We start from the raw sequence: 72,089 nt of genomic DNA on the forward strand, positions 1-72,089 counted from the left end.
GTGTAACATGCAATATGTGTGTGTAACATGCAATATGTGTGTGTAACATGCAATATGTGTGTGTAACATGCAATATATGTGTGTAACATGCAATATGTGTGTAACATGCAATATATGTGTGTAACATGCAATATATGTGTGTAACATGCAATATATGTGTGTAACATGCAATATCTGTGTGTAACATGCAATATATGTGTGTAACATGCAATATGTGTGTAACATGCAATATATGTGTGTAACATGCAATATATGTGTGTAACATAATTCAAACCATTCAAGACAAATTGAGTCTTTAACACAAGAATTTTTTTTTCAAAAATATTGTTTTTTTTTTTTTTTTAAATTACGCAAAACATTTATAAAGGCACATACATGGTATGTGTAACATGCAATATGTATGTAATATGTGTGTAACATGCAGTGTGTGTAACATGATGTCAATAACATGAAGTGTGTAATATACAGTATATGTGTAGCTTTCAGTGTATGTTACATGCAGTGTGTATATAGCATGTAGTGTGCGTAACATGCAGCGTGTGGCATGCAATATGTGTGTAACATGCAGGGAATATAAGATGTAGTGTGCGCATAGTGGGCGCATAGTTAACAGAGTGTTGTGTAATATTCTGTAATTGGGTAATATCTATGTAATGTGTGTGTAACATGATGTCTATAACATGAAGTGTGTAATATACAGTGTATGTGTAATTTTCAGTGTATGTTACATGCAGTGTGTATATAGCATGTAGAGTGGGTGTAGTATTCAGTGTGTGTGCAACATACAGTATGACATGCAGTGTGTGCAACATGCAGTGTGTGACATGCAGTGTATGTGACATGCAGTGTGCGACATGCAGTGTGTGCGACATGCATTGTGTGCAACATGCAGTGTGTGCGACATGCAGTGTGTGGGACATGCAGTGTGTGACATGCAGTGTGTGCATGACATGCAGTGTGTGACATGCAGTGTGTGCGTGTGTGTGTGACATGCAGTGTGTGACATGCAGTGTGTGTGACATGCAGTGTGTGGCATGCAGTGTGTGCGACATGCAGAGTGTGTGTATAGCATGTTGTGTGTGTAATATGCAGTGTGTGCAACATGCAGCGTGTGTGACATGCAGTGTGTGCGACATGCAGTGTGTGACATGCAGTGGGTGCAACATGCAGTGTGTGACATGCAGTGTGTGGGACATGCAGTGTGTGACATGCAGTGTGTGCGTGACATGAAGTGTGTGCGTGACATGCAGTGTGTGTGTGCGACATGCAGTATGTGACATGCAGTGTGTGACATGTAGTGTTTGGCATGCAGTGTGTATGACATGCAGTGTGTATGACATGCAGTGTGTGACATGCAGTGTGTGCGACATGCAGTGTGTGTGTGTGACATGCAGTGTGTGACATGCAGTGTGTGCGACATGCAGTATGTGACATGCAGTGTGTGTGACATGCAGTGTGTGCGACATGCAGTGTGTGTATAGCATGTAGTGTGTGTAATATGCAGTGTGTGCAACATGCAGTGTGTGACATGCAGTGTGTGTGTGACATACAGTGTTCGTGTAACATGCAATGTATGTGTAACATGCAGTGTGTGACATATGCAATATGTGTAACATATAGGGTGTATAACATGCAGTGTATGTAATAATGCAGTGTGTCTATCCTGTATGTGTTTAACATGAAGTGTACTGTATGTAACAATACAGTGTATGTACAATCCAGTGTTTTTCATGCATTGTATGTAATGATATAGTGTGTAACATGCAACATGTAACAATGCAGTATGTATAACATGCAATATGTGTGGGTAATATACAGTGTGAAACATTCAGTATATGCAGCGATACAATGTATGTAACTTGCAGTGTGTGTAACTTGTCGTTTGAAACATGCAGTATGTGTAAAAAGCAATATGTGTGTAACAAGCAGTATATGTAACATTCAGTAAGTGTGAAACATACAATATTTGTGTGCAGCATGCAACATTTGAGTAACATAATTATATATGTAACATGCTTTGTTTAAATAACATGCATTATGTGTATAACATGCAGCGTGTGAGTGTGCACCATACTGTATGTAAAAAGCAGTTAGTGTGTAACAAGTAGGCATTGTATGTGACATATATTGTGCAGGTAACATGCAGTATGTGTCTAACATGCACTGTGCGTGTAACATGCAGTGTGTTTGTAACTTGCAGTATGTGTAATATGCAATGTGTGTATAACATGCAATATGTGTGTAACATGCAGTGTCAAAAATGCAGTGAGTGTGTAATATGCAATATGGGTAAAACATAAAATAAGGGGGTGTAATATGCAATATGAGTGTAACATGCAGTGTGCGTCTAAAATGCACTGTGCGTTTAACATACTGTGTGTGTGTGTGTGTGTGTGTGTGTGACATGCAGTGTGGATGTAACATGCAGTATGGGTGGAACTTGCAGTGTGTGTAACATGCAGTGAGTGTGTAACATGCAGTGAGTGTGTAAAATGCAGTGTGCATGTAACAGGCAGTGTGTGTGTGTGTAACATGCAGTGTGTTTGAAACTTGCAGTGTGTAACATGCAGTGAGTGTAATATGCAGTGTGTAACAGGCAGTGAGTGTAACATGCAGTGTGTGTAATATGCAGTGTGTAACATGCAGTGTGTGTAATATGCAGTGTGTAACATGCAGTGTGTGTAACATACAGTGAGTGTAATATGCAGTGAGTAATATGCAGTGAGTGTAATATGCAGTGTGTGTAATATGCAGAGTGTGTGACATGCAGTTTGTGTAACATGTAGTGAGTGTAATAAGCAGTGTGTGTAATATGCAGTGTGTGTGTGTAACATGCAGTGTGTAATAAGCAGTGTGTGTAATATGCAGTGTGTGTAACATGCAGTGTGTAACATGCAGTGAGTGTAATATGCAGTGTGTGTAATATGCAGTGTGTGTAATATGCAGTGTGTGTAACATGCAGTGAGTGTAATATGCAATGTGTGTATAACATGCAATATGAGTGTAACATGCAGTGTGCTTCTAATATGTAGTGTGTGTGTAACATGCAGAGTGTGTAACATGCAGTGTGCGTCTAATATGCAGTGTGTGTGTAACATGCAGAGTGTGTAACATGCAGTGTGCGTCTAATATGCAGTGTGTGTGTAACATGCAGAGTGTGTAACATGCAGTGTGCATGTAAAATGCAGTGTGCATGTAACAGGCAGTGTGTTTGTAACGTGTGTGTAATATGCAGTGTGTGTATAACATGCAATATGTGTGTAATATGCAGTGAGTGTGTAACAATGCAATATAGGTGTAACATGCAATAAGGGGGTGTAACATGCAATATGAGTGTAACATTCAGTGTGCGTTTAACATGCAGTGTGTGTGTGTTTGTGTTTGTATGTGTGTGTAATATGCAGTATGTGTGACATGCAGTGTGTAATATGCAGAGTGTGTATAAAAATCAATGTGTGTGACATGTAGTATGTGCGTGTGTCTGTGTAATATGTAGTATGTGCGTGTGTGTGTGTGTGTGTGTAATATGTAGTATGTGTGTGTAACATCCTGTGCTTGTGTAGCATACACATACAGTATGAAAATGTCAGCACTGCAGTGTTCATAGGTGTAAACATGTCGGCAATGACCCAATGAATGAGGAATACACTTTACATTAGGTGATTGGATTGTTTATGCTGGAGTAACAATCATTCTTCTCGGCAGCTCATTGCTCCATGTTAACAGGAGATGTGCCGCCGAGGACAAGATGCTGTATATGGACTAAACGCTGTATTGGTGATCGCTCTGTCCCATCATTCTTCATCAGCTGTAAGAATTCCAATCATAGCCAAGTAATACTTATATAAGTAACATTAGAAATCAGGAAACGAGACCTCGGTAAGGAGTGCACCATATGTTTTTTGGTTTCCTTATGCCTGTTGCATAACAATGGAGATGTTAACCATGTACCAATTCAATGAACAATGTCTCACCAAAATCTTCTATAGCTCTAGACCTCCAGTCTGGTCCTTTGTCTACCTTATGTCCAGACAATATCTTATTACATGCAGTCCTATATTAACGGCTCTGTACTGCTCTATGTATAGTATATAGTGCTCTATATATACAGATATTCTCATATTATATTATCTTATGGTTGACAGACAGTCCCTTGGTGTCCGTCTGTAGAAGGTCGCAGCTTTTGGCTTCATAAACTGCTCCCTGACAGTCTATTCTTGTTGCTGTGGTGTAAATGGTATCTTATGTATCTTCTCTGTATGCGGTTTAGCCCTTTCCTTTTAGGACCCTGTGGATAGCCTCATCTTCCAGCTGTTAATCATCATCACTTCCACTTGTGCCTTAAATACCCACATTTCACCCAGGTCTTTCCTGGTGATAGTTATATTCCTATACAGGCCTTGGGTGCAAGCAGTCAGCTTGCATTCATCTGAAGGAACATTGTTGTGTGTTGCTGTTCCTCTTCCTGACTCATCCTGGAGATAAGTTATTCATTCATTGGGCGGCATGGTGGCTCAGTGGTTAGCACTGCACTCTTGCAGCGCTGGGGTCCTGTGTTCAAATCCCCTCAAGGACACCATCTGCAAGGAGTTTGTATGTTCTCCCTGTGGTTGCGTGGGTTTCCTCCGGGTACTCCGGTTTCCTCCCACACTCCAAATACATACAGATAGGGAATTTAGATTGTGAGCCCCAATGGGGACAGTGTTGCTAATGTATGTAAAGCGCTGCAGAATATGTTAGCGCTATATAAAAATAAAGATTTAAAGATTTGATTCACTTCCCTCTGTTTGTTATCCCTGTGTCTTCTTTAGAGCTTAGTTGGGTTGACTAAGTGCTCATCCCATCCGTTCCTTACAGAGGACCCAGTTTAGGGTCAGTCAGGGTCAGGTATCCTGTTCGACGCATAGATGTTGAACCTATCTAAAGTAGTAAGGGACCCCATGGACCAGCAGAAGATTTCGCCAGGGGTCTCTATATCCCCCTTCCCTAGACACAAGGTTTCCCTTCCCTGTCACCATACGCCTGGTACTCCCCCACACCTAGCGTGACAGATGAGGGGCAATTTGTGAAGATCCCTACCAATCTAACATTCATCAGCACTGTAGCTATACAAGTAATATTTATGAAAAAACTCCCTCAGAAATACTTTCAGTTTTAGACATAAACTGACAGTGTTTTATGTGACTTTTTTTTTTTTTTAAGTGTTTTAGTATGTGCATTTTTTGCTATATTATTATTTATATTTATTTAATTTTATTACAAGTCGTGTGATTCCAAGGTTCCTTTAGAATCACGTAATTTGTAAGGTCGAAGATGCAACAAAAGGCTCAAGTCACAGTAAGGGCGGCTTTGCACGTTGCAATATCGCACGTGCGATGTCGGTGGGGTCAAATCGAAAGTGACGCACATCCGGCGTCATTTTCGACATCGTTGTGTGTAAATTCTAAATGATACGATTAACGAGCGCAAAAGCGTTGTTATCGTATCATCGGTGTAGGCTCCGAATTTTTCAAAATTACGCTGCCGCGACAGGTACGATGTTGTTCCTCGTTCCTGCGGCAGCACACATCGCTGTGTGTAAAGCCGCAGGAGCGAGGAACATCACCTTACCTGCCGCCGGCGGCTATACGGAAGGAAGAAGGTGGGCGGGATGTATACATCCTGCTCATCTCCGCCCCTCCGCTTTGATTGGCCGCTTGCCGTGTGACGTCGCTCTGACGTTGTACAATCCGCCCCCTTAGGAAGGAGGCGGGTCGCCGGCCAGAGCGACGTCGCAGGACAGGTGAGTGCATGTGAAGCTGGCGTAGCGATAATGTTCGCTACGCCAGGAATCACAAAATATCGCTGCTGCGATGGGGGCGGGTACTATCGCACTCGACATCGCAGCATCGGCTTGCGATGTCGCAACGTGCAAAGCCCGCCTAAGGCTCGGGCTACAGAGCAACATGTATCGTGCAGCAGATCATATCAGACAAGTCATGCAACTAAAAACACTTCTGCAACTTGACCGTGACTAGTTTAAAGCTGGAACTATGCTGTGAAAAAGAAAAGCAATAAATCATTTACATTGCATTCTATGACAAGTGTTTTGTGGGCCATTTGTAACCATTGGTAGAAAATCCAACACATTTGCGATTCTAAACTAAATTTAGAGCATGATGTGATTTAAAGAAAAAAAAGCTAAAAGTCAAAAAAGCAAAAAAAAAAAACAAAGACATAGGGAATGGCTAGTGTTTAAAGGGTTGATCCACTATTAAAATATTGATGCCCTATCCTGAGATGAGCTTCCATATTCCCTTCAGGTCCTTATTGAAGATCTAGGGTAAAATGAGATTCTCTCACCTTCTTCTTCTTCTTTTGTCGACATAGGAGGAGAAAAAGAAAAAGGAAAAATATTATTTTGTTTGGGAAATAAATAGAAGAGTATAAGGCGTTATAATGTATTCCTATATGAGACATATGTATTCATTTACTCACTTGTCTGCCCAGTCACCTTTCAGGTGGGGCTTTAAATACTTTCCTCATGATGGGGATATTCTCATTTTGAAGTCCAGCTATATTGCTGTTAGTTTCTGCCAGTCATTGGAAGACAAGCTATAATACCGCTCTCTACTGCTTATGTTCTCCACTCTGCACCTATCTTGTGTTTGTTGTTAGTAAGTAGCCGGCATATGTTAGTAGTAATCACCTTCTCAGGTGTTTGGTATTTGTTGTTTGTCTTAATCACTCTGAGATCACTTTTTACTTCAGCCTATCTTCCCTTCTGTAGCTAATTTGCACTCCACTCTGCCCTTCGGTTTCTTAGAAGTAATGTGAAGTGCTCGATGGCCAATCAGGTAGCAGAGGCCCGAGTTGCCTTTGTTTAGTCTGTGTTCAGGGCTATTCCAACTCCAGCAGAAACCACTAGGAACTATCAGGGTCAGTTGCAGTTTTTGGAGTTGCTGTACTTACATAACACACAGTTTTTGGGGAACTGGGCAGAGAGGATGTTCCAAACATTTTGAAGAACTAACCACAGATCTTTTAAGTATAAAGATTAGTGGTCAGTTCTCCAAGATGTTTGGAACAACCTCCCTTCCATTTTCTTTCACAAACTATGTGCAAGTGTACCTGGAAGAAATGATGGTTTTATGTGGTTTACGAGACAAATAGTGGTCACACCACATATTGATTTGATTTAGATTTCTCTTTTGTTCAATGATAAAAATAAACTATTAAAGAGGACCAACCACAAGGATTTTCTTATAAAATCTAAAGCCAGGGCTGTACTGACACTATAAGGCGATTCTATACATACCTTTAGTTGTGAGATTGGATGTATACTTTCTGAAATATAGGCAAGTAAAGTTTGTGAAATGCACTGCTACTTGATTGATGGGTGCAACGGAATATCTAATACGTGGGACGGGTTTTGCTAGTTGTTCCTGCCACTGTCTGCTGTCTGGCCTTCCTCCCCTGTCCTTCAGCCCTCTATCCTTCCTCCCTCTGTCTTTCCTCTCTCCTTCCTCCCTCTGTAAAAAAAAAGAGACAGGGGGGAGGAAGGACACGCAGGCACACAGGGGCGCGAATTACTACAAAAACCTGACCCGCCTGTTAGATATTCCGTTGCACCTATCATTCTAGAAACAGTGCATTTCACAAACTTTACTTGCCTGTATTTCAGAAACTATACATCCGATCTCACCACTAAAGGTATGTATAGAATCAGCATGATAGCACCAGTATAGCACTGGCTTTAGTTTATATAGGAAAATCCTAGTGGTTCGTCCTCTTTAACAGCATCAGAGTTGTTAAGACACAGATGCTGGCTGTGTAGTGTAGCCGGCATCAGCCACATATGGATGCAGCTCAGCTCTTGAGTCCCTGGCGCATGCAATCATCTCATCCAAGAATGTTAAATCATGTTCTAATGCAAGGAAATGCTAAAAAAAATGGTGCAAAGCTGCAATAATACACACAACGTGTAGACCGGTGTGGCATTGGGTTTAGAAAAAGGCAGCCATGTTTTTCTAATCCTGCACAATCCCTTTAACCAATGCAGTATACAAACAACCTGAGGGCAATACTAACAGCACCATATCATATAACACATATTATGACCAATATATAAAATTGGAAAGACTCACCTTCCTGCTGCTCCCTATAGGGTGAGACAATTTACACATTGAAAAGTGAGAATACAAAGAAAAATACAGAAGGAGAAGATTAACAGAGTTCTGCAACGCAATGATCGTTACAATGTAATAATAATATTCTATTAGTGATTATATGCATACTACATACATCCCCAGAGGAGCCTGATGATGAACCTAAGATACGCTCCCATCCTTATTACATAGGTATTTCTTAATTAATAAATAGATGTGATGTTTCCAGAACCCCATCCTCTGAATACGTGAGAAGTTTTAACTATGTGAATACCCCTCTAAAAAAGGGCCTGTTACTTGTCATAAATTACCTGGTGTAAATGCCGATCTACTGAATTTGGCGTTCTTTACCCCTTATTTCTGCACCTCTTTGTTCTTGAGATATGGCTTTCTCTTTTCTGTATAGAAATCTAAACTTGTTAGTCAAGAGGGTGTGGTCCTCAAGAAACACTCCCATAAAAATGTCGAAGACCACACCCATTTGGGAAAAAGACTAAATTTACATACAGTAAGGATGGGGGACATATCTCAGGAATGAAAAGTGCCAGGATAAAAAAAAAAACTTTGCCAAATTCAGGAGAACTGCAACATATACATAACATAAAAATATATTAGCTAAGAAACTCATGCAGCATAAACTTGGTAGCTAAAGAGAATAACTGCTGTATGTATGACTTACTCATAGTCCACTTCCTCTGTATCAGACATTCTGGCAGCTGTCACCTGTAGATTAATATAAATACAATTCAGCCCCTGAAAACAGTAATTCCATGTAATAATGTAGTTATATGTCATATAAAAATGGAAGATATACAGTAAACATGAGCAAAAGATAAGATGATGGCCAAAGACGCAAAGATATGAAAATGATATCATTACACATTGTTGGTTGAAATGCCCTCCTATAAAGATCATACAAGTACTATATATTTATATACACACTACCGTTCAAAAGTTTGGGGTCACCCAGAGAATTTTGTCTTTTCCATGAAAAATCATACTTTTATTTATCAAATGAGTTGCATAATAGAGAATACAGTCCAGACAGTGACGAGGTTAGAAATAATGATTTTTACTTGAAATAATAATTTCAAGTAAATATATACTGGTGCTTCTCAATAAATTAGAATATCATCAATAAAATTAATTTATTTCAGTAATTCAATGCAAAAAAGGAAACACACATATTATATAGAGTCATTACACACAGAGGGATCTATTCCTATATATTATATAGTCATTACACACAGAGTGATCTATTCCTATATATTATAGAGTCATTACACACAGAGTGATCTATTCCTATATATTATATAGAGTCATTACACACAGAGGGATCTATTCCTATATATTATATAGAGTCATTACACACAGAGGGATCTATTCCTATATATTATAGAGTCATTACACACAGAGGGATCTATTCCTATATATTATAGAGTCATTACACACAGAGTGATCTATTCCTATATATTATAAAGAGTCATTACACACAGAGGGATCTATTCCTATATATTATATAGAGTCATTACACACAGAGGGATCTATTCCTATATATTATAGAGTCATTACACACAGAGTGATCTATTCCTATATATTATATAGAGTCATTACACACTGTGTGTTATGACTCTATATAATATATAGGAATAGATCACTCTGTGTGTAATGACTCTATATAGTATATAGGAATAGATCCCTCTGTGTGTAATGACTCTATATTATATGTAGGAATAGATCCCTCTGTGTGTAATGACTCTATATAATATATAGGAATAGATCCCTCTGTGTGTAATGACTCTATATAATATATAGGAATAGATCCCTCTGTGTGTAATGACTCTATATAATATGTAGGAATAGATCCCTCTGTGTGTAATGACTCTATATTATATGTAGGAATAGATCCCTCTGTGTGTAATGACTCTATATTATATGTAGGAATAGATCCCTCTGTGTGTAATGACTCTATATTATATGTAGGAATAGATCCCTCTGTGTGTAATGACTCTATATTATATGTAGGAATAGATCCCTCTGTGTGTAATGACTCTATATTATATGTAGGAATAGATCCCTCTGTGTGTAATGACTCTATATTATATGTAGGAATAGATCCCTCTGTGTGTAATGTCTCTATATAATATATAAGAAGAGATCCCTCTGTGTGTAATGACTCTCTATAATATATAGGAACAGATCCCTCTGTGTGTAATGACTCTACACAATATATAGGAATAGATCACTCTGAGGGATCTGTTCCTATATATTATATAGAGTCATTACACACAGAGGGATCTATTTCACGTTTATTTCTGTTAATGTTGATGATTATGGCTTACAGCCAATAAAGACCCAAAAGTCATTATCTCAGAAAATTAGAATAATTACCACAAAACACCTGCAAAGACTTCCTAAGCATTTAAAATGGTCCCTTAGTCTGGTTCAGTAGGCTACACAATCATGGAGAAGACTGCTGACTTGACAGATGCCCAGAAGTCATTGACACACTCCACAAGGAGGGTAAGTCACAAAAGGTCATTGCTAAAGAAGCTGGCGGTTTACAGAGTGCTGTATCCAAGCATGTTGATGGAAAGTTGAGTAGAAGGAAAAAGTGTGGTAGAAAAAAAAAATCCATAACTGACTCTTCTTTCTCTCTGTGGACGTACCATAAAAAATAAGTCCATATTTATCTGTTCATATTTTGTGAATTACTGGAGAAAATCTTTCATGTCTATGAAGAGTGGAATTCACAGGTCATAAATGTGGGCAGATAATATATATTTTTAGCTCAACGCTCATTCATCAAAAGGGAGGATTTCCGCAGCCCCTTGTACATTGATAGTGACTGCGGTATTATAAGTGAGTGCGACTGATATCGGGACTCATTATCAGTCAGTTTTGGATTTTCCATCTATGATTCACTTTTGGGAGGCTCCTTAAGTCGTGGCCTTTATGTTAGGCAATGGCCAGCCCAATTTATGAGTGTGTCATGTGTAAGCCGCTGGATGTGTGTCTGCCTCTGATATTTGGGATAAGGCTTTCTTGTTGTTCCAGGAGTTAAGAATGTAACACGAAGCTGTACGTAAATATTATTTCTCTTTTTCAGGTCATAAAATGCCAGCGGAGCGCAGTTATCTGAGGACCGCTCTATTCTGAGGACCGCTCCGATGTCTAACAATAGCCTGATATTAAATCTAGAACAGTTGGGACAAAGAAATGAAATACAGAAGTATAATAGGATTATTGGACACCGGAGTAAGACTGGGGTCACTGTATTCATCTCTCAGATGGTAGTAGAAACTACAGGGGCTAAACTCATACAGTAATATCCCAAAATGTCAGATCTGTAGCTATATCATGATAAATATGGAAAGAACAAGGTTTAAATCTTGCAGTTAGGTTAGAAATAACAGATAACACCTCCATATTCAAGAGATAACACAGGAACCACCATTCATTGTATGTGATGGTCAGAGCTCACCTCTTCCTCCTTTAGAATGACTGATAACACCTCTATATAAAGTAGATAGCACAGGAAACATCATTCCCAATAGGTGATGTCACAGCTCACCTCCTCCTCCTCCTGACACAGGCTCTCCATAAACCCCTTCTGATTACATATGTTTCCCCCTGATAAAAATAGTAAAGCCTATACTCAGCTCCCATATTGGCGTCCTTCCAGTGGTGTCCAGGCTCAGGTGGGATTGTGGCGTCACGTGAGCCCCGCATCCAATCACTGCCGGCTTTCTTCTCCCCGCCTTTGGACAAGACGAGTTAATCAACAGGAAGTAAGCTCTGCAGCTGCACTCACTTCCTGTTGTTTGGTCCGAAGGCGAGGAGAAGGAAGCCGGAGCTGATTGGTTGCAGGGCTCGTGTGATGTTACAATCCCATGTTAGCCTCAGTACAGAGAACTTGGACACCGGTGGAAGGGTGCCAGTATGGGAGGTGAGTATAGACTTGGGGGAAGCATTTGGAACAGAAGGGGTTGTCCTAGTAGTGGACAACCCCTGGTGGAAGCATTTGGAATCAGAAGGGGTTGTCCTAGTAGTGGACAACCCCTAGTGGAAGTGTGGCACCCTTGGGCTTCCGGCGCCACAGGGTATTACACCACTTTTCTGGGGTATCTATTCCAGGTCAGGAGGGGGCTAACCTTCACAAAACACACACAAACAACAGCAGGTGCTTACTCACAGGGGGTTGGACTAGGACAGACAGAGTAGCCAGCCATCAGAAGCATGGGACTTCCCGGTCGCTAGGACAACCACTGGGGGCGAGCACCACATGGGGTAGAAGTAGGAGCAACAAACACACTTAGAGCAGAACCTTCCTGGGCACCGCCTTGCAATAACATATAGCACTGACACAGGAGTCAGTGTTTCCTCTTTCCTGGTTGACCCATGGCTTGGAGCAGGAGGCTCGGCCCGGGTTCCAGATAGCTACAGAGGACATTTCACTAAAAATCTACACGGGCAACAGCAGTGACCGCCAACGGATCCGGGATCGGCTGGAGCCCATCGTGTCAGAGAACGGCACCTCGGGCAGCATCTAAAAGACTTGTGAGTAAAAAAGACTTGGAACTGCAGCTCCTGCCTCTGCCTCTCCTTTCGCGGCGCTGATGCCCAGAGCTGCGGCGCCAGCGGGGACTACCAGTACGACCCCCGCCATCCTCCCAGGGTAATCCCGCTCCGCCTGTGGGGAGCAACACCATCCCAGCTGCACCCAACATCTGCTCCGGTGAGAGACCCTGCACTTTCCTAAACCCCCGACTACTACCTCCATCCTCCCTGCCACCCTCCAATCCTCCTCTGGATGCCTCGGGGCAACAGAACAGGGCCAGGCCACCCTGTGACGACGCAGAAGAATCTACACCCCGGCCCATCATCGAGTAGGTTAAAACACCTGTCCAGTGGGGCACTACATAAGTATTTGGAATCAGAAGGGGTTGTCCTAGTAGTAAACAACCCCTGGGGGAAGCATTTGGATTCAGAAGAGGTTGTCCCAGTAGTGGACAACCCCTGAGGGAAGCATTTGGAATCAGAAGGGGTTGTCCTAGTAGTGGACAACCGCTAGGGGAAGCACGTGGACTCAGAAGGGGTTGTCCTAGTACTGGACAACCCCTGATGGAAGCATTTGGAATCAGAGGAGGTTGTTCTAGCTAGTAGTGGACAATTCCTGGGGAAAGCATTTGGAATCAGAAGGGGTTGTGCTAGTAGTGGACAACCCCTGGGGAAAGCATTTGGAATCAGAAGGGGTTGTCCCAGTAGTGGACAACCCCTGGGGGAAGCATTTGGAATCAGAAGGGGTTGTCCTAGTAGTGGATAACCCCTGGGGGAAGCATTTGCAATCAAAAAGGGTTATTCTAGTAGTGGATAACCCTTGGGGGAAGCATTTGCATCAGAAGGGGTTATCCTAGTAGTGGATAACCCTTGGGGGAAGCATTTGCATCAGAAGGGGTTATCCTAGTATTGGATAACCACTGGGGGAAGCATTTGCATCAGAAGGGGTTGTCCTAGTAGTGGATAACCACTGGGGGAAGCATTTGCAATCAGAAGGGGTTATCCTAGTAGTGGACAACCCCTGGGGGAAGCATTTGGAATCAGAAGGGGTTATCCTAGTAGTGGACAACCCCTGGGGGAAGCATTTGGAATCAGAAGGGGTTGTCCTAGTAGTGGACAACCCTTGGGGGAAGCATTTACAATCAGAGGAGGTTGTCCTAGTAGTGGACAACCCCTGGGGGAAGCATTTACAATCAGAGGAGGTTGTCCTAGTAGTGGACAACCCCTGGGGGAAGCATTTACAATCAGAGGAGGTTATCCTAGCAGTGGACAACCCCTGGGGGAAGCATTTACAATCAGAGGAGGTTGTCCTAGCAGTGGACAACCCCTGGGGAAAGCATTTACAATCAGAGGAGGTTGTCCTAGCAGTGGACAACCCCTGGGGGAAGCATTTGGAATCAGAGGAGGTTGTCCTAGCAGTGGACAATGCCTTTAACAATCTATTTATCTGTAAGGGTTACAGAATTAATGCTCGCTGATGTCTTCTATAGAGATGAATGGAATTCATAGATGAACAGTTCTTTTTATGAAAAAAAAAATAAAAATAAAATGGATAACAAATATAGAGGGACCATAATTATTGACAAGGAGGACTTTTTTTGCAGTCTGTCATCCAGCTGATGAGCAGTTCAGGAGTAGGATGGAAGTCATGGGATCCAGATGCAAGTGGGAAAGTTTATAGTAAAAACAGCCGTGGAATGCTCTTCCTATGTCACTGGTTAAATCTCAGTGGGGTTACCTCTGCTCCAACATAAACAGCTATAACTCTATATTTAACAATTCCCAATGGGATCCAGACGCTGCGTTATTTATTGTCCCAGGCATATTTGGAAAGGGATCTGAATTTGTCATTAAAGAAATCTAAAAATCTCAGGGTACCATCAGAATTTCCAGAGCAAAGGAACGAGCCTGACAGCTGCCTAAATGTCAAGTTTATTTTCATGTTCTGCTATTGTCTCATAGACCTTTGTAATCTCACATCTCTTTAAATATAACACATTCCTGTCCCCCCGGGGTGCCAGGGACGGGGGCTATCTGGATTCAGTAACACTTCAGCACTCATCATAAAATCACAGCTCGTCATCACATTGAGTTATGTCCTCAGACTGCTGCGGGAGATATATTCCCGTCAAGGGCATAACCTGCAGCTTTCCATATTCAGTAATGTACAAGGTATGCCAGGAAAACAATACAACGCTAAGGGAAAGGGGAGCAGGGTCATCTCCTAACACTCACGTGAGGCTGATCCCTGCATGACCACTGAGGAAGGATTCTCCGGTCGTGATGGTTAGTATACCCACTTAACCTAATAAATAACACACCGACTGCATGTGACTTGGTTAAACAAATTGGCCACAGCAGCCTTTATTACCTATTATTAACATACTAACACAAGGGGGCGCCGTCCAACGGGCGACCCCAAACAAATAATAGGTAACACATAAATAATAACTGTACATGTAACCCCATGTAGGCCCGGTCCAGAAACCACTTCCTCCACCATATCCCTGGCCGCAACACTCCGACCCAGAGATGAGGTATTAATCACCCCGTGGATTAATACCCCCCAAACCTTGCAGAACCCCGTGCCTGCAATTTACCGGAACCCGGAGACACCATACCAAGACAGTGCCTCTCAGTCCAGCCACCAATCCCTTACAACCGCCTCTGGACCAGACCTACCCCCGCTGCTGCGACAGAACATACGACTCTTAACCTGTATTCCCCTTTTTTTTTTTTTTTTTTTTTTTTTTAAAACCGCATCATTCCATTTTCTCATTTTGTTTTCTTCTTCTTTTTTTTTTTTTTTAAAAACAAACATAGCCAAAACGAACTCGCAAAACACAAGGGCGGGTGGGCGGGAATCCTTTACTGTCCGGAGTCACAAGGAAGGTAAGACCCCTCCCCTATAGTTTATATACTAGCCCCCTCCCCACCCTACAGTGACCCTATTCCACCAATCCCCTATAAGGGCCCATAATGCCCTTTAATTCACTTTATTAACCCCTCACTCCCTCCCTTCCCTCTGGTCATGTCGCCCCTCCCCCCTATGGGGTCCATGGCTTTCTTGACCACTGAGGAAGGATTCTCCGGTCGTGATGGTTAGTATACCCACTTAACCTAATAAATAACACACCGACTGCATGTGACTTGGTTAAACAAATTGGCCACAGCAGCCTTTATTACCTATTATTAACATACTAACACAAGGGGGCGCCGTCCAACGGGCGACCCCAAACAAATAATAGGTAACACATAAATAATAACTGTACATGTAACCCCATGTAGGCCCGGTCCAGAAACCACTTCCTCCACCAATATCCCTGGCCGCAACACTCCGACCCAGAGATGAGGTATTAATCACCCCGTGGATTAATACCCCCCAAACCTTGCAGAACCCCGTGCCTGCAATTTACCGGAACCCGGAGACACCATACCAAGACAGTGCCTCTCAGTCCAGCCACCAATCCCTTACAACCGCCTCTGGACCAGACCTACCCCCGCCACAGGACAGGACACGTGACACCTTACGTGGCCTGGACCCGCCACACACCCAAGGCTTGCTCCACCATCACGCAAACCCAAGGCCCAGAGATCAGAACCAATCTCAGTAAGGTGAACCCCATCACCCCTTCGAAACTGCCACTTTGGCGACTCCAGATCCGCACATCACACTACACTACCGCCGTTTCTCCGCACGAAACGCGCAACCACCCTGTTCACATGATCCCGGGCGCGATTCAGCTTCTCAACTGACCGTGCCCCCCTCCACACCAATGTGGCCACAATCCGACCATACCACTATCAAACCCGGATACCTGGTCCATAAACGCAATAGATCCATCTTGATGTCCCAGATCAAATCACGTGATGCCCGCACTCCCAAGTCACTTCCCCCCCCACGTGCAAAAACCAACACGTTCGGAGGTCTATCCACCCTGCAATAGTATTCAAACTCCGTCACGACCCCGCTCCATTCCATGCCCCATTCCATGCCCCGCACACCGAACCACTTGACCAACGCAAGCGATCTGTCCACCCAACTGCCGACCATTCAGGCGAGCATCGGCCCGACGGGCCCCCCAGAACACGAAGGAGAGCCCCAGAATCCATATCAGGCAGATTCCTACAACCACAAAAACTTTACCAAAACAAACCCCACCAACACCAATTTTTTAGCATGAAACCCCGACAAAGTCACAACCAACTACTCCATAAAGCCCTCACTGGGACAACAACTGTGGGCGCACATAACCCCGAAAAACGATAAGACTCCCACCAACCGATTCGTCCCACCATGTCATCACCCAGGCCACAACGCGAAGCCTCCGCAGCCGCCCCGATCCTGAAGGAATGAGGCCCATAATCTCCCGAGCATTCCCCCGCACAGCGCAACAACTCCTCAGTACGGCCACAAACTGGTAACGAGACAAACCAAGACCCATCCTTGTGCCATAACAGCAGGCCCGGAGGACCGCCCCCGAGCCGCAAAACTTCCTCACCAACTGCCCCGGGCACAACGCATCCATCACAACCAACCTGCCTCGACCCATCAGGTCTGTTTTTGGACCGCCTAAGCTGACACTCTACTCTCCGTCCCACCAATGCCACAACCTCGGACATCAGACCACCCCCCCTGAACCTGGAAGGGCTCACCAACGCCCCAAAAAGGCTAACACAAAAGCCGTTTCAAAAGCACCCTCTCATAAACTGAGACACAAATTTCCCGCAAACCGTCCACCAATTGCCGTAACAAAACCAAAGAAATGGGCCACCTAGTGTCCCGCTCCTTCGCCCTTTTTTCGAAAAAACCCTTCAAGGCCTGCCGCTCCAAAATTCCGCGACACGCCCCACTCACCCCTGACCTTCAACCAAAAAAGGCCACAGCCGCCACCCTAAGTATCACTGCTGATGCTGACTTCCCAGCCCTGCAATCCTCGCTCACTAGTGCCAGTAGCGCCAACAAGTAATTTTCTCGCCCGTCACCAAACATAACCCCCAGCATCTCCTGCCACTCACCGAATTCCTAATGAAACCCGCAATCAATGCCTCACCAGGCTCCACAAGTCCTCTGGACACTGCTCCGATCTCGTCTGCCCCCCGGCATGAACTCCCACAACCTGTGGACTGAAAATGAGATAAAGCGTCCGCCACCCCGTTATCAACCCCCACCACGTGTTTCGCAACCACATGAACGTTCCACAGTAAACACTTGAGCACCAAATGCCGCAGATAAGCCACTACCGGTCCGGACTCTGCTGACAAGCTGTTTATCGCATGCACCACCGCCTGATTATCGCAGTGATCGCACACTTACATCCCGAAAATTGCGACCCCCCACAATTCCACCGTCACCACGATCGAAAATAACCACAGCAAGGCCAGATTCCTAACCAGACCAACCTGCCGCCATTCCTCAGGCCACCTCCCAACGTACCAATGTCCCTGAAAAAGTGGTGACGAAACCTGCCGACCCGGCCGCGTCCCTGTACAGTTCTAGCACACCATTGGGCACCACCTTCTTCAACCACAAGGCTCGGCCGTTAAAACATTGCAAGAAAAACATCCCAAACCAGAAAATCCTCCTTCATCTCCCGCGTGACCCGCACAAAATGCGCCGGGGACCGTACGCCTACCCTATCTGCCACCAAAATCTTGGCGAACACCCGCCCCATTGGCATAATCCTGCACGCAAAGTTCAAACTTCCCGAGCAAAGACTGCACCACCTTCAGCCGCCCTTTCCGTGCTGCCAGCATTGCTGCTACCACTCACCACAAGGCCACCATCTTCCCCTCCGGCAGCCTGCATTCCATAGCCAAAGAGTCAATCTCAGTCCCCAAAGAAAACAAAAAATTACCGCATAACCGTCGCCGGCCCCTCCGACTTATCCTGTGCTAAAGGGAACCCAAAGCTATCCGCCACTCTCTGTAAGGCGAACAATGAGCCAGCGCAAACCATGGATCCCGCCGGACCGACACCAAGAAAATCATCTAGATAGAGGATAATGGAGGACACCCAGACACGTCCCGCACCACCCACTCAGCAAAGGAACTAAACGCCTCAAAATACAAACCAGAAATTGAAACAGCCCATAGGCAAACAATGATCAACATAAACTCATCACCCCACCAGCAACCCAGAAGGTGCTGGCTCTCCGGATGCACCGGCAGCAAACGAAACGCCGATTCTACATCCACCTTTGCCATCAATGCACCGCATCCCGCCGCCCGCACCAAGTCCAGCGCTTTGTCAAACGAGACGTAGTACACTGCCGACAATTCTAGCGCGATGCCATCATTCACTGACGACCCCCCCGGAAATGAAAGATGCTGGATGAGCCGAAATTTATCCGGCTCCTTCTTTGGCACCACCCCCAACCGGGACACCACCAGATTACTGCATGGCGGGCTCTCAAATGGACCCCCCCATCCTGCCCAACTCAACCTCTGTCCCCAACTTCCCACCCACAACCATAGGGTGGTCCCTTGCCGACCGTAAAGTACGACAAACCGGAGGCCATGCCTCGACCGCCGACGAAATCTGAAAACCGTATAAAAAACCAAACCGCAAAATTGACGCCGCTGCCCCGCCCGGATACCTATTTAAAAGATGGCGCCATTGCCCCTATTTTCACTGGCGTCCTCCCTTTTACCAAAACCCGTCCCCCCTCAGCCGGAGCACTCATGCTCGAACCTGCATGCTGCCCCAAATTTGCACCGGCCGTCGCCAACTTGCCAGCACAATCCCTTTTTCTGGGTACCCGAGGGCCTGGCTCCCGTTCCCCCCGGCGCCGCCATGAAAGGGGGGGGGAGGGGTTGGCTCGGGGCCGCCATTCAACGCATCCCTAAGGAAATGTCCTCACGGTCCCACCGCATGCCGGGCCGCAACGCCTTCCGCCGCCTAAACTGCACATCATACCGCAGCCATGGCAAGCCCCTGTCCGTGCGATACGCCTCCCCCATTGCATCCCGATAGTCAAACAGAGCCGAGCAGTGCTCCGGCTCCTTTTCCCCTATGACACTTGCCAAATTGCAAACGCCTGCAGCCAATTGGAAAAAAGGGGGGCGAGGAATGAGCAAATAACGGCGTTTTTCTTCCTCTTCCCCTTCCTTCTTGGGAGTCGTTCGGCTTCACCTTGTCCAGATTAAATTTTTTTTTTTTTTTTAACAGGGGTAGCAGGGAAAATATCTTCACATACTCCCCCTTCCCAATCTTGTCCCTCACCTCCCTCTGGAGGTGAGCCCTTAACGGTCCCTCAAAGCACACGTAAACTTAGCCCTATCCGCCAAACGCACCACCTCATCCCCATTTTCCTGTTCTACCGCTGTTTAACCCGCGGGCTCCACTACTCCACCAACCGCACCCGTCCCTACCGGCGCCGCCTCGCTGCTGACCGACGCTGCGCCCTCCACCGTCGACCCGTCCAGGCCGCTGCTGCCGCCGGCGCGCGCGTTAAACCCTGCAACAAGCCCAACAACTGACTAAGCAATGCTGACCCCCCTTGGCGCTGCCGTGCCCGCAGCCACCTCCCCAAAACTAGCACCCCGCGCCGCAAGCAATGCCGAATCCACGGCTAGCTCACCCGACCGTGGCGCAGAAATGGAAATTGGAACCGCGACGTCCTCCGCCATCTGCTCGTCAGATTCGTCCCCCCGACCTGAGGGCTCCCTCTTCTTCCTCGCTGTAGTCGGCCTCCACCATTTCAGCTCCAGGGGACGCAGCCAATGCCTCCCCTCCACCACGGCCGCCCTCCTGGGCCGCCGCGTGGGCACTGGCGGTGGGCATCCGTCTCTTCCTGTGCGGCGACAGCCCGCGAGACCGTCCTGTCCCCCGGGCCGCCGCTGACCGAATCCTCTTCTTGGAGGAGCCTCTCCCTGAGCTCAGGGGGCTCCCCACCGTCGCCTCCAGCCCTCCAGGGGCCCCAACCGTGGCATCCCGCCGGGTCCTCCCCGGGAGGGGGAGACCGCTGCTGCCGGGCGCAGTACTGATGACCTGAGGGACCTGGCGGGAACCGCAGGGCTCCTGCCGTCCCCCCTGCTCCCCGCAGCCTCACGGGTATCCGGGTGCCGCCTGCACACACCGGTCCCCCCGCTGGCTGCCTGCGCCCAGCCCCCCCCGCCACCCACGGGGGGTACTGCTGGCCTCATTCAATTGCAGGGCCCGCTCCCATTTGGAAGCTGCCGCAGGGCCGTGTCACTCCGCAGGGTGCCCGTCACCAGGAGCAGGCCCCCCAGGCTGGGCACGCCCCCTCTCAAACCTCCGATCACCGCTAGGCACGCCCCCCGGTCTCGGGCTGCCGCTGGCCTGGTAATTGAGCCCGAGGCCTGGGACCGGAAGTAGGCCCCAGGCCGGGCCCGCCTCCGTCCAGGCCGCCGCTGGCCTCAGATTGTCGCCGGGCTCGCTCCCGGCCGGGAGACGCCGCTGGGCTCCTCACTCCAGCCCGAGGCCCGACATCAGGAGAAGGCCCCGGGCTGGCCACGCCCCCTTTGCGGCCGCCGCGGCCTCGCCGGAGATTCCTCCCTGCGGCCGGGGCAGACGCTGGAAGCAGCCGCTGCCCGCCCCGCCGCGGAGGGTCCCGAGGGGGGCTCTCACTGGGCCTCCTTGCCCCCCCTGCGGCCGGAGAATACCTGATGATGGGGGGGGGGCCTGGAACGCCGCCCGCGGCCGAGGGGGAGACAAGGGGCAGGTGCCGACGGGGAAACCCAGGCAGCCCTGAAGTGGGACTGCACTGCCTGGGCCCCGTGCACCGCCATCGCTGATCGGATCGTCCTGTCCCGTTCCTGGAGGTCCGCCATGCCGTTGGACAGGTCGGAATCCTTTACTGTCCGGAGTCACAAGGAAGGTAAGACCCCTCCCCTATAGTTTATATACTAGCCTCCTCCCCACCCTACAGTGACCCTATTCCACCAATCCCCTATAAGGGCCCATAATGCCCTTTAATTCACTTTATTAACCCCTCACTCCCTCCCTTCCCTCTGGTCATGTCGCCCCTCCCCCCTATGGGGTCCATGGCTTTCTCTCTCCAATGTCCCTAAACGGGTCCTTCCCCCATGTGCCAATCACATGCCTAGACCCTTACTGACCCTCAACACACCCTGGCTTGTGAGGGCTCGTGAGACACTAGTCTCGCTACTACAATAAGAAAACACAAGGTTTCTTCAGTAAGGAACTTTGCAGCTGCAACAGAAATTACACCACAGCTATGCAGAGACAATCTCCATCAACATGAACAGCATAGGTATGAGCTATAGCCAGCATAGGGAGGAGTAAGGAGCATATATTTATAGCAGAAGGGAGTGGCTGCAGCTGAGGTTACAACTATCTGTTAGGTCACTGCACGATAGAAAGGATTCTTAACTCCTTCAGTACTGGATGGAATTAAATATGCCTCAACTCAGAGTAATGGAGAGCGGATACTAAAGCGGATCTGCGATCCACAATCCATTGTAACTTTCTGATCCCAGATCCCCTTAGATCACATCAGGCGATGACAGTATGGCAAGAGACAATGTGGCATAGTCTGATTAACTGCTTTAAAGGAGTATAATATAATCATTTATCATCTCAATCCAGTTGTCCAGATTTTCCGCTAGTCTGGAAATTGATTAAAATCTGAAATTCCATAATTAAAGGGGTTATTCCATGAAGACAAAAGTAGGTTCCCTTTAATAGCAAGAGAGGATGGATGCTAAGGAAGGGCTGTTTCCATTCATTTTAAAGGTTTTCATTTCCTCTAAATGTAATAGAAGGTTGATAAAAAAATGAACATTTGGGGATATAATGGGGAATATTGTTATGTTATGTTATGTATACTTTATCAGATAAAGTAGGATAATTTTATATTTATATATATATATATATATATATATATATATATATATATATACAGTGCCTTTGCGAAAGTATTCGACCCCTTTCAATTTTTCAACATTTTAGGCTTTAAACATAAAGATAAAAGAGAATTTAAATTTTATTGTGAAGAATCAACAAGTGGGACACAATTGTGAAGTTGAACGAAATTTATTGCTTATTTTAAACTTTTATAAAAAATAATAAACTGAAAATTGGGGCGTGTGATATTATTCATCCCCTTAAGTTAATGCTTTGAATCGCCACCTTTTGCTGCGATTACAGCTGCAGTCGCTTGGGGTATGTCTCTATCAGTTTTGCACATCGAGAGACTGAAATTCCTGCCCATTCTTCCTTTGTAAACAGCTGGAGATGAGTGAGTTTGGATGGAGGTGTTTGTGAACAGCAGTTTTCAGCTCTTTCCACAGATTCTCGATTGGATTCAGGTCTGGACTGTGACTTGGCCATTTTAACACCTGGATACGTTTATTTGTGAACCATTCCATTGTAGATTTTGCTTTATGTTTTGGATCATTGTCTTTTTGAAAGCCAAATCTCCGTCCTAGTCTCAGGTCTTTTGCAGACTCCAACAAGTTTTTTTTCAAGAATTGTCCTGTATTTGGCTCCATCCATCTTCCCATCAATTTTAACCATCCTCCCTGTCCCTGCTGAAGAAAAGCAGGCCCAAACCATGATGCTGCCACCACCATGTTTGACAGTGGGGATGGTGTGTAAAGAGTGATGATAATAATCAAAAAGACTGCTGGAAAACCATTGTAAATGTGAACAAGGTGCTAGCTAAAATATACACAATCTATATGAAGTGAAAGCTGCACACCAAATTCAGAGAAATATAAACAAGCATAGCTGCTTTATAATACATAAGGAATGAAAAATACAATTAGCCATATGAAAAATTTGAAAAATTGAAATGTGACATTGCATAACTGCTGAGGATTATTTGAAAAAAAAAAAAAAAGAGATATTTAGCTAATGTATTGATCAATTCATTACTGCCCCATACCACTTCACGGTAATCTCTTATTTATGGCGTCCCTAAACAAATGTTACCTCTATATGCGGTTAAAACCTGCTTCTGTGTATGGGTCCCTAACCAAATGTTACCAGTATCTGCGGTTGAAACTTGCTTGTGTATGGGAAGCAAGGGACCTGGCTACATAGGAAATTGAATAAACATGGCTAAAGAGTGGGACTGGGTTCTCAGACAGAAAAAACTGCATAACAATAAAAAGACTGCTGGAACACCATTGTAAGTGAAAGCTGCACACTAAATTCAGAGAAATATGAACAAGCATATATATATATATATATATATATATATATATATATAGCCAGGTCCCTGGCTTCCCATAAACAAACAGATTTCAACCGCACATAGAGGTAACTTTTGGTTAGAGACCCATACACACAAGCAGGTTTTAACAGCATAGAGAGGTAACTTTTGGTTAGGGACCCCATAAGTAAGAGATTACCGTGAAGTGGTAATGGAGCAGTAATGAATTGATCAATACATTAGTTAAATATCTCTTTTTTTCCCAAATAATCCTTAGCAGTTATGCAATGTCACATTTCAATTTTTCAAATTTTTCATATGGCTAATTGTATTTTTCATTCCTTATGTTCAGGGTGATGAGCTGTTTTGCTTTTACGCCAAATATATCGCTTGGCATTGTGCCCAAAACATTTGATTTTGGTTTCATCTGACCAGAGCACCTTCTTCCACATGTTTGGTGTCTTCCAGGTGGCTTGTGGCAAACTTTAAACAACACTTTTTATGGATATCTTTGAGAAATGGCTTTCTTCTTGCCACTCTTCCATAAAGGCCAGATTTGTGCAGTGTACGACTGATTGTTGTCCTATGGACAGACTCTCCCACCTCAGCTGTAGATCTCTGCAGTTCATCCAGAGTGATCATGGGCGTCTTGGCTGCATCTCTGATCAGACTTCTCCTTGTTTGAGAGGAAAGTTTGGATGGACGGCCGGGTCTTGGTAGATTTGCAGTGGTATGATACTCTTTCCATTTCAATATTATCACCTGCACAGTGCTCCTTGGGATGTTTTGGAAATCTTTTTGTAACCAAATCTGGCTTTAAACTTCTCCACAACAGTATCATGGACCTGCCTGTTGTGTTCCTTGGTCTTCATGATGCTCTCTGCGCTGTAAACAGAACACTGAGACTATCACAGAGCAGGTGCATTTATACAGAGACTAGATTACACACAGGGGGATTATATTTATCATCATCAGTCATTTAGGACAACATTGGATCATTCAGAGATCCTCAATCAACTTCTGGAGTGAGTTTGCTGCACTGAAAGTAAAGGGGATGAATAATATTGCACGCCACAATTTTCAGTTTATTACTTTTTGCAAAACTTTAAAATAAGTAATAAATATTGTTCACCTTCACAATTGTGTCCACTTGTTGTTGATTCTTCACTAGAATATTGATATTTTTATCTTTATGTTTGAAGCCTGAAATGTGGGAAAAGGTTGAAAAATTCAAGGGGGCCGAATGATTTCGCATGGCACTGTATATATATATATATATATATATATATATATATATATATATATATATAAAAATATATATATATATATATATATATATATATATATATTAGCATGTACAGTCTCAGAGAGAGCAGAACAAATTAGCTGAATGATCTTCAAAAATGTTACAAGCCCAGTTTGGATGACTCTCTTTGCTCCACCTTCTTTCACAATTATAGATAGCTGCACGAGGGCAAATGGAATTGTTCACAGACCTTCAGTGGAGAGGGAAGGAAGCATGTACAGTCTCGGAGAGAATAAAAACTGAAGATCTGCAAAAATACTGCAATCCCAGTTTGGATGACTCTCTCTGCTCACCCTTCTTTCAGTGCTAAAGATAGCAGCATGGAGGGGAACGAAATTGCTCACAGACCTTCAGGGGAGAGGGGAGAAAGCTTGTATAGTGTCAGAGAGAGCATAAAAACAGGCTGTAGTAAAAGAGGAAAGCACATGAAGAGGAAATGAGTGCAGAATAGAAGCTGTGCTGTTATATTAGCTGCTGAATACCTCAGCACCCTGGTCACACACAGCGCTCATATCCAGCCTATATTACAGAGAGAAACACTCCCATAAGAGAAAAATCTAAAATTTAATTGAGGCTTCAAACTGCATATCAGGGGATCAGAAAATGAATGATTGGAGACTTTACTCTGATAACTCCTGTTAATTAACACATAAGTCTTATTTTCTCAGGATAATACGGTACGCTTTACATAAGAGGCAACCAATGGTGATACCCAATAATTGTGTCTTGTCAATATTCATTGCACTATTAATATATAGTCACAGATGATAATTTCTCCCCTTATTAGGCAGTCATGGTGTTAATGGGACACTTTATTTTCCCTTGTTCTATATCTAGATAGCCTGAGTCACTCACTTACAGGATTAGCCGGGGATAACAGGCTGCAACGTGTCCCATAATCAGGTGCAGTATCACTCCATGTATTTCCCAGACCAACACTTATCACTCTACAGTTATGTTCTCCAGTACAAATATATATATATATATATATATATATATATATATATATGTGTGTGTGTGTGTTTGTATATATATATATATATATATATATATATATGTGTGTGTTTGTATATGTTTGGCAGTGGGTTTTAAATAAGATGAGACATCTTACAATTTAATTTTCACACTGCCTCATACTTTATGTCCTTTCAGGAACAGTTTTCAGCAGGCTCATTACCAGCAGAGGCAAGATTACGAGATAATGCTACTATACACAGCTAATAACACAGAATCAGATCCAGTAATCACAATAAGTGTAATGAATAAGTGTATATTATATAAAGTGTATAAATAAGTGATTACTTATCCCCATCTCTTCACACACTCATTAGTTGCATCAATACAAAATATGGGGTCAGGAAAAGTTTTCAGCAGGCTATTAGCAGCAGAGGCAGGATTACAATGACATAATGCCTCTATATATAGCTGATAACATAGGATCCAATCCACCAATCATAATAAGTGATATCACAACTGACCTAGATACCCTTTTTAAACAATGAACTTTGCACACACTCATTAGATGCGTCAATACAAAATATAGGGTCAGGAAAAGTTTTCTGCAGGCTCAATAGTAGCAGAGGCAGGATTAAAATTACAGATAATGCCTCTATACACAGCTGATAACACAGGACCAGATCCAGCAATCATGATAAGTGATATCACAGCTAATGTTGATCCCCATCTCTTCAGAGTGACCATTGCACACACTCATTAGATGCTTCAATACAAAATATATGGTCAGGAAAAGTTTTCAGCAAGTTCATTAGCAGGAGAGACATGATTAAAATAACAGATAATGCCTCCATATACAGCTGATAGCACAGAATCCGATCCAGCAATCACGATAAGTGATATCACAGCTGACATTTTTCCCTCTCTCTTTACAATGACATATGCACACACTCATTAGATGCTTCAATACAAAATATGGAACCAGGAAATGTTTTCAGCAGGCTCATTAACAGCAGAGGCAGAATAACAATTACAAGTAACACTTCTTTACACAGTTGATAACACAGGATCCACCAATCACACTAGGAGATGTCACAGGTGACCCTGATCCACCTCTCTTCACAGTGACCTTTACACACACTCATTAGATGCTTCAATACAAAATATAGTGTCTGGAAAAGATTTCAGCAGGCTCATTAACAGCAGAGGCAGGATTACAATGACAGATAACATCCTTATACACAGCTGATAACGCAGCACCCAATCCACCAATCACAATAAGTGATTTTACAGCTGACGTTGTTCCCCCTCTCTTTACAATGACCTTTGCATGCATTCATTAGATGCTTCAATACAAAATATAGGGTCAGGACGAGTTTTCAGCAGGGTCATTGGCACCAGAGGCACCCCTTCCACCCAAATACCCACATATACACTACTTTATTCTATCTTGACTATCAGCAGGCTCATTACCAGCAGAGGCACCCCTCCCATCCAAATACCCACATATACACTACTTTATTCTATCTTGACTATCAGCAGGCTCATTACCAGCAGAGGCACCCCTCCCATCCAAATACCCACATATACACTACTTTATCCTATCTTGGCTAACAGCAGGCTCATTACCAGCAGAGGCACCCCTCCCATCCAAATACCCACATATACACTACTTTATCCTATCTTGGCTAACAGCAGGCTCATTACCAGCAGAGGCACCCCTCCCATCCAAATACCCACATATATACTACTTTATCCTATCTTGACTATCAGCAGGCTCATTACCAACAGAGGCACCCCTCCCATCCAAATACCCACATATACACTACTTTATTCTATCTTGACTATCAGCAGGCTCATTACCAGCAGAGGCACCCCTCCCATCCAAATACCCACATATACACTACTTTATCCTATCTTGACTATCAGCAGGCTCATTACCAGCAGAGGCACCCCTCCCGTCCAAATGCCCACATATACACTACTTTATTCTATCTTGACTATCAGCAGGCTCATTACCAGCAGAGGCACCCCTCCCATCCAAATACCCACATATACACTACTTTATTCTATCTTGGCTAACAGCAGGCTCATTACCAGCAGAGGCACCCCTCTCATCCAAATGCCCACATATACACTACTTTATTCTATCTTGACTATCAGCAGGCTCATTACCAGCAGAGGCACCCCTCCCATCCAAATGCCCACATATACACTACTTTATTCTATCTTGACTATCAGCAGGCTCATTACCAGCAGAGGCACCCCTCCCATCCAAATGCCCACATATACACTACTTTATTCTATCTTGACTATCAGCAGGCTCATTACCAGCAGAGGCACCCCTCCCATCCAAATGCCCACATATACACTACTTTATTCTATCTTGACTATCAGCAGGCTCATTACCAGCAGAGGCACCCCTCCCATCCAAATGCCCACATATACACTACTTTATTCTATCTTGACTATCAGCAGGCTCATTACCAGCAGAGGCACCCCTCCCATCCAAATGCCCACATATACACTACTTTATTCTATCTTGACTATCAGCAGGCTCATTACCAGCAGAGGCACCCCTCCCATCCAAATGCCCACATATACACTACTTTATTCTATCTTGACTATCAGCAGGCTCATTACCAGCAGAGGCACCCCTCCCATCCAAATGCCCACATATACACTACTTTATTCTATCTTGACTATCAGCAGGCTCATTACCAGCAGAGGCACCCCTCCCATCCAAATACCCACATATACACTACTTTATCCTATCTTGGCTAACAGCAGGCTCATTACCAGCAGAGGCACCCCTCCCATCCAAATACCCACATATATACTACTTTATCCTATCTTGACTATCAGCAGGCTCATTACCAACAGAGGCACCCCTCCCATCCAAATACCCACATATACACTACTTTATTCTATCTTGACTATCAGCAGGCTCATTACCAGCAGAGGCACCCCTCCCATCCAAATACCCACATATACACTACTTTATTCTATCTTGGCTAACAGCAGGCTCATTACCAGCAGAGGCCCCCCTGCAACCCAAATACCCACATATACACTACTTTATTCTATCTTGGCTAACAGCAGGCTCATTACCAGCAGAGGCACCCCTCCCACCCAAATACCCACATTTACACTACTTTATTATATTTTGATTATCAGCAGGCTCATTTTCAGCAGAGGCCCCCCTGCAACCCAAATACCCACATATACACTACTTTATTCTATCTTGCCCCTAGCATAATTTTATAAGTGCCTCTTGGCCAAAAATAATTCAGACCCCATTTACAGACATGTAAATTAATTTAGATCGGAGACCCCAAAATGAATTCAGATCCCATTACAAGTAAATTTACTCACAATCCAGACCAGACACCAACATTAATTAAGACCCTGAAGTAGAACCCTAAAGAAATCCAGATTAGGTCTTAAAATTATCTAGGAGATGACAGTTGGTGCTCCTAAGGTCCTATGAAAAATTGCAAGTGTTATTTCAGAAGAACTTGCAGCAGAATGCCTGGATCCGCCTCCAGCTCCTCCCTCCTGCGTAGAATTTCAAAAGCACCAACTGTCATTTCCTACCTCAGTAATATTAAAATTTTTTTCAGAAAATACAAATATTGTCAATGAATTAAAAGAGAAAGATCAGCAAAGGAGGTACAAAAAGCAGATTTCTCTAATAAGATATATTACAAAGTTGCTTGATTTATGGAACAAAATTCTAAACACCATTCACTGTTTAATGCTTAATGTATTTTACTTAAATATCTACCGTAAATACTTTATTGTTCCAGTCGTAGATTCTATATATCTACCAAATAAATGAAACGAATGTGCCCTGATTTTCTGTGAGTGATCAAAGCGCAGAGGACATGAAAGAGAACTGTAAATAGTATCATCACGTCCATTGTAATCCCCCCCGGGGGCAATGAGAGGCTATAAACCGTGTAGATGAGAGAGGCAGTGTGTCGGCTATATTCGCACGCAGTATTAATGATACATGCAGGGTCTATATGTTTGGGGCAATCATCAGTTGTGGTGGATGCTTGTGATCCAAAAAAAAAGAGATACTGTTGTTATTTTTTTGAAAATGTATCTGTCACTTTAATTTTTTTGGGAGGTAGAAATGGACCCCCTTACCTCTTGGGTTCCACAGGCTGCACCAATGATATGTCTGCCCCTGCATTAGGTAACAGTAATGTCATCTTTCTTGACTTCTCCAACTGTCCATTTACAAAACACTAATTGCTGGGACTCCAACTGTCCATATTGCCTGTTTTATTGGACAGTGGTCATGCCTTAAGCATGGGACTGTCCAAATACAGCGGATAGACTTTGAATGGAGCGATAATGCGCATGCGCATGTGAGACTACCGATCAGCAGCACTCATACATTTATCACCAATCGTATGATTAAGTGAAAAATATTTATTGGGGATCATTTCTGTTAAAAACACTTATAAAAGGTAAAACTTTATTTTATATGACCCTACAAATTATAATGCAGCTAAACCATGGAACAAACACAGCCAAGAAACAGGGGTTTGTTTTCTGACACCTTAAAACGCTCTTAAAAAAGAATAAATGCTGGGACTCCAACTGTCCATATCACCTTTTTATTGGAGAGTGGTCAAGCATTGATTATGGAACTGTCCAAATACAGTGGATAGACATGGAGCGATATTGCACATGTGAGACTACCGACCAGCAGCACTCACATATTTATAAACCACCTAAGTGGTTGGCAATGTATAAAACGTTATATAGGATACAACATAAAACCTGCCATCAGCAGAGGCTAAGCGCTAGACCTGGGGAAGGTGAGTAAAGCATAGAGAACTGCAGCCAAGAAACAGCTTTGTTTTCTAACACCTAAAAACCCACTTACAAAACACTAATTGCTGGGACTCCAACTGTCCATATTGCCTGTTTTATTGGACAGTGGTCATGCCTTAAGTATGGGACTGTCCAAATACAGTGGATAAACTTTGAATGGAGCGATAATGCGCATGTGTGACTACCAACCAGCAGTATTCATATATTTATCACCAATCCTATGATTAAGTGATAAATATTTATTGGGGATCATTTCTGTTAAAAACACTTATAAAAAGTAAAACTTTATTTTATATGACCTTACAAATTATAATGCAGCTAAACCATGGAACAAACACAGCCAAGAAACAGGGGTTTGTTTTCTGACACCTGAAACCCCCCTTTAAAAGTATAATTGCTGGGACTCCAACTGTCCATATTGTCTGTTTTATTAGACAGTGGTCATGCCTTAGCTATGGGACTGTGCAAACACAGTGGATAGGCTTTGAATGGAGCAATAATGCACATGTGAGACTACTGACCAGCAGCTGTCAGATATTTATCGCCCACGTAAGTGGTTGGCAATGTATAAAACATTATATAGGATACAAAATAAGGCCTGCCATCAGCAGAAACTAAGCACTAGACATAGGGAGGGTTGAGTAAATCATAGGGAACTGCAGCCAAGAAACAGGGCTAAAGCCACTTAAAAAAGAATAATTGCTGGGACTCCAACTGTCCATACCGCTTGTTTTATTGGACAGTGGTCATGCCTTGACTATGGGAATGTCCAAATACAGCGGATAGATGTTGAATGGCACAATAATGCGCATGTGTGACTACTGACCAGCGGCACTCTTATATATTTTATAGATATACTGTATATATGTATATATATATATATATATGTGTGTATATATATATATATATATATCTATATATCTATATATATATATATATATATATATAGATATATATATATAGATATATATATATACACCCTATGATTAAGGGAAAAATGGAAAAAAATTTCTGGGGACCGTTTGTGTTAAAAGCAAATATAAAATACTAATATTGAGGATTTTATATGACCCTATAAATTATAATGCAGCTAAACCATGGAACAAATACAATGCTCCCACATAAGTATAAAACATTATATAAGATACAACATAAAACCTGCCACCAATATAAAAGTGCTAGTAACTCATAGTCTCTTACCTCTGAACCTTTCCCAGCGAGGAGGGAGTGATGGACTGACGGCTTGGATACTTTGATATCAGTTCTGCAATGGAGATATCCAAAGAGAGCGCGGAATTAGTTGGAGAAACCGGACACCACTGTTCTACATCAGTCACATTGTATTGGGCGAGTGAGATACCTACATCAATATAAGGAAAGTTACTATTTAAGAAAACAAAGATTACTGCTGCAGGGTCTGGCATCCCAAAATAACTGGTGAGGTTCTGCTCAGCCTTTAGTCTCAGCCATATCGCACATAGAAACTTCTGATTGAACATGTATATTATTTTTCCTCGTTCCTGACCAGGCACATTTTCTGGTTTTACATGAGCTTTTAACATCTGAAAACATTTTTTCTTGGATTTACAAATATTTTTTTTCTAGTATTTTGTCTTATATTATATACTAGCTGTAGTGCCCGGCGTTGCCCGGGATAGTAACTGTCTCTCTGTCTCTCTCCCAGTCTCTGTCTGTGTGTCGCTGTCTGTCTGTCTCTTTCTTTGTCTGTCTGTCTTTGTCTGTGTCGCGGGCGGAGGAGGGGACGCCGCGCTCTCCCTCTGCTGCTCGGGTCCGGCCGCCGCGGCCGCTGCGGCCTGCTGCTGCTCGGTGGCTCGAGCAATGACCCGGATCCCGGGGACTCTAGCGGCGCTCCTCGCCCGTGAGTGAAAGGGGGGTTGTTGGGTGTGGGGATGGTTTATTGGATGGTTGTGGTGATTTGTTGGCACCACCGCTGCTCTGTATGGGGATCCCGGGAAGGATGGTATGGAGCAGCAAGTTGTTGTGTTGCCCCTCCGTGGGTAGGGGTTGGTGATCCCGGGGCCCAGTGATGAGTTAGGAGATGCAGGGCTTGGTGGGCGCAGGGACATGGGGGCAGCGCGGTGCCTTGCGGCACTGTGGTACTCACTCAGCCTGAGACGTTGACACAGTTTTACGGTAAACCACGTGGCTGGAAAGACGGTTCCCACGGACGGCTGCACTTGCTCTCCCAGTAGGTAACGGTGATGTCCCTTTGACCTGCACCTAGTGTTTCTGTGTTGGTAGCGATGGGTTCCCACCGGTAACCCGCTCCCCGGCTTGGATATGGGCCGGAGGAGCCCTGCTTTGCCCGCAGACGCTGGCCCCGAGGAACTGGTGCCCTGGCGGTGGCGGTGTTCCTCCTTAATGGTTGGACTTTTTCCTTCAGTCGGGACTTGGTTGTTGGGGGATCGACGTCCCCTTCACTGACGGATTTGGCAAATTATGGCGACTCCTAGCCTTGCCGGGGTCCGAGAGGCCCCTGCCCTGGTGCTGACTGTCCTTCGTATACTGCTCCAGACCGCCGGGCCACTACCCGTCCGCGGTCCTTCCAGCAACCTCCGAGCAGTCCCCCTCCAGACAATCACCGCTGTTGCTGACCTTGCTGACACTGTCCTGCACTTAGCCGGACCAACTTCAGGGCTTTCTACGCTCACTTTTACTCCTTCTCTTCTTTGCTCCACTACTACTTCACTTTCACTTAGCTGTTTACTCCTTTACTTCCCTAGCTTAACTTGACTCTTCACTCTAGCTCTCCCTGAGCTAACTCCGTTCTTTCCACTTCTCTCTCCAAACTCTAACTGCCTGGTTCCTCCTGCCTCCAGGGCTGTGTACTCCTCGGTGGGCCGAGCCAACCGCCTGGCCCACCCCCTGGTGTGAACATCAGCCCCTGGAGGAAGGCAACAAGGATTTTAGTAGCTTTGGTGTTCCTAACTGGGATGTAGGGTGTGGTGGTGTGATGACCTGTGACCCCTGGCTTGCCCAGGGCATCACATTCCCCCTTAGCAAAATGCAGACCGTCCGCGGGCTGCCCGTCCAACACCGGTTTTATTTTCTGTAAAAAGGTAAACGGTAACATATAAAGCATAACATCATCCCACAACGGGAGGCACATTTCTTAAACGTTACTAAACGGTTTTACGGGTACGGTTTCCGCTCTCTCCCACCCAAGCAACCTGGCCCTGATGCTGCCCCTAAAGCCCAGGCAGCACCCCTTGACCCAAGTCCAGCACCAGTTACCCGAGCGGGATCTGTCCTTCCCCTCCAGAGGGTAGCCACCGGTTCCTTTGGTGGCTGGGCCCCAGCCTGCTCTGCTGAGGGCCCTCCCTCCAACCTGCCTCTCCGGAGGCGGCAACTGCGGAAAACGGTACGGTAAAACAACTTATTTACAAGCCACTTAACGTTTGTGGTTGCCCTGCAAGTTCACGGGCTTGTCCATGGATAGTTCCCATGCTAACTTTTTAAACAGTCCCCACGGGGACAACGGTGCCGGCTCCGGCCGGTTCAATCACTGTTAATCTGGTGAAGTACACGGTAATCATTTTCCATTTTCATCAATTTTCAAAACTTTTTAAACTTTCAAACATTCAACAACACTCTGGTCGTCCCAACGGGGACTGGACAACGGTGCTCCGCTGCCCTACTCCGATTCTTCGGCTGCGGCGGACCCATCCTCTGCCACCAGCATATCAAACATGCACTGACATGCCTGCTGTGACAGGGGTACCCGGTACCCATTTCCACCGGTACGCGGGGTATGGACAACCACAGGGTCTCCTACATAGCGGGAACACTCACTTGCCTCTTCAAACTCAACAGCGGACCCGGGGCTGGGGCAGGAGTCGTCATCTCTTGTTCCTGCGTCAGGCGGGTTGCCGCCAGCTGTCGCAGCCTCCTGGCCTCCAGCATCCAGCATTTCAGACCCTTCTGCGGTAGCACGGAGCAGCAGATTAGACGAGCTTATACTGAGGTGCCCCATAAGTAACGACAAGGGTGATGCATAGGCCGAGACTAGGCCGGGCCCCTCAGCCGCAGCGGCCGGTCCTGGTAGGACATAGGGACGTGGGTCACCAGTCGGTTCTGCTGCATCCATTCCCCTTCCGTACACCAGGGCAGTTGTAATCAGCTCCTCCACCTCGTTGGTCCACTGCTTCATCATCCAGAAGATCTGATCCTGCTGACGCTGGTGGAATTGCATCACCCGGGCCTTCATCCAGGCCACGATCCCGGACTCGGGGTCTGGCACAGTCACTGCCGGAACTTCTGGCACCATGCTGTTAAGGGGCCGCGGTCCTAGCGGTTCTCCCTGGTGTACTTCAGGGACGTCCCGGGCGTCTGCAGACGGCTGGTCCGCCGGCGCGGCTGGGCAGGGTATCGCTACCGGGTGGGCAGGTAGCAGGCCTAATGGCGGGGCGGCAGCAGCTATCACGGGTAGCGGGGAGAGAGGCAGGGTGAGCTAAAGCTGGCCGGGCCCCTCAGCTCCAATGGCCGATCCCTCAGGAATACAGGGGTGTGGGTCGCTTACCCGCTCCTCCAAATCCTCTTCTGCCTCGCGTCTCCACATAGCAGCCACCACGTCCGCCATGTCGGTCTCCCACTCCTCCAGGAGGAGTTGCATATGGGCCTGCAGACGATTACTCAGCGGGACGGTCCGGTCCCTCAACCACGTCGCCGTGCCGGGCGCGGGGGTCTCGCTGTTATTAGCTGGAGCGGACATCTCGGCAGTCGTGCTTTCCAGGAACTAGCAACAAGATGGCCACAGGGTCCTGGCGTCCCTGCTTTTATAGCCACCTCACATGCGTTCAGCCGCCATCGCCTCCCTCTTAGCTTCTTTCCGGCCCCTCCTTTATTGGGGCGGAGTTTTGGCCTTCGCGCCTCTGCTACTCGAGAAGACGCTCGAGCGGGAACTTTTCGCGCCAAAGATGGCGACTTCTGGAAATTTTCAGCCGGATACCTCCGGCGGTTACAAGGCGCACCTCTACCCAACGGCAGAGCGGTAAGATCCTGTTCGTGACGCCAAGTGTGTCGCGGGCAGAGGAGGGGACGCCGCGCTCTCCCTCTGCTGCTCGGGTCTGGCTGCCGCGGCCGCAGCGGCCTGCTGCTGCTCGGTGGCTCGAGCGATGAGCCGGATCCCGGGGACTCTAGCGGCGCTTCTCGCCCGTGAGTGAAAGGGGGGTTGTTGGGTGTGGGGATGGTTTATTGTCCGTGACGCCACCCACGGTTGTGGTGATTTGTTGGCACCACCGCTGCTCTGTATGGGGATCCCGGGAAGGATGGTATGGAGCAGCCAGTTGTTGTGTTGCCCCTCCGTGGGTAGGGGTTGGTGATCCCGGGGCCCAGTGATGAGTTAGGAGATGCAGGGCTTGGTGGGCGCAGGGACGCGGGGGCAGCGCGGTGCCTTGCGGCACTGTGGTACTCACTCAGCCTGAGACGTTGACACAGTTTTACGGTAAACCACACGGCTGGAAAGACGGTTCCCACGGACGGCTGCACTTGCTCTCCCAGTAGGTAACGGTGATGTCCCTTTGACCTGCACCTAGTGTTTCTGTGTTGGTAGCGATGGGTTCCCACCGGTAACCCGCTCCCCGGCTTGGATATGGGCCGGAGGAGCCCTGCTTTGCCCGCAGACGCTGGCCCCGAGGAACTGGTGCCCTGGCGGTGGCGGTGTTCCTCCTTAATGGTTGGACTTTTTCCTTCAGTCGGGACTTGGTTGTTGGGGGATCGACGTCCCCTTCACTGACGGATTTGGCAAATTATGGCGACTCCTAGCCTTGCCGGGGTTCGAGAGGCCCCTGCCCTGGTGCTGACTGTCCTTCGTATACTGCTCCAGACCGCCGGGCCACTACCCGTCCGTGGTCCTTCCAGCAACCTCCGAGCAGTCCCACTCCAGACAATCACCGCTGTTGCTGACCTTGCTGACACTGTCTTGCACTTAGCCGGACCAACTTCAGGGCTTTCTACGCTCACTTTTACTCCTTCTCTTCTTTGCTCCACTACTACTTCACTTTCACTTAGCTGTTTACTCCTTTACTTCCCTAGCTTAACTTGACTCTTCACTCTAGCTCTCCCTGAGCTAACTCCGTTCTTTCCACTTCTCCCTCCAAACTCTAACTGCCTGGTTCCTCCTGCCTCCAGGGCTGTGAACTCCTCGGTGGGCGGAGCCAACCGCCTGGCCCACCCCCTGGTGTGAACATCAGCCCCTGGAGGAAGGCAACAAGGATTTTAGTAGCTTTGGTGTTCCTAACTGGGATGTAGGGTGTGGTGGTGTGATGACCTGTGACCCTTGGCTTGCCCAGGGCGTCACATCTGTCTGTTTCTATCTCTCTGTCTGTATTTGTATCAGTCTATCTGTCTCCATCTCTGTGTCAGTATTCCGGGATTTCCAGTTTGCTTCTTAAGGATATTGCCCTTTGTTGACATGGAGTTTTCTGTTCTGTTGCCCTACTTCCTGTTCATCTGTTTAAAAGCCCGTCCCTAAGCTTAGTCTAGTTGCTTGAGTATACTGCTTCCTGTCTACTCCTGCTCCGCTGCTCTTGTTTCCTGGTTGTTATTTTGGATCCTGGTGAATCACCTGACACCGGCCCTGGACTCCACCTGGTCTCATTGAGCTGTGCCCTCGCTGGTCCCGGACTCCGTCTGCCGTCTCTGGTCAGTGCTTGTGCCCGGTCCCTTCCGGTCCATATCCTCCCTAGGACCCTCCTTTCGTCTCCCGGCTGCTGCGCATCTAGGCCTTCTGGGGTGATCGCCAGACAGCCCCTGTATAGTGGTTCATTCCTGGTGGCCTCCCTGGGGGAGTCCGGTGCGCGGTCCCGGGAATTCCCCCTTGCTCCGAACCTGGCAGGTATATACTGTGTTTATGTTCTTTTCTGTGTACATATTGTTGGTTGCATGTTATAAAACTTCTTTGCACCAAGAACCCATCTCTGGATGTCATTGCCCTAACGCGATCGAAATCCTCAGTTCATACAATAGTATTACACTCTGTGTCTGTCTGTCTCTCTCTATCTCTGTCTCTATATGTGTGTCTGTCTCTATCTTTCCCCGTCTGTCTCTTTCCCCGTCTGTCTCTTTCCCCGTCTGTCTCTTTCCCCGGCTGTCTCTTTCCCTGGCTGTCTCTTTCCAGGTCTGTCTCTTTCCTTGTCTGTCTCTTTCCTTGTCTGTCTCTTTGCCCGGCTGTCTTTTTGCCCGGCTGTCTCTTTGCCCGTCTGTCTCTTTCCCCGCCTGTCTCTTTCCCCGCCTGTCTCTTTCCCCGTCTGTCTCCTTCCCCATCTGTCTCCTTCCCCATCTGTCTCCTTCCCTGTCTGTCTCCTTCCCTGTCTGTCTCCTTCCCCGTCTGTCTCTTTCCCCGTCTGTCTCTTTCCCCATCTGTCTCTTTCCCCGGCTGTCTCCTTCCCCATCTGTCTCCTTCCCCATCTGTCTCCTTCCCTGTCTGTCTCCTTCCCTGTCTGTCTCCTTCCCCGTCTGTCTCTTTCCCCGTCTGTCTCTTTCCCCATCTGTCTCTTTCCCCGGCTGTCTCTTTCCCTGGCTGTCTCTTTCCAGGGCTTTCTCATTGCCCGCCTGTCTCTTTGCCCGCCTGTCTCTTTTCCCATCTGTCTCTTTCTGGTCTGTCTCTTTCCCCATCTGTCTCTTTCCCCGTCTGTCTCTTTCCCCGTCTGTCTCTTTCCCTGTCTGTCTCTTTCCCCGTCTGTCTCTTTCGCCGTCTGTCTCTTTCCCCGGCTGTCTGTTTCCCCGTCTGTCTCTTTGCCCGTCTGTCTCTTTGCCCATCTGTCTCTTTGCCCGTCTCTGTCTGTCTGTTTCCTTCTGTCTCTCTCTATCCGTCTCACCACTGACATCTTATTACCTCACACATAAGCTTCTTATACTAAAAGTTTATTTTGTTCCTATAGCAACCACTGACAGTTGCTATTAATTGACTGTATCTCCCACCTCCATTAAGTTTCATTGAGGCAGGATTTTGGAGAGTAACTGTAAAGCGCGGGGTTAAATTTTCCTGTCATAACATAGTCTATGACGTTCCCTGAGTCACATGAGTCGTCTGTGCAAAAGTTCGTGATTGTAAATGCGACGGTGCGAATTCCTTTAGTGGACACACACACACATACACACACACACATACACATACACTCAGCTTTATATATTAGATTATTATATTTTTTTCTCAGTACATGGAGCTTAATTATTATATTTAATAAATATATTAATAATTATATTGCCTTTTTTGCTGGAATCTGGGGAAAATATAAAACAAAATTAGAACTAGTCTATTTTTCAAATTTTTATTTTTTCATTTGTGTTCCTTTTAGAAATCATCATCATATATTGGATTTATTTTTTAGATAGGGGTTTGGGGAATTAGCAGAGACTTAGAGTGGCAGTGTCTTTTTTTTCACATTAGTTTTAGTAATTTTTGCTTTTTCAATTTTATTTTTGCTTTTTTAATTTATATTTTCATTTATTTCACACATTGTGCCAACAATAAGGTCTTAAAGGGAATTTGTCAGGTAATTTTCTTGTATAATACTAATGGTTTTCTGATATAGGGCTTTGGCAGCCTTTTCGGTGTTACACGGAAGTTTTTACAAACATCCCCGACTGTCATGGCGGCATCGGGATCTGTTCAGACTACAGATTCTGACACTCACCTGATAACTTCTCTGATGTCTGTAATCAGCACAGGAAGACTCAGGCAGAGCAAAACCATGAACGTCACTCAGGCATCTCCACCGTTAGCGGTAACCCTGAGTTTTGTGATAGCCTAGGTACCCCTAGTGTGAGGTACAGCATAGTAGCCCCTCTCCCTCACTTTCCTACAGTCACATCATGACATTCAGCACATGTAACATTTATTGCTCTATTGGTTTGCTTGCTGTAAGTTCCAGAAATTTCAGCATTGTGTGCTGACTAGTCAAGCTTATCTATGTAAAGCCAAAATGAATATTCACTACCATATACTGTATATACCGGTAGCAGTGGACAACCTTTTATAGGAAGACCACCACTTGCTCAAAAATTGAGTTAAACACCTTGTAAGAATTCTTAAGGTCCCCTCATTCTGCTGCTTTTTTCCGTAATGTACTGCATTGTTTCATTGCCGAAATATTCACATTTGTTTATTTTGGAGAGCAATATGTGAAATCTCTGCTTGTAAAACATCTGGGCATTTCTTCAGAGTCTTCTTTGGGGGTTTGTCTTCACTCCTCCCTTTGAGATGCCGACAGTGTTTGAAGGGGAGGCTTGAAAGCGCCTGCCCCCAGAAATGTTTTTTAAGAAAAACCCAATTGTATTACAAGCAGAGATTTCACATATGGCACTCCAAAAGTAACAAATGTGAATATCTCTGCAAAGTAATGTCGCATTGTAAAACAGAAAAAAACAGCAGAACCAGGAGAGCTCAAGGATTTATAAAACTTAATTTTGTTTGAGTAAATGACAGGTCCTGTTTAAGCATAACCTAGGATGTACAAAACATCCAAACTAAAAATATACAATACACAGAATACCTGTAGCACCAGTGTCCCTGCATGGATGCCGGCTTACTCACCGCCACCGCCGAGTTGTGTCCTCCCCACAGCTCCACGGCTGCCAAAGTGCTCATCTACCTCCCTTGCCTTCAGGGGCATATGCACACCGCAGATGCTCTCTGGGAATGCGCTTCGGGCTTGTGCAAGCCCACTGACCCTCATCTTAAGGGGCTGGCATGCCATTTCCCGGAAATGCCTCTCAGCCTATGGCTAATAGACACGCAGTATTTAAGGCACCCTCTCATTTGGGGAGATGCCTGTGCAATGTCATGTACAATGGTTAATTTGGCTAACAGTTTGCTAGCAAGTTGTCAGGTCCCATGCTCCTGTCCTGTCTCCAGTACCTGTGTCTGCCTTTCCATACTTATTTGTCCCTGCCTTTCCCACCATTCTTGTCCATACCTGTCTGCCTGTCTGCCGCAGCCACACTGCCTGTACCTACCTGCATCTGTGTCTATACCAGTGTTAATCTCCTTTACTGGGGGACAGCTGACACAGCCCTAGTCACTGACCTGAGAATGGTACCTGGCGTCCGCCGTAGTTAAGCCCCTCCCACTAAAGGGTAACCCTGTGGTCTAGTGGGTCCACTAACCCTGCTCGCTACCTATACATTGGCCGCGAGAGTTATAATATCTATAATAAGCTTGCTGCGATTCAGAAACTTACAGTTGACAAATGTTTTTATTAGGGGCAGATATACACTTTTAAAGTGGGTGATAACATGAAGAAAAGTTCTTGGGTTAATAAATTGCTACTTCAGGTGTATACATCTAATATATAAAGCTGAGTGTATGTATGTGTGTGTGTGTGTGTGTGTCCGCTAAAGGAATCCGCACCGTCGCATTTACAATCACAAAATTTGACACAGACACCTCATGTGACTCAGGGAACTTCATATACTATGTTTTGATGGGAAAATCTAACCCTGCGCTTTACAGTTACTCTCCAAAAAACCTGCCTCCATTAAAGTCAATGGAGCTGCGAGCTACAGGTCATTAATAACAGCTGTGATTGGTTGCTATAGGAATGAAAGACATTCATAGTATAAGAAGCTTATGTGTGAGGTAATGCGATGTCGGTAGGGAGACGGATAGAGACAAACAAGGAAAGAGACAAGCAGACAGAAACAGACAAAGACAGACAGACAGTCAAAGAGACAGAGGTAGCCAGACAGACAGGGAAAGAGAGAGAGAGACAGACAGTCAAAGAGACAGAGGCAGACAGACACAGACAGACAGGGAAAGAGACAGACAGAGACACAGACAGGAAAAGTGACAGATAGGGAAAGAGACAGTGAGGAAAAGAGACAAAAACAGCGAAAGAGACAAACACAGGGAAAGCTGTAAAGACAAAGAAAAGGACAAGGAATGGGACAGGGAAAGGGAAAGAGACAGAGACAAGGAAAGAGACAGGGAAAGAGACAGAGACAAGGAAAGAGACAGACGGGGAAAGATACAGACGGGGAAAGATACAGACGGGGAAAGAGACAGACGGGGAAAGAGACAGATGGGGAAAGAGACAGACGGGGAAAGAGACAGACGGGGAAAGAGACAGACGGGGAAAGAGACAGACGGGGAAAGAGACAGACGGGAAAGAGACAGACGGGAAAGAGGTAGACGGGGGAAGAGACAGACCTGGAAAGAGACAGACGAGGAAAGAGACAGACCTGGAACGAGAAAGACCTGGAAGAGACAGACAGGGAAAGAGACAGACAGTGAGACAGACACACAGAGACAGAGAGACAGATACACAGACAGACACACAGACAGAGACAGACAGACAGAGACAGACAGATAGACACAGACAGACAGAGACTGGGAGAGAGACAGAGAGACAGTTACTATCCTGGGCAATGCTCAGGTACTACAGCTAGTAATAAATAATTACCGAAAAGGCCATTAGAATGGTATGGCGAGACGAGCGATGCTGAGTGACTAATATCACCATTCACAATCCATCATATAAAGAAAGGAAAATACTTTACTGAGTGACTGCAAATGATTTTAACTAACAATTAGTTTGCAATCAGCCAAGGTGAAGGGTCGTCAGTAATTTACGGTCTCTTTCAAGAAACCCCTATCACCGGGACAGGAATCCACATCTATGTAGCAACCATGACATCTGTGTATGGTACTGTCATTGTTACGGCCAATGGAGGGGTGAAAGGTTCTGTCAAGTATCATTGTTTAAAAACCACCGGGATAAGTCTGTAACTAGAATCCCTGCAGCTGCCGGCCAGAGGATAAATTTAGCTTCTAGGGTGGATTCTGACAATGTCGGAGGATTATTCAAATCCATGGAGCTTAGCTTCACTTACCCACACCTGGCCCAGGCTATAAGGCTCTGTGATACAATAATACACCAGCGGAGCTTATTGGGTGGGAGTCATTGTGAAGGCATGAAGGATTCATTGTTTTATCTGATACAGAACATTTCCATTTGCAGCGCTATGTAATGCTATTCCCTAAAATAATGAGTATTTACATATTCTAAGCTATAAAAAAATGATCTGGTGCAGTTATTATGTCATATTCTTTCCTTGCATGGCGCCACCTGGTGTTCAGAGTGTATAGTAACATGCAGGTCCATCTAATGAGCCAGTGGTCACACACGATCAGTCGCTCTCCAGTCCCCACATTCACTTTTACGCTTCCTATGTTCACATTTTTCAAAAATCTGCATCGTGTCAGCCCTTCCAGTGTCATTGCACCATTTTTTTTTAACCCAGGGCTGTATTTGGCCTTCGTGCTGCCCTAGGCACTTTAAGTGGTCGCGCCCCTTACTGATCTACTCTTTAACACTCTTGCTAAACGCTATAAGAATGAAGATCAGCACTCGCTGCGCAGACGATCAGTTTTATTTAGCTTCTTTTGGCCTCTGCCACACTCACGTGCCTCCGGTACGTGTGTGCCTTTCATTTCACATACCGGAGACACGTTATTGTTATTGTTTTGTACACACGTAAGTATTCAGGAACGGAACATGTGTCCGTTCTGTACTTACGTGTGTCCGTTTTTTAAAAACACTGACATGTCCGTGTTGCTCCGGCAGCACGGGTGTCACACAGCCCGCACCCGTACCACACGGATGTAATGTGGATGCGGGCCCACGTGACACGCGCCTGTGAAAGACACGTGTCAGTGTAGAAATAATAAAAACACATACTCACCTCCAGCATACCTGCAGTCTCTGCCGCGGCTGTCCCCTGCATCCGTCCCCCAGTGAATTTGAACAATGCTTCTTCTTCACTGGGGGCCGGTAGCAGCGTCAGCGGGGCGTGGCTTTAGCCGGACGCTGTCATTCAGCATCACAGACAGCGCCGGATGATGCAGGTAAGGCGGGGCTTTCCATTCTCCGTGTGTTATTACGTATAACACATGGAGACACGTACGTGCTATAAACACGGCACACGGGGACAAAACCACCCCTTTAACACATACGTGACAAAAACGTTACGTTTTGTCACGTAAGTGTGGCAGAGGCCTTTAACAGCTTCAGGATTTCAAAGACACTGAGTGGTTAAAACAGGTAACTGATCCATTCTTCATGCGGCTGCCGCCAGGAGGGTGCTGACTAGCACTTCATACAATTTCAATCTAAAAAAGATGCCAGTGTTTCCTAACCTGTCCTCCGCCTGAAAACCTCACTACATTCACAGATGTGTAAAAGCCGTGATGTGCACACACCCTAACCGTTCACATGCCCAGTGCTCGTACACAGACTACAGATGCCTGACCCCGGAGATAGACAGGCTCGGCCGACAGTCTGATTGTCAGAGAAATGATGACTCAGCAGGTCTAATTTGGATTGTGGATCCTTTTTTCTCTAAGAGACAAGCCACTGCCAGAGATGTGTAGTAGCGTCTGTCTCATAGAGAACACGAGCACTCAACAAAGTAAGCGCTCAGGGAGATAGCTGCAAGCCGAGTGATGGGACACCTGTCTATAGTGTATGGGAGAGTCAGGGAGATAGCTGCCAGCCGAATGATTGGACACCTGTCTATAGTGAATGGGAGAGTCAGGGAAATAGCTGCCAGCCAAATGATGGGACACCTGTCTATAGTGTATGGGAGAGTCAGGGAGATAGCTGCCAGCCGAATGATTGGACACCTGTCTATAGTGAATGGGAGAGTCAGGGAAATAGCTGCCAGCCAAATGATGGGACACCTGTCTATAGTGTATGGGAGAGTCAGGGAGATAGCTGCCAGCCGAATGATTGGACACCTGTCTATAGTGAATGGGAGAGTCAGGGAGATAGCTGCCAGCTGAATGATGGGACACCTGTCTATAGTGTATGGGGGAGTCAGGGAAATAGCTGCCAGCCAAATGATGGGACACCTGTCTATAGTGTATGGGAGAGTCAGGGAGATAGCTGCCAGCCGAATGATTGGACACCTGTCTATAGTGAATGGGAGAGTCAGGGAGATAGCTGCCAGCTGAATGATGGGACACCTGTCTATAGTGTATGGGGGAGTCAGGGAAATAGCTGCCAGCCAAATGATGGGACAGGGACAACTGTTTATAGGGTATGGGAGAGTCAGGGAGATAGCTTCCAGCTGAGTGATGGGACACCTGTCTATAGTGTATGGGGGAGTCAGGAAAGATAACTACCAGCCGAATGATGGGACAGCGTATGGGGGTTTTGGTCAAATACTTGTTTTGCAGACGTATGGCCTCATTAAGACAGATATTTATTTAGCCTAGCACAGTGACCCTATAATGATCTACTATCAAATCTAATGAATTAAATATTGCTACATCTACACGAATACATCACCAGAACCAACCTCAAATCACGATAACATTACCAGAACCACCATCTGTACATGACATCTCCAGAACCAACCTCAAATCACTACTACATCACCAGAACCACCATCTGCACACTGCTACATCACCAAAACCACCATCTGCACACTGCTACATCACCAAAACCATCATTGGTACGAGACTGCATCACCAGAACCAAGCTTAAATCACTACTACATCACCAGAACTAAAGCCAGACCAACATAACATTGTCTGGCATGAAACTGCAGCTCCTAGTATGTCTGTAACAATGGTAAGGCGATACCAGACGTTACCAGTCATCATCAGACTGCGAACCATACAGGAACCACAGTACTGATGGTGCAGGCTTTAGCACTATTAAACATTTAAAAAATACCTTAATTTTAGGGAGAGATCTTCATTTGTCGGGTGAAATGATTTTTCCATTTACATAAATAAACATTTATATAAGGGACGATTCCTCTACAAAAATCACACACAGTTTAGCTTAAAAGGGGTTGTCCGGTCTAGAATGACAAGTCTGCAGTCACTCTATGTGTCACTCTATGGCTGCAGACCTGTGAATCCTCCCAGCACTCATGGTGGTCAAGAATGCGATATGCAGACTATCAGTCAGAACTCGTCTAGTGGGTACGGCCTCGCTTAATGCTCTTGTATTGAGCGAGGTGGCGCCTCCTAGACAGGTTCTAGCTTGGACTCTGCATATCGCATACTTGACCGCCGTTCCTAGCACAGACACCAGAGAATCCTCGTAGCAGCACACAGTGAGTGCACTTGGAGGAGTCACAAATCTGCAGTCACACAGAGTGACACACAGTGACTGCAGACTTGTCATTCTAGACTGGACAACAATATTTGCTTCAGAATCTATTTTTTAAAATGTAAATGAGGGGGCTTTGGTGCACCCTTGGCGTGACCTATGCCTTGGTGCACTCTTATATTTGCTTATGAAAGCCAGTCCCTTGTGTTGATTGACAGCACTCACTTAGTAAGAGTGGTAAAATCAGACATACAAGCTGATATTAGACAGCACTCACTTTTACTATTGGAGCGCTATCAATAAAAACAAAAGACTTTAAATTACAAATATGAGGGGGTAACGGTGCACCGAAGCAAAGACCACACCAATGGTGGACCGACACAAAGACCACCCCAACGGTGCACCGACACAAAGACCACCCCAACGGTGCACCGACACAAAGACCACCCCAACGGTGCACCGACACAAATACCACCCCAACGGAGCACCAAAGCACAGACCACACCAACCGTGCTCAGAACCAAAGACCACACAAACGGTGTATCAAAGCACAGACCACACCAACCGTGCACAGAAGCAAAGACCACACCAATGGTGCACCGAAGTAAAGACCACCCCAACGGTGCACCAACGCACAGACCACACCAACCGTGCACAGAAGCAAAGACCACACCAATGGTGCACCAAAGCAAAGACCACACCAACAGTGCACCAAAGCACAGACCACACCAACCGTGCACAGAAGCAAAGACCACACTAATGGTGCACCGAAGCAAAGACCACCCCAACGGTGCACCAAAGCAAAGACCACTCCAATCGTGCACAGAAGCAAAGACCACACCAATGGTGCACCGAAGCAAAGACCATCCCAATGGTGCACCAAAGCAAAGACCACCCCAACTGTGCACAGAAGCAAAGACCACACCCTCTCCATACTGAGACCCCCAACATACTGAGTCCTTAGGCTATGTGCGCACGTTGCGTAAATACATGCAGTTACACTGCGCTTTGTAGCGCAGCGTAACTGCATGCGTCCTGCGTCCCCTGCACAGTCTATGGAGATTGTGCAGGAGCCGTGCACACGTGGCGTTTTAGAGCGCAGCGCTTCGGCTACTGCCGAAGCGCTGCGTTCTAAGAAGTGACATGTCACTTCTTCCGTGCGCTTTGCCGGCAGCTCCTGCTCTGTCTATGGCAGGAGCTGCAGGCAGAGCGCATGGAATCGGCTTTTTTTTTTTTTCACTACGGACATTTCTGCAGCGATTTAAAGCGCACGTGTGCTCTTCAGATCGCTGCAGAAATTTCTGCAGTGACTGTACGCAGCGTGCGCACATAGCCTTACACTTTTTCCCATTGATTTTGTCCCTTGCACTATCCCTTACTCTGTAATCCCCCTCTACAGCAATAAGCTCCCTAAAACCCCCATCCACAGCAATAGGCCTCCTAATCCCCAGACTATAGCCTCTACCTGCCTCTCCCCCACAAACATCACGTTATGGCCTCTGCCTGCCCCTCCCCCTCAAACATCATGTTATGGCCTCTGCCTGCCCCTCCCTCACACACATCACTATAGCCTCTGCCTGCCCCTCCCCCACACGCATCACATTATAGCCTATGCCTGCCCCTCCCCCACACACATCACATTATAGCCTATGCCTGCCCCTCCCCACAAACATCCCTATAGCCTCTACATGCCCCTCACCCACACACATCACTATAGCCTCTGCCTGCCCCTCCCCCACAATCCTCATTAGGAAGACCTGCACCTTCCCTATAAATCTTCAGCTCTGCGAGCGATTACCTGCTCCTGCCGCCCTCCTCCTCTTCCTCCTCCTCTGGTGTCCGTCCTTCTTCTCTCGGCTGCTGTGAGTGTTCTCTCCTCCTTCGCGGCATCTGAAGCATTGGACGCCACAGCACGGAGCTGATTGACGTGCGCCTCTGACCCCGGAAGTGCAGGCGACAGCACTTCCGGGGTCAATCAGCTCTCTGTGCCCGCACCCAGAGTTTATCTGTATTGTGTCTTAAAGGCGCAGATACAGATAAATGAAGGTGCGCCTCCCCCCCAAAAACAGAGTGGATTTAATCGACCGTATAACGGAGGGGGAGAGAATGTGTAAAAAAAAAAAAATTGTTTGCTGATAGAAGGTGCCGCCCCCCGCTTTGCGCCGCCCCAGGCACCGGACCACAGGTGCCTAGTGGTAAATACGGCCCTGCCCATGGAAAGTAGTAAGAAACTGCAAAAACTCAGCATAGGGTTATACAGTTAGGTCCAGAAATATTTGGACAGTGACACAAGTTTTGTTATTTTAGCTGTTTACAAAAACATGTTCAGAAATACAATTATATATATAATATGGGCTGAAAGTGCACACTCCCAGCTGCAATATGAGAGTTTTCACATCCAAATCGGAGAAAGGGTTTAGGAATCATAGCTCTGTAATGCATAGCCTCCTCTTTTTCAAGGGACCAAAAGTAATTGGACAAGGGACTCTAAGGGCTGCAATTAACTCTGAAGGCGTCTCCCTCATTAACCTGTAATCAATGAAGTAGTTAAAAGGTCTGGGGTTGATTACAGGTGTGTGGTTTTGCATTTGGAAGCTGTTGCTGTGACCAGACAACATGCAGTCTAAGGAACTCTCAATTGAGGTGAAGCAGAACATCCTGAGGCTGAAAAAAAGAAAAAATCCATCAGAGAGATAGCAGACATGCTTGGAGTAGCAAAATCAACAGTCGGGTACATTCTGAGAAAAAAGGAATTGACTGGTGAGCTTGGGAACTCAAAAAGGCCTGGGCGTCCACGGATGACAACAGTGGTGGATGATCGCCGCATACTTTCTTTGGTGAAGAAGAACCCGTTCACAACATCAACTGAAGTCCAGAACACTCTCAGTGAAGTAGGTGTATCTGTCTCTAAGTCAACAGTAAAGAGAAGACTCCATGAAAGTAAATACAAAGGGTTCACGTCTAGATGCAACCCATTCATCAATTCCAAAAATAGACAGGCCAGAGTTAAATTTGCTGAAAAACACATCATGAAGCCAGCTCAGTTCTGGAAAAGTATTCTATGGACAGATGAGACAAAGATCAACCTGTACCAGAATGATGGGAAGAAAAAAGTTTGGAGAAGAAAGGGAACGGCACATGATCCAAGGCACACCACATCATCTGTAAAACATGGTGGAGGCAACGTGATGGCATGGGCATGCATGGCTTTCAATGGCACTGGGTCACTTGTGTTTATTGATGACATAACAGCAGACAAGAGTAGCCGGATGAATTCTGAAGTGTACCGGGATATACTTTCAGCCCAGATTCAGCCAAATGCCGCAAAGTTGATCGGACGGCGCTTCATAGTACAGATGGACAATGACCCCAAGCATACAGCCAAAGCTACCCAGGAGTTCATGAGTGCAAAAAAGTGGAACATTCTGCAATGGCCAAGTCAATCACCAGATCTTAACCCAATTGAGCATGCATTTCACTTGCTCAAATCCAGACTTAAGACGGAAAGACCCACAAACAAGCAAGACCTGAAGGCTGCGGCTGTAAAGGCCTGGCAAAGCATTAAGAAGGAGGAAACCCAGCGTTTGGTGATGTCCATGGGTTCCAGACTTAAGGCAGTGATTGCCTCCAAAGGATTCGCAACAAAATATTGAAAATAAAAATATTTTGTTTGGGTTTGGTTTATTTGTCCAATTACTTTTGACCTCCTAAAATGTGGAGTGTTTGTAAAGAAATGTGTACAATTCCTACAATTTCTATCAGATATTTTTGTTCAAACCTTCAAATTAAAGGTTACAATCTGCACTTGAATTCTGTTGTAGAGGTTTCATTTCAAATCCAATGTGGTGGCATGCAGAGCCCAACTCGCGAAAATTGTGTCACTGTCCAAATATTTCTGGACCTGACTGTATGTACACATAAATAATTGCTGGTGACATCTCTGCATCAAAAAAGTGTCTCTCAGCAGGAAAAACGCTGCATAAAAAAGTGCGGTTTTGCAGCATTTCTGCATGTTTTAATCCGTTTATTCCCCATTCATTTGAAAGTGAAAAGAGCAGCATAATTGCTGAATGAATTTTTCATAAAATTTGCAACTTGTGCATTAGATTTCAGAAATTTCACCCACTTTGCTGGTACAGTAAAACGTTGCATTTTGTGCGGCAAAAAACGAGCAGAAAGAAGTGGCACATGCACGATGCTTGCACATACCCTAACATTTATTCAGTGTTTTTTTGCAGTGTTTTTGTTGAATAAAACTAACTTTCTTAATATGATCTAACTACTACACAACCCTGATCACTTAGGATAAGTGTGGGACTTCTGTTTTAGGAAGAAATAAACAGAATTCTTCCCCAAACCAGATCTGACAGTTAACTGATGAAAAAGAAAGCAGAGGGGCGCCATTAATTATAATTTTAATAAAATGTTTTATTAATAATAATTAATAATTAATTAACAATCTAATATATAAAGCTGAGTGTGTGTGCATGTGTGTATGTATGTGTATTTATATGTGTGTGTATGTGTGTGTGCATATACAGTATATGTAATGTGTGTGTGTATGTATGTGTGTATGTGCGTATATACAGTATATGTGTGTATGTATATGTGTGTATGTGTATGTATATGTGTGTGTATGTATGTATGTGTGTGTGTATGTATATGTGTGTATATACAGTATATGTATATGTGTGTATATGTGTGTATGTGTGTGTGTGTAGGTGCGTGTGTGTAGGTGCGTGTGTGTATATACAGTATATGTGTGTATGTATATGTGTATGTGTGTGTGTGTGTGTGTGTATGTATGTGTGTGTGTGTATGTAGGTGTGTGTGTGTATATACAATATATGTATGTATATACAGTATATGTATATGTGTATGTATGTGTGTGTGTATGTGCGTGTGTGTATATACAGTATATGTGTATATGTATATGTGTATGTATGTATGTATATGTGTGTGTATGTATATGTGTGTGTATATACAGTATATGTGTGTATGTGTCACGGGTGGGGAGGGCACTGCGCTCACCACGCTCGGGTCCGGCGCTGCTGCTGCTCGGTGGCTCGAGCGGTGGGCCGGATCCGGGGACTCGAGCGGCACTCCTCGCCCGTGAGTGAAAGGGGGGTAGTTCGGTTTGGGGATTTGGCCCGTGACGCCACCCACGGGTTGTGGTGAGGTTGGGCACCACCGCTGCTATTGACGGGGATGCCGGGAGCGATGGTAGGGAGCAGCTGGGATGTTTCTCTCCCCTCCATGGGTAGGGGTTGGTGGTCTCGGGGCCCGGTGAGGTGACGGGGAGGCAGGGTTGGCTAGGTGCAGGGTCGCTTGGACTGCGCAGCGCGGTGCCGGATGGCACGGTAGTACTCACTCAGCCACAAATGGATGCAAAGTCTCTGGTAAACCAAACGGCTGGATGGACGGGTCCCGCAGCCGGCTGCTGTGGTTTCTCCCGGACGGTTGGTGGTGGCTGCCTTTCCCTGCACCTTTGTGTATGTTCGGTCCCGATGGCTTCCCACCGGTAACCCGCTCCCCAGCGTGTATATGTGCCGGAGGAGCCCTTTTGCCCGCAGGCTCTGGCCCTTGGAACTCTAGCTGTGGCGGTAGCTGTATTTCCTTTTTCTGGTTGGACAGTTGCCTTCAATCGGGTCTTGGCTGTTAGGAAACCCCTGGGGTTCCGGTCACTGACGGATTTTACCTGTTTAACAGCGACTCCAAGCCTGGTCTGGGTCCGCAGGCCCTGCCGGTTTGTGCTGGCTTCACTTCGCTCCCCGGTTCGGTACCGGCGGGCCACCGCCCGTCCCTGGTCCTACGGTTCCGCGTTGATCTGCCTGTCCTGCAGACGGCCACCACCGTCTGCCAACCTTGCTCTCGGTGCCCGGGCCACGTACCCGGACACAGTCAGTTTGCTCCTCTACTCCTACTTCACTCCTCAACTTTGACTTCCCTAACTGATCTCACTTCCTTTTCCCGCCTCCAGGACTGTGAACTCCTCAGTACGTGGGGCCAACCACCTAGCTCCACCCCACCTGGTGTGGACATCAGCCCCTGGAGGGAGGCACAAGGATTTTGTGTCTGGCTGATGTGCCTATCACGGGGTGGAGGTGTCGTGTTGTAGTCCCTGTGACGACCTGGCTAGTCCAGGGCGCCACATATGTATATGTGAATGTCTGCTAAAGGAATCCGCACCGTAGCATTTACAATCACGAACTTTTGTACAGCCGCCTCATTTGACTGAGGAATCATCATAGACTATGTTTTGAAGGGAAATTTTTAACCCCGCGCTAGAGTTATTTGCCAAACAAAAACATTTACTTACTGTTTGAATGCATGAGACAATATATTGGCTGTTTTGACAGTAAGCCTGGATATTTATCAGGTGGCCTATAGCAACCAATTACACCTCTGCTTCTATTTTGCTACAGGTCATTAATAGGAGCTCTGATTGGTTGCTATAGGTAATGAAGGACAGTCTAAAGGGCCATTAACACGCTGCGACATCGCTAACGATATATCATTGGGGTCACGGTGTTTGTGACGCACATCCGGCGTCATTAGCAACATCGCAGCATGTGACAGGCTGGAGCGACCTTAAAGTATCACAAAAGAGACAAAAATCGTTGGTATATGAGAGGTCGTTCATTTACCAAAAATCGTTGTCTGGTCAGTAGCGATGTTGTTCGTCATTCCTGCGGCAGCACACATCGCTATGTGTGACACCGCAGGAACGACGAACATCTCCTTACCTGCGTCCACCGGCAATGAGGAAGGAAGGAGGTGGGCGGCATGTTCCGGCCGCTCATCTCCGCCCCCCCTCCTCTGCTATTGGACGGTTGCCGTGTGACGTCGCTGTGACACCGCACGAACCGCCCCCTTAGAAAGGAGGCGGATCGTCGGCCAGAGCGATGTCGCAGGGAAGGTAAGTCCGTGTGACAGGGGTTAGCGATGTGGTGCACCACGGGCAGCGATTTGCCCGTTAGGCACAACCGACGGGGGCGGGTACGCTCGCTAGTGATATCGGTACCGATATCGCAGCGTGTAAAGTACCCTTTAGTATAAGAAAGCTTATGTGTCAGTTAATATGATTTCAATGGTGAGAGGGAAGAGGGAGGAGAGAGGGAGGGTGGGAGAGAGACAGAAAAAGAGAGGGAGAATATGAAAAAGGGACAGAGGGAGAGTGGAAGAGTAGGAGAGCAAAAGAGGGAGAGTGGGAGTGTGGGAGAGAGGGAGTGGGAGAATAGGAGAGTAGGAGGGTGGGAGAGGGAGAGTGGGAGAGTCGGAGTGTGGGAGAATAGGAGAGTGGGAGTGTGGCATCCCTGAAGCTTCAGTCACCACAGAGTACTGCACCTCATTTAAGGTGTAGTGCTTAATCCAGATCCGGAGGAGGTCGGTACCGGTTTCACCACTTACACACTCAAATACACAACCAGGTTGCCATCCCTAATGGGGACCGGTCTAGGGTAGAGTCTTAAGGTTGCCTTCAAACAGTGGGGGCACCACCCACTAGTGACAGGGACCCGGGGGAGGAGCAGCCACTTAGGGGGAGTTAGGAGCCAACAGAACAGTTTCAGTGAGTTCTCCACCAGGAGAGGAAAGGAGCAGGCATGCCTCACCGGTGCTCTGGTGGGACACAGGAGTACACGTGGTTGCCAAGGGGAGAGCTTCATTGCTCCCTCAGAACCGGCAGCACACGCAGGGTGCAGGACCCTAGGGAAACATCATTCTCCAAGTTGATTTTCCAGAATCTGCCGGGATGGAGAGGTTTCAAACTTCCCTGGCCACACAGAGCCCGAAAGCACAGTGCCAGATAGGATCTTGGCCCTTGGACAGCACCAGGCCCCATTGCGGAGCCACGACACCTGCAAATAGGGACAAGATTACTACTCGAGACGGACTGGGGTCCCCAAGTAGCTTTAAGCCACAGGGATCCAACACACATGGCGTTAGGAGGAAGAGACAGACCAAGTACCTCACTGGACTGACTTCCCAAGGAATCCGGGTTCGACGGGGCTCATCACAGCGGGTGACTGGTACTACCCGGGTGAGCGGCACAAAGAGTGAGTAAAGAAACCTGGAACCGCAGCCACTAACTCGGACTCCTATTACTGGCGCCACCGCCCCGTGCCCTGGCGACAAGGGCCATCGTCATCATTACTCCCCTCATCATCCTCCATGGGGCCCGCTCCACCTGTGGGGAGCGATACCATTTCCGGCTGCTACTACCATCCGCCCCGGAGGATAGCGACAGCAGCGGCGGCTAATCCCTGGCCGCATACCACAGGTGGCATCACAACATTCATCCTACTACTTCCCCCATCATCTTCCCTCCTTATTAGTGTACACCTCGGGGCACGAAGCCGGGCAGGCCACCACGACATGCCAGATCATCACACCAGCCAGTGATGAGTAACTAAGGTACGAGATCCCCCGTGCCTGATACCCCCTGACCCCTGGGTGCTACAGTAGAGTAGGAGAGAGGGAGAGTTTAACGCCTGCCTGGAGCCACAGACTCAGACTGGCTGTAAGGGGAGTCTAGAGAAAAGCCGCTCAGAAAGCAGGACCCCGAGAACTCTGCAAACCTTTAACCCCTATACAGGGATTTGGAATTACACAGAGCCCCAGAGATCACTACCTTTAGTAGACTGTAGTCTGCGGTGGTCAGGCAGAGTAAAAAAACAGGAAATGCTAAACAGGAACTGAATCGGCAGGCAAGGGCGTAGTGAGGAGAATCCGGAACTGGCAGCAAGGTACAAAAACGACAGGCAGAAGGGTAGTCAAAAAAACAGGCAAAGGTCAGCGCACAGGACTCAAAATATAAACAGCACATGAACCAGGAGTACAGAACTATCTCTGGCAGAGGTCAGCAGACAGGAGGGGAAATAAGAAGGGTGTGGTGTCTTCCCATTGGCTGCAGCTGAATGATGGCAACTTCAGCTGGAAGACACACGCCACCTACAGTCAGCCAGTGGTACTGCAGGTTCTAGGGAAACCCAGCCTAGTGGATGACCGGAGCCTGTGCTCAGCAGAGCCACGGGCACCGACTCCTCTCCCATCACCATCCACGGTGGGAACACGGCATCGCCTGGTGATTGGAGCAGAAGTCGCAGAGGCGGACTCCGTGGGGGACATGACAGAGAGTAGGAAAGAGGGAGAGTAGGAGAGTGGGAGAGTAGGAGAGAGGGAGAGTGGGAGAGTAGGAGAGTAGGAGAGAGGGAGAGTAGGAGAGAGGGAGAGTGGGAGAGTAGGAGAGTAGGAGAATAGGAGAGAGGGAGAAAGGGAGAGTAGGAGAGAGGGAGAGAGGAAGAGAGAGAGGGATAGTAGGAGAGTAGGAGAGAGTGAGAGAGGGAGAGTGGGAGAGTAGGAGAGATGGAAATGTGACGCCCTGGGCAAGCCAGGGGTCACAGGTAATGACATCACACACCCTACACCCCGGTTAGGTACACCCAAGCTAGACCAGAAATCCTTGTTGCCTTCCTCCAGGGGCTGATGTCCACACCAGGGGGTGGGCCAGGCGGTTGGCTCCGCCCACCGAGGAGTTCACAGTCCTGGAGGCGGGAAAACCAGGCAGATTAGTTGGTGAGTTGAAGAGAGATAGAGCGTGAATTGAGAGGGAAGTGGTAGAGGAGCAAGTGAGAGGAGTTGAAGTGAAGGAAAAAGTGACAGTTTGAAAGCCTGAAGTTGGTCCGGGTGTGTGGCCCGGACTGAGACAGTAAGGTTTGCAGACGGCGTTGACCGTCTGCAGTGGAGGCTGATCGGAGTTGCCGTGAGGACCGTGGATGGGTGGTGGCCCGGCGGTACCGGACCGGTATACAAGGAGAAGCCAGCACCATTGGCAGGGGCCTTTCGGATCCCGGCAAGGCTAGGAGTCACCGTGAATTTGCCAAATACGTCAGTGAAGGGGACCTCCGGGTCCCCAAACAACTAAGTCCCGATTGAAGGCAACAGTCCAACCGTGAAGGAGAGACACCGCCACCGCCAAGGCACCAGTTCCTCAGGGCCAGCGCCTGCGGGCAAAGAGATGCTCCTCCGGCCCATATCCAAGTCTGGGAGCGGGTAACCGGTGGGAATCCATCGCTACCAACATTGAACATAGGTGCAGGGAAAAGAGACAGTCACCGTTAACTACCGGGGAAAAGCAACAGCAGTCGTCCGTGGGAACCGTCTTTCCAGCCGTGTGTTTTACCGAGAACTGTGTCAACGTCTCAGGCTGAGTGAGTACCACCGTGCCGTACAGCACAGCGCTGCCCCCGCGACCCTGCACCTCACCAGGCCCCGCACCCGGCCTGCCATCCACCCCTACCCCATCACCGGGCCCCGGGACAACCAACCCCCTACCCACGGAGGGAAGAAATAACAACAAAGCTGCTCCCTGTCACCGCTCCCGGGATCCCCATACAGAGCAGCGGTGGTGTCCACACAATCACCACAGCCGTGGGTGGCGTCACGGACAATAAATCCCCAAAACCAAACCCCCCTTTTCACTCACGGGCGAGGAGCGCCGCTCGAGTCCCCGGGATCTGGCCCATCGCTCGAGCCACCGAGCAGCAGCGGCCGCAGCAGCAGCGGCAGCCGGACCCGAGCAGAGGGAGAGCGCAGCGTCCCCTCCTCCGCCCGCGACAGAAAGAGGGAGAGAGGGAGAGTAGGAGAGAGGGAGAGTGGGAGAGTAGGAGAGTAGGAGAATAGGAGAGAGGGAGAGTAGGAGAGGGAGAGAGGAAGAGAGAGAGGGATAGTAGGAGTGTAGGAGAGAGGGAGAGAGGGAGGGTGGGAGAGTGGGAGAGTGGGCGAGTGGGAGAGTAGGAGAGAGGGAAAGAGGGAGAGAGGGAGAGTAGGAGAGAGGGAGAGAGAGGGATAGTAGGAGAGTAGGAGAGAGGGAGAGAGGGAGAGTGGGAGAGTGGGAGAGTAGGAGAGTGGGAGAGTAGGAGAGAGGGAAAGAGGGAAAGAGGGAGAGAGGGAGAGTAGGAGAGAGGGAGAGAGGGAGAGTGGGAGATTAGGAGAGTAGGAGAGAGGGAGAGTAGGAGAGAGGGAGATAGGGAGAGTAGGAGAGAGGTAGAATGGGAAAGTGGGATAGAGAGAGCAAGAGTATGAAAGCAAGAAAGTGGGAGAGAGGGAGAGAGAGAGTGGGAGAGAGACAGACTGGAAAAAAAACACCAACAAAGATACTTTGGGTAAAAAAGGATTGGTGTTTCCTCAAACATCTTCCTCTTGAGAAACTCGGTGGGATCACCCTCCATCAAACAGATATGTGTACATACCCTAAAGTTCTCATGTTAAAGATGGCATGTCTCCTCTGGAGAGAGAAACTTTCTTTCTACAGGAGAAGGGGGTGTCCCCTTTGTCTTTTGAGCGGGTTTACATGAAACAGCCACTGACTATATTTTTGTATGGGCCATTCATATACTTGCACAACTTATTCATGTCCCCCTTAGACGTCTCTTCTCATAACTAAATAAATGAAATTCTTTTAACCTTCTTTCCTAATATCCTTTATGCCTTCCACCACTTTTTTGTTTTTTGTTGTCCTTTCTTTATAACTCCAGGGTATCCTTTGTGTGAACTTCTGCGCAGAACTGAATATTTAATATTCCAGATGAGGCCACATCAACGCTTTGTAAACTAGTCGTGTTACATCCCTGTCCCGTGAATTCATACCTCTGTTAATACATGACATTATCCTTCTGGCCTTGGAAGCAGCTGATTGACATTTCATGCTGATATTTTGGGCACAGAAAATATCATGGTAAATATTGTTTGCTGTATAAATCTTTTCTAGCCACTACTCTGGGCGCAGCTTTATTAATATTTTTCTTACAAATAGCTCATTCATCATTTTGAGATAATCGTAAAGATTTATATTTTAATATTTCAAAATTTTAGTTTGTCGCTCTCTTTTCAGGTTTGGGTCTGACAGTGTGTATGGTAAATCCGTTTGGGTCTGACAGTGTGTATGGTAAATCCTCCAGATGTGTCTTGATTTGTACAAATACATTTAATGTTACAAGAGTTGCCAAGTCCTGATCAAGAGATGGATTTTCAAATAGCTTTCTACAGCTGTAAAGTAAGCTGGTTCCAAAAATTGCATCCTCCCGCCCTTCTCATTATGCTCTTACTGTATGTAATAAGAGGGCATATTCCTGATAGAACAAAGCTTTTACAAAAAGCCTCTCCTGATGTTTCTATTTTACAGTCCTTGTGAATCTTTTCTTAGAAATTCATGTATGAATAAACTGACAGCTTGACCCAACCTTTCTCTTATTCAATTAATCACGTTTTTACCCTACCTGACACTGTCAATACTAAGTGAACCTTTTTACACAGTGCATATGTCGCGGGCGGGGAGGAGGGTGTCAGCACACCGCGCTCACCCCTTCTGCTCGGGTCCGGCAGTTGCTCCTGGTGGCTCGAGCTGCGGGCCGGATCCCGGGGTGTCTCGAGCGACACTCCTCGCCCGTGAGTGAAAGGGGGGGTGTTTGTTGGGATTATAGTTCGTGACGCCACCCACGGTTGTGGTGATGGCACCACCGCTGCTCAGTGTGGGGGTCCCGGGGATGGTGATGGGAGCAGCCAGGTGTTGTGTTGCCCCTCCGTGGGTAGGGGTTGGTGATCCCGGGACCCGGTGAAGAGATGTGAAGTGTAGGGCCTGGAGGGCGCAGGGGCGCGGGGGCAGCGCTATGCCTTGCGGCACTGTGGTACTCACTCAGCCTGAGACACGGACACAGTTTGTACGGTAAACCAACGGCTGGTAGGACGGTCCCACAGACGGTTGCACCTGCACTCCCGGTAGGTGACGGTGACGTCTCTCTTCCTTGCACCTGTTTGACTGATGGTAGCGGTGGATTCCCTCCGGTTACCCGCTCCCCGACTGCAATCTGGGCCGGAGGAGCTCTACACTTTGCCCGCAGGCGCTGGCCCTGGGGAAACTGGTGCCTTGGCGGTGGCGGTGTCTCCCCGGTAATGGTCGGGCTGTTGCCGTCAATCGGGACTTTGTTGCTGGGGGATCTGCGTCCCCTTCACTGACGGATTCGGCAAATTGGGCGACTCCTAGCCTTGCCGGGGTCCGAGAGGCCCCTGCCCTGGTGCTGACTGTCCTTCGGAACACTGCTCCAGACCACCGGGCACACAGCCAACGGGGTCCTTCCAGGAACTTCCAAACGGTCCCCCTCCGGACAGTCACCGCCGTCGCTGACCTTGCTGTTCTAGCCCTACACACAGCTGGGCTCTCAGGCTTCTCCTTCTCTCTGCTCTGTCACCACTTCTTGCTTTCCTCCTTTTCCACTTTCCTTTCCTTCACTTTCACTTCTGGTTGTTTCCTCTAGCCCCTGCCTGGGCTACTCTGCTGTTTACTCAAGCCCTGCCTGGGCTAATCTGCTCTTCACTCCTTCATGTCCCTGAGCTTTCTGCCTGGTAACTTCCTGCCTCCAGAGTTGTGAGCTCCTTGGTGGGCGGAGCCAACCGCCTGGCCCACCCCCTGGTGTGCATCACAGACTCCTGGAGGGAGGCAACAAGGATTTCTGGTTAGCAGGTGTGCCTACCTGGAGTGTGGGGTGTAGTGGTGTTGTTATCTGTGTCCCCTGGCTTGCGCAGGGCGACACATTCCCCCTTAGCAAAATGCAGACCGTCCGCGGGCTGCCGTCCTACACCGGTTTTATTTTTCTGTAAAAAGGGGATAACAGGGTTAAACATAACATAAGCATTTTCAATCAACTCTTCCCAAGACGGGAGGCACATTTTACTTTTAACGTTTCAACGGTGTACGGTCACGGTTTCCGCTCTCTCCCACCCAAGCAACCTGGCCCTGATGCTGCCCCTAAAACCCAGGCAGCACCCCTTGACCCACAGTCCAGCACAAGTCACCCGAGCGGGATCTGTCCTTGCCCTCCAGAGGGTAGCCACCGGTCCCTTTGGTGGCTGGGCCCTGGCCTGCTTTGCTCAGGGCCCTCCCTCCAACCTGCCTCTCTGGAGGCGGCCTGCGGAACGGTAACGGTACCCAACATATTTACAAGCCACTAACGTTTGTGGTTGCCCTGCAGAGTTCACGGGCTTGTCCATGGCTAGTTCCCATGCATTTTTAAACTTTTAACGGTCCCCACTGGGACAACGGTGCCGGCTCCAGCCGGTTGCAAATCAACAAAATAAATCAGGTGACTTCTCGGGTAATCATTTTCATTATCTTTGCAGAACTTTCCAACTTTTAACTTTTTCAAACAACACAAGCAGGTGGTCCCAACGGGGACGGTGCTGCGGGCCTCCATTGCCCTACTCCGGTCCTGCTGCTGCTTCATCCGAGGGAGGGGGTGCAGAGCTCATCTTGCCCTCCGGGCTGCCCCTCAGCTTTACATCCAGGGCAAACCACCCCCTCTCTCCGCAGTGCCGAGTGTACCGCACCATGTCTCCCGGGATAAGATTGCGGCCAGGATGCTCTTCGGGCAGGTGAGCATGCACATCCCGCCGGGCTACAAATACCTCAGCCTCCAGGCCCGGTTCGTATATGAACCCGTAGCCCCGGCGGATATCGAATCGCCTCACCTGCCCCTCGTAGAACGGGCCCCGGACACGGAAGGTCGCTTGCCGCAGGTTCTCCTTTTCCCGTATAACTCGGGCCACCAGCTCGGCTTTCCTACGCTCCCTCTCCGCGATCTCCAGGCCCAGCTTGGTCGGCTCCCTGTCCCAGTATGGCTCCGGCGCACGGGTTGAGCCCCGCGGGACATTCAGCACGTTACCCACTGTCAGGAAGGTGGGTGGCGTATCCCGCGGTGTCATGGCCTTAGGCGCTGCCTTGCAGCAACAACCCGGCGCCACCTCAGCCGAGGTGTGGGGGATGGGCACAGGGGCTTTCCGCAGTTGGGCCTTCGGCTCGGAGCGGGTCATCGGCTCCGGCTCGGGGAACTGCTCGGGGACTGTCTCTGGCGCAATCTTCGGGGCCTTCCATGGCAATGCCTCCGGTTTGCTTCGGGCTCCGGCTACAGGTCGGTCCGCCGGGGCGGACGGGCTGGGTATCGCTACCGGTTGCGGTGGCAGCGGGCCTAGTGGCGGGGTCACGGCCTCCGAGACGGGTGGCGAAGGAGGCAACGGGGGGAGAGGGCTTGGACCGGGTCCCTCAGCCGCAGCGACCGGTCCCTCCGGGACATAGGGGCGTGGGTCACTCACCCTCCCTTCCTCCGCTTCCTCCTCGCGTCTCCGCACGGCTGCCAAAACGTCCGCCATGTCGGTCTCCCACTCCTCCAGGAGGAGCTGCATTTTGACCTGCAGCCTTAGATGGAGCTGCACGGTCCGGATCTCCACCCACGCTGCGGTTCCCGGTGCGGGGGCCACGGTGTTTCGGGACGGCATCCACATGGTGTCTTTGCTGTTTGCTTCCAGGAACGGGATGTTTGCAGAGTCCTGGCGTCCCTGCTTTTATAGCGGCGACTACATGCCGCCAGCCGCCATCGCGTCCCCCTTAGCTCTTTCTGGCCCCTCCTCTCTCGGGGCGGGGTTTTGGCCTTCGCGCCTCTACTGCTCGAGAAGACGCTCGAGCGGGAACTTTTCGCGCCAAAGATGGCGGCTTCTGGAATTTTTCTGCCGGATACCTCCGGCGGTAACAAGGCGCACCTCTACCTGATGGCAGAGCGGTAAGATCCTGTTCGTGACGCCAAGTTGTCGCGGGCGGGGAGGAGGGTGTCAGCACACCGCGCTCACCCCTTCTGCTCGGGTCCGGCAGTTGCTCCTGGTGGCTCGAGCTGCGGGCCGGATCCTGGGGTGTCTCGAGCGACACTCCTCGCCCGTGAGTGAAAGGGGGGGTGTTTGTTGGGATTATAGTTCGTGACGCCACCCACGGTTGTGGTGATGGCACCACCGCTGCTCAGTGTGGGGGTCCCGGGGATGGTGATGGGAGCAGCCAGGTGTTGTGTTGCCCCTCCGTGGGTAGGGGTTGGTGATCCCGGGACCCGGTGAAGAGATGTGAAGTGTAGGGCCTGGAGGGCGCAGGGGCGCGGGGGCAGCGCTATGCCTTGCGGCACTGTGGTACTCACTCAGCCTGAGACACGGACACAGTTTGTACGGTAAACCAACGGCTGGTAGGACGGTCCCACAGACGGTTGCACCTGCACTCCCGGTAGGTGACGGTGACGTCTCTCTTCCTTGCACCTGTTTGACTGATGGTAGCGGTGGATTCCCTCCGGTTACCCGCTCCCCGACTGCAATCTGGGCCGGAGGAGCTCTACACTTTGCCCGCAGGCGCTGGCCCTGGGGAAACTGGTGCCTTGGCGGTGGCGGTGTCTCCCCGGTAATGGTCGGGCTGTTGCCGTCAATCGGGACTTTGTTGCTGGGGGATCTGCGTCCCCTTCACTGACGGATTCGGCAAATTGGGCGACTCCTAGCCTTGCCGGGGTCCGAGAGGCCCCTGCCCTGGTGCTGACTGTCCTTCGGAACACTGCTCCAGACCACCGGGCACACAGCCAACGGGGTCCTTCCAGGAACTTCCAAACGGTCCCCCTCCGGACAGTCACCGCCGTCGCTGACCTTGCTGTTCTAGCCCTACACACAGCTGGGCTCTCAGGCTTCTCCTTCTCTCTGCTCTGTCACCACTTCTTGCTTTCCTCCTTTTCCACTTTCCTTTCCTTCACTTTCACTTCTGGTTGTTTCCTCTAGCCCCTGCCTGGGCTACTCTGCTGTTCACTCAAGCCCTGCCTGGGCTAATCTGCTCTTCACTCCTTCATGTCCCTGAGCTTTCTGCCTGGTAACTTCCTGCCTCCAGAGTTGTGAGCTCCTTGGTGGGCGGAGCCAACCGCCTGGCCCACCCCCTGGTGTGCATCACAGACTCCTGGAGGGAGGCAACAAGGATTTCTGGTTAGCAGGTGTGCCTACCTGGAGTGTGGGGTGTAGTGGTGTTGTTATCTGTGTCCCCTGGCTTGCCCAGGGCGACACACATAGACCCCATCCATCCATTAAAAGAAATGGTACCCCCCAGCTGTCAATTCATTTATATGTTTCCAGGATAAAAAAAATAGGAAGAATTAAGTGATGCTAGTCACTACTTATGGATAGTACAGACGGAAGAGTTGTCAGGGGAGCCGGGGTCAGTTAACGGGCAGACACAGGTTGTACACAGAGGCAAAGTCAGGTCACAATCTGAGGGTCAGTATCCCAGGAGGGTACGTAATATATTCGGGGAGAAGACAGAGATGTGGTCAGAAAACGGTCCAAGGTCCAAAGCCAGGAGGTCACAACAAGAATAGGGAGCAGGCAGAGAGGAGTCACACAACAATCCAGAGTCAAGAAGCAAAGATCAGAACAAAAGCAGAAACACAGGCCAAGAGCACAACTACAAAACCAGAATGTACAACTGGGGAGGTTCTGGGAGAGCATGCTCAGTAAAGAAGCACAGCAATTACCAGGAAGATGGAACACCTGAGTAATCAGCACCTTCCAGAACCTACATGGGATCCTGTGTTGTCAACCAACCTGCCAGCTCAGTGCTCAGGAAAACACAGCAGAGCATCTCGTAGTGTGCAAAATGCTATGCACAAAGGAATCATGTCACAGCCAGCTCCGTAATCCAGGAAAGCGCAGCAGAGAATCTCTTAGTGTGCAAGATGCTCTGCTCTGTTATACTGGAGCTATTAGTTCATGGAACTTGAGACTGTCATGAGTATGTCATGGCCTGATGTGATCTCAGGGGATCCGGGATCAGAAGGTCACAGCATATTGATGATCACAGATCCACTTTAGTTCCAGCTCATCCTTTATTCTGAGTTGGAGTGTATTTAATTCCATCTGCAGTGATCTAACAGGTAGTTGTAACCTCAGCTGCAGCCACTCCCTTCTGCTATAAATATCCACTCCTCACTCCTCCATATGCGGCTATAGCTCATACCTATGCTGTCCATGTTGAGCTCATCTCTGTAGAGCTGTGGAGTCATTTCTGTTGCAGATGCTGAAGAAACCAAGGAGTGCATTTTGTTATGTCTTTCACCACCCATTTGTTTGTCTTATTGCAGTGGTAAGACTAGTGTCTTGCTGGCCTTCACTAGTCAGGGTGAGTTCAAGGCCAGCGAGGGCCTAGGCATGTGACGGCGCACGGGGCAAGGACATGTCTAGGGATGATAGGGAGAGCAGGCATTTTCGCAGGTAAGTGTTAGGAGGTGACCCCACTCCCCTCTCCTTAGCTCCAGGGCCTTCTGTTTTATTGCTACCTTGATGTTCCCTCATTGATGAACTGCTCGAGTCGCCAGGAGTCCTTTCATACCTTGACACCAGCAGTCACATTGTGACAGAGCCTTCATAAAGTTACTGAGGTGACCTTAGTATGTCCTTACAAAAATAAGGAATTAGGCAGCAAAATATACAGAAAAACTAAAAGGTAGAAATGGAAGGAAAACCTTTCCATTGGGAATAGGAAACCATAGCAACAATAAAATAAGAGGCAGTTATAGTAAATTTGGTGAAGAAAAAAGATGTTATCACAATTGTAAATCAGAACTGAAATTGCTCGAAATTGTATTTAGGGGTGTCTGCTTTTATTTACTTGCTGTGATGCTGAGTAACTACTTACTGACAATACGTGAGGCAGAATGTGATGGTGACTACTCATGGACAGGCTGTGAAGCACGGACGTCAGGAGGTACGAGGTCAACGTAGGGGTAAGACAAAGGCGTAGTCAGGTCACAGTCAGAGGTCAGAATTGCAGGAAGGTAGCGGATCAAGACAAAACGGCTAGAAACAAAGGATAGTCAAAAGAAAAGTCTAAGGTCGGGCAGCAAAGTTCAAAAATCTAAAGCACTGAAACAAGACACACACAAAATGTTAGGCACATAAGTATTTGTGACGCCCCGGCGCCGCCATCAGCCACAAAATCCTAGCCACTCCCCTCAGGGTAGGAAGGACACACCAGTGGGCAGGACCAGGTGGATTTGGAGCGCCCACCTAGGGGTCTTGAGGATCCGCGGGCGGGAACACAGTTGGAGTTGGGAGTTCAAGTTTGGAGTTGAAGTGGGAAGTTGAAGTGTGGAGTTGGAGTTGAGCAGAGGTCAGGACTGTGCCTAGTGGAGGGTAGCCAGGGTAGTGGCCCTGGTCTACTGGCTAGGTGGCGAGCAGTGGACCGTGTCCAAAGGCGACGCGAGTCCGGTCGCGGGAAATCCAAAGTGGACCAAGACAGGGATGGAGCCCGCCGGTACCGACAGCGGAGATCCGGTCCGGACACCGTACACAGGCTGGGTACCTGGACCCTAGTTAGAAGACGGTTGCAAGCCCCTTCTCTAATTCACCATGCCGGAAGCAAGGTTCCAGACATTGCTTCAGAAGTGTTAGCCCAGATAGAGCGAAACGGCAGCCCACCGCGGGGGGATAGGGTATCCGCAAACAGCCACTGAGATCCCAAGGCTCAGTTTTCGTGGACACGACTCCCAACCACAACAGCACCGGGAGTGGACTTCCCCGTTCCATACGGAGTTGTCCAGAATTGAGCAAATTACAGAGTGTCGGAGGAAGGGACATCGGTACACCAGCCGGGTGTGGGACCCGAGTACACCCGGTTGCGGCAACCGGCCACTGACACCTTGGTTTACCAACAGACTTGTGTGCAATTATTCAACAGTGAGTACACCAACATTCCCCGGTCCGGCCCGGCGTGCCCCCCTCCCGCCTTCATCAATCCCCGTGTCCTGGACACTGAGCCTCGGGGCATCCACCCCTACCCACGGAGGGATTAAACAACCAGCTGCCTCTCCATCGCCCCGGGTGCTCCCCAACAGCAGCGGTGGTACCCCATATTACCATGCACCGTGGGTGGCGTCACAAAGTATCTACGCAATCCCCGTACATATACGTCCCCTTTTATTTGAGTGTCCGCGCGACCCCAGGTCCGGAAATCCCTCGAGCCACTGCGGATCCGGATCCGAGCAGCACGGCTGCTGCTGACGTGGGGGCGGCACATATTCCAGTACAGGTAAAAGAGCAAATAAAGCCTAATTCAATTCAGCCACACTTGAACCATACATACTAGTATCACTAGCTACACATCCCTTAATGGCTCCTGTACCAGCTGAAATATCTCTAGCTGCAACACTAGGATTCCTTAACTCGGACCTATCTGCCTAAAAGGCTGTTGAGTTGCTCCTTGCACCTCCTGAGGAACCAGAGGGTATTTTGCTAAGCACTATAAACCAAGATTGGAAAAGTGTGCAGAGATTGGTAGGGACCCAAGGAGAGGAAATGTAAAACACGTGCACAAGTGCTGCAGGGCTGGACCTCCTTAACCATAGTCCACATAGAAATATGGCCAGCAGAGAAGGCTAGTGTCAGGAGAGTATAAACAGCCCCACCTGGGATGTGATAGGACAGAGAAAATGAGCAACCGAGAACCCTGATAACCAAAAGGATAAAAAAAAGGTAAAAGACAATCAGCATTTTGTCAGGGCGTGACCAGGCTGTGGCTAAGCAGGGAAGGAAACTGATCATACAGCACAAGGTCACAGGATCAAGTCCATAACCAAAGGCATGACACAACTGAGCTAAGGCTACAACAGAGAAGATAGCGGTGTGAGCAGCCTTTTCTTACCTCAGCACCCCTGGTATCTCCAGTATTAGATCAGTGTGAGAGGAATAACAGCAGTGAGAGCAGTCTCTTCTAATAACAAATGCAAGATATAGAAAAAATACCCTAAAACACACCATACAATCATCGGTGTCAGGAGCCCTGATATGTGTAGTATTAGATCAGAAACACAGGGTGGACAGTAGTCTGAGCAGCCTCTTCTTATCTCAGAATTCCTGATATATCTCTAGTTTTAGTTCAGCTAGGGTGGACAGCAGTGTGAGCAGCCCCTTCTTACCTCAGCATTGCAGATATCTCTAGTTTTAGTTCAGCTAGGGTGGAATGCAGTGTGAGCAGCCCCTTCTCACCTCAGCATTCCTATTATCTCCAGTATTGGATTAGAAAGACATGGTGGACATTAGTTATGGGTTGCTCACTAATGAGCCAGTACAAAGAGCTGGCACTCCAGTGAAAGCCATAAAAGTCTCTGAGTGGCTCTCATGGTAGTTAAAATGATGGTGTTTGGCTGTTGAAACCCCGCCTTGAAACCCAGTGATTACATTGGCTGGCTGCAGGGGGTGGGGTTTAGGACATGGAAGGGTGAGGTTTCTGCAGAATTTTTTTTGCATTTAGCTTCTAAGAGTCAGCTTTTTTTGTTGAGCAGAGCCAAGTAATCCAGATAGCATTAAAGAGCCGGACTGTCCATCACTAGTGGACAGAATCTATACCCGCAGAGCCTCTTTATCCTCTTCACCGCTCTGCAATTTTCGTTTTTCCCTTTAAAAGCGGCAATTTTTTATTTTTCCGTCAAAATAGCCATACGAGGGCTTGTTTTTTCCAGGACGCGTTGTACTTTTGAATTACATAATTCATTCTGCCCCATATTGTACTGGAAAACGGGGAAAAAATTCCAAGTGCAGTAAAATTACGCGCTTTTGTCACCACTTTCCAAGACCTGTAGCATTCTCATTTTTCGGCAAGGCTTATTTTTTGCATCTTGAGTTGACCTTTCATTTTGGGTAGATGTGATATTTGGATTGTATGTTATTGCAATGTTGCAGTGACCCAAAAAATGTAATTCAGGCGTTTTGATGTTTTTCTCCTCGTATGCCCGTTACCAATTAGATTCATTTATTTTATATTTTTCTATATCAAACATTTCTGAATGTGGTGATGCCAAACATGTGTATATTTTTACTTTTTTTTTTAATTGTTTTATTTGGGCAAAAAGGGGGGATTGCAACTTATCTTGTTTTTTTATATTTTTAAAAACATGTGTTTTACATTTTTTATTGTTTTTACTAGTCTCCATATGGGATTTGAAGCTGTGATACTCTGATCGCTTGAGTTGTACAGAGCAGGGCATCAGCATCAGCATCAACACAACTCTGTACCACAGAATTGACGATCTCCTGTGAATGCTGGCTGTCAGCAGACATTCACAGGCACTACATCAGCTGACCAATGTGATTACAACCCATTGGCACCCTGTGATCAACCCGCGGATAGGGGCGGGGAATGACGCACAACCCGCCGGTGCACGTTAAATCCTACTGTCAGAGATTTACATTAGGATTTAACTAGTTAAAAGTCGGTGGATTTCCGATTTCCAATCTACCTGCACCTTTTGGAAGCACATGTCGGCTGATCAGATCAGGGTGAGATGTCCTGGTCAATAAGGTTGCGGTGGACCATCATTATGAACTTACAATACACATGGACAGGGACAACTTGTGCCTAGATGCAACAGATGTCCCGGCCTAGAGTGCACTTCATAGGCTTCCTGGGTTTTTTCCTCTGTTTCTGCTTTGGGCGGTCTTGTTACATTGCAGAGATATTCACTTTGTTTCTTCTGGAGCACAACATGTGAAATCTCTGCCTGAGCGTTTCTTCACTGTCTTTTATGGGAGGGTGTGCTTTTACCCCTAACTTTCAGATGCTGCTAATCACTGCTCAGCCTTGCCTGAGACTGATAGATAAGCTGCAGAGCTATGATTGGCAGCATCTGAGAAGGAGCGATAAAGCACACACTCCCATAGAAGACTTTCAAGCAGAGATTTCACATATTGCCCTCCTAAAGAAACAAAGTGAATATCTCTGCACTGAAGTGATGCAAGCAAAACTGATAAGAGTGCCAGAATCAGGAGAGCTCAGGGAATTTTCCAAAATATTTAACAGCATATTTATGGGAGCAAGTGACAAGTCCTCTTAAAAGCCGAATTTTTCCTTATCTGGGTAGATGGAAAAGTAAGTTTTGTTTGTCTTCTATATATTACAGAATGGTGGCTCTGTTATAGGAGATCAGTATTTTTGGCACTTGTCACAAAATGGGATTGGATCAGGGGCGTAACAATCACGGTTGCAGGGATTGTGACAGCGACCAGGCAAAGGGGTGCAGGGGGCCTGCTGACCCCAGCATCTGTTCCAGTATCCAGCTGAACTACATTGCAGCACAGAGACCTGTCAGGTCCCTGCACTGCGATGTGCCGGCCGCCGATTAAGGCTTTGAATATTCACTGCTCTCCACGCCCATAATCCTGGGCATAGGGAGCCGTGAATATTCTAACACAGTTGACAGCACTGTAAGACATTGACGTCATGCGCTGCGCTGCTTACATGCTGGTCAGTTGGCAGTGTCGGAGAAGAACACTGAGGGAGCTGGAGGGAAGATGAGTGTAATCATTTTTGATTTTTTTTTTACAGATGGCAATGTGCTGGGGGATCATAATTACCAGGATGCAGACATATACCAGGATGGGGCTGTATACCAGGTTGTGGACATGATTGGGACTTATACCAGGATAGGGCTGTATTTCAGGATGTGGCCAGGATGAGGACATATACCAGGATGGGGCTATATACTAGGATGTGGTCAGGATGGGGACATATACCAGGATGGGGCTATATACTAGGATATGGCCAGGATGGGGACATATACCCTGATGGGGCTATATACTAGGATGTGGCCAAGATGGGGACATATACCAGGATTGAGCTATATACAAGGAAGAAGACATGATGGGGCCATATATACCAGGATGGGACATGATCGGGTCATATATACCAGGATGGGGCCATGATGGGGACATATGTGACGTCCTGGCCTATCAGTTCGTCACAGGGTATTGTGCAATCTGCCCTTCTGTACAATATCCACCTCCTCCTTGGTTAAGGGTCCCTAACCTTTGGTTTTGCCAAGAACAAGCTAATCAAAAACCTAGGAACACTCTGCACCACACCCACCAGACACACCAGTGGACGGCCTGAGTGGAATAGGGTCGCCCACTTGGGGGGTTGGTAAAGGGGGGGTCAGGAGTGTCAGGAGTCAGTCAGTTGAGTGGTGACTTTCGAGAGGAGAGGTCACGTGTGTAGTGTTGGAGGTGAAAGTGAGAGGAGGTCAGGAGCTGGGCTCCTTGGTACTACTAGGTGGCAGACGTTGGTCTGGGCCTGGTAGGAGCTGGACCCCAGTCGTAGGAGATCGTGACAAGGGTCACGGACTATCAAGGAGGACAGCCAGCGGCCTTGTGCCATCACCGGACAGGGGCCAGGGCACGACGGGGTACGTGGACCCTAGGTCAAGGAGTAGCTTCAGGCGTCCTGACAATTTACCCGACGAGGACGGAGCCTTCAAGATCCGTTCTCCACCCGCTCCAAAATCGGGGTACTAGCGCAACGAGGGGGATAGGACTTTCCACACATAAGGTCCAGAAAATCCCAAGCGTGAAACCTGAGAGCAAGCTCCCTCAGTTAGCCATACTGGGGAGCGGGACCCAATTAGTTTCACACTAGAGGGACCAACTAGAAGACAAGGTGCCAAGGCAAAGGTCACAGACTAACAGGCAACCCCAACGGGCACGGGAAACAGGCGTGCTCCCTCTCAGCGGCAGCGTGGTCTAGAACTTTGGTTTACTACAGTTGTCGGTGTCAGCGTTATTGGACTGAGTGAGTACACAAGTGACCCTTACCGTCCCAACGGCACATCCCTACCACTATCACCGAGTCCCGGGGCATTCCCCCTACCCATGGAGGGGTGCCGACGCGGGGGATGACACTCCCTCGGGCTGAACACACACATACCAGGATGGGGCCATGATCGAGGTCATACACCAGGATGGGGCAATGAAGGGAACATATATACCAGGGTGGGCCATGATGGGGACATATGTACCAGGAAGGGAACACATGTACTAGCACTTTGTCATGATGGGGTCATACATCAGGATGGAGGACATATTTACCAGGAAGTGGCCCAGGATGAGGGGACATTAGTACACAATGAAGGGGATGTGGGGCAACTCGTATGTCTTTATAGGACTTTGAATGCTACAAATGGCCCAGATCGGGGGGGGGGAGGATCAAACTTTGCATCGGTACCATCAGACTCTAGTTACGCCACTGGCTTTGATGCTTTATTTGTAAGGGAATAAGTGGTTCATATGTACTGGATGATTTCAGAGTCATCTACTGAAGCCCACCAAGGCCTTGGATGTTGGATCTTCAATGCCTCTATCAATATCTTGACCCACAGAACACAGCCACTTTCTTTCTGTTCTTGTTTCCTATCATAATTATTAAGTTTACATTTCGTTTGTCTTCCTAGCTCATTCCCTTTAATGAGTCTCCATCTTTTGATGTGGTAAACCCTGATTTACCTACCCACTGTGATTCCCACACACTGCATTTTGTGCTTGTCAGTCATTAAGTGGATTAATCAATGAATGAATGGAGTTTACTTTTACTAGATTTGTTTTGTATGCCTGATAATAGCGGAACTGCTCCCCTGAAGTGGCCGGGGTTCTTCACTTGCATGGACAAGATGTTCATGAATCAGCCACAATGTAGCGCTGCCAAATGAATAAGTGGAGTATTATCTGGAGAGGTGTTTGTTCTTCTGGAGCAGCAGGTCACGTACCATGATTCTTTCTCATATACCTTTCTTCAATCCATTCTCAGTTTACATTGATAGGATACTTTTTCTGCTCTAATTTCAAATATTTTCTTGGCATCAGAGATTATTTGCTCTATAAATCCCTTCTGGAATTATTATACGGTGCTTGTAGAACAATTTGGATTCTGTATTTTTGATATTTATAGATTATGTCACAACACGTTTGGCTCTAAACTCGTCGAGTGTCATGGCGGCATCAGACGCTGTTCAGACTACAGACTGTGACACTCCACACTATGCTCTCTTTGGTTTTTCTGAGTTGCACAGACAGGCTCTGGCGTCAACCAGCTGTGTGCTTATTAGTGATCGGCTAGCAGGAGTTAATTTCTGTTGGCCTGCTGGTTACCTTTCAGATCACATGTTGTGGGAGACCTATCACAGTTACTCCCCCGATCGGTCTAGCAGGAGTTCATTTCTGGTAGCCTGCTGGTTACCTTTTGGATCACAGTTTCTACCCACCTTTTTAAGATGGAGGAATCTGACTTGCCATGCTGACTATAGCTTTTGCTAAACCTGTCCATGTGCTGTTGTGTTCCAATAACTGCTGATTTACTGTGTGTTCTTTGGTGTGCTAGTGTGCTGTG

General features: G+C 47.6%; 1 long non-coding RNA gene across 1 annotated transcript; it reads right to left on the minus strand.

Moving 5' to 3' along the window:
* Positions 1–8,124: 8,124 nt before the first annotated feature.
* Positions 8,125–32,288, minus strand: LOC142256029 (uncharacterized). The gene is made up of 3 exons (XR_012727473.1): positions 32,163–32,288; positions 8,827–8,870; positions 8,125–8,140 (listed from the first exon to the last, which is right to left on the minus strand). It is a non-coding gene; the product is annotated as an uncharacterized LOC142256029 (long non-coding RNA).
* Between the last annotated feature and the right edge of the window lie 39,801 nt (positions 32,289–72,089).

Source organism: Anomaloglossus baeobatrachus, chromosome 11, assembly GCF_048569485.1.
Source record: "Anomaloglossus baeobatrachus isolate aAnoBae1 chromosome 11, aAnoBae1.hap1, whole genome shotgun sequence".
NCBI lineage: Eukaryota > Metazoa > Chordata > Amphibia > Anura > Aromobatidae > Anomaloglossus > Anomaloglossus baeobatrachus.